This window comes from Dipodomys spectabilis, unplaced genomic scaffold, assembly GCF_019054845.1.
Source record: "Dipodomys spectabilis isolate Male_0828 unplaced genomic scaffold, ASM1905484v1 ptg000095l, whole genome shotgun sequence".
Taxonomy (NCBI): Eukaryota; Metazoa; Chordata; class Mammalia; order Rodentia; family Heteromyidae; genus Dipodomys; species Dipodomys spectabilis.
The window spans coordinates 39,713,983-39,774,930 of NW_024870772.1; the positions used below are offsets into that span (position 1 = coordinate 39,713,983).

Genomic DNA, 60,948 nt, shown 5'->3' on the forward strand with positions numbered 1-60,948 from the left:
AAGATTGAGCCTATTTTGGAGCTAGGAAGGTGGCTCAGTGGTAGACCCCCCCCCAAAAAAAAAAAGATAGAGCCTATTTTAAAAAATAGGCTACAGACTGATTTTCATACTATACACAAGATAATATGAAATATTTAGAGTTAAGATTCTAGACCATTTGTTTTTGCCCTTCCCTTCCACAAATTATACCAACATCAAATACAGTGAAAGCAGGGGTTGTTATGTCAAAAAACGAACTTTACAACTTTGGTTGGGGGGGCGGGGCAGAGAATAGGATGGGGGAGGGGAGAGTATGGGAAGAGATTGGAAGCGGAAACAAAGAGGAGGCAACAATGCTTGATAAGAAATGTACTCGGTATCTTGCCCATGTAATTGTAACTCCTCTCACAAAAAAAGAGAAGATTCTAGACCAAAATCTTAAAATAAACATTGAATTCAACTTGAGAGATCACCAAGAAAGAAGAATGTCATAAATATAATACATCCCTAAATCTCCCATTAGACCTCCTTTAACATAGATCTGGTGATAAAGAAGTATTTTAGCCTTCAATTTCAAATGTTATAAATTGCTCTACTCCCTAAATTCTTTCTTCTCTAAATAAACTTATCTAAGTATCTCCTTTGAAAATATTTCCTGTCAGCTAGATCATGATAATTTATACAAGACTTCTGGCATTCACACAGTCAGACCAAAGCAGGATGCGCTTAGGGGAGCATTCAAAGGTGTAACTACACTGAACATTTAAAATGGTATTTATCAAAGCTAATTCCAGGGGCTGGGAAGGTGGCTCAGTGGTAGAGCGTTAGCCTTGAGCTGAAGAGCTGAGGGACAGCGCCAAAGCCCACGACCGGACCCCCCAAAAAAAACAATTTCCAAGAAATGGAAGCATTATTGTTTGTGTTTGTTTTCTTTTTAGGGGGGCAAAGGGGTGAGGCAGAAAGGGAGGGAGGAAAGGTGAACAGATGTAATCATGGTATTCAGTATACACTATGTGGAAAATGAACTATGAGACTTATGGGCAAGGATGGAAAGGGGAAACTGGGGTAAAGTAAAGGAAGGGGTGACAGTTTTCAAAAAAGAAATGTAAGCCAGGCGTGGCTCCTGCCTGTAATCCTAACTACTCAGGAAACAGATCTAAGGATCATGGTTCAAAGCCAGTATGGGCAAGAAGTCCATTAGACCCTTACCTCCAAAAAACTACTCAGAAAAAGCCTAAAGTGGCACTATGGCTCAAGTGGTAGAGTGCTAGCCTTGAGCAAAAGAAGGGGAGAGGGCCTATACACTGAGTTCAAGCCCCAGGACTGGCACAAAAAAAGAAAGGAAGGAAGGAAGGAAGGAAGGAAGGAAGGAAGGAAGGAAGGAAGGAAGGAAGGAAGGAAGGAAGGAAGGAAGGAAGGAAGGAAGGAAGGAAAGAAATCTTTACCTGACATGAAATGGTAGCCCATCTATACAATATCTTAAAAATAACAATAAAATTATATTAAACATTTTCTCTCAAGACAATTGTTTCTGATATGTGCTAGTGTTTACTAGTTTATGTGGAAATCAGGAGTCACATATGTGGTTAATGATTAGCATTATTGATAGTCTTGATAGTTATTATAATTACTTTGTAAGTGTAAATAGAAAGCCATCAACTTCATAGTTAACTTTCTCCAAGCTCTTGAGCCATTTCCATCACAGGGAATGTTTCTTGAAGGATTCTTCCTAGTAATTCAGAACCATTTTCATATTGCTTTGATGTTTGTCTTAAATCATACCTTTGTACATTTTGTATCCATGAGGCTACTCCGCTCCCCCGCTCCCCTCCACTGTTTGGAATCAGTTCTGAAGATGTGTTTGCAACCACTGCTGTAATGAAGTAGCTTTGTCATTCTGAAGACCAATAGGCTTATTTGGTATATGTGCTTATAATTATTGACATTACTTAGGGACTCAAACATCTACTGTCCAAGTACTAAGTATATCAAATATCTTTGGAAAGTACATGTAACATGTTAATAAATATCCATGACTTGCAAACCAGTGAGATAGGCCTTGGAGCATGGAAAACAAAAATTAAGATGGTGTTTTCACCTTCAAGACGTATAGAGGTTAAGAAGATGGGCTGAGTATATGAGCTGAATAAGAAAGTCCAAAGCAGGCCCTCCAGCTTTCTAAGAGAACTAGCAATGGCAACCTGGGTGAACTACTACTGCACATAATGCTCAAAGTGAGTATTCCAATATATTTGGAATTATGACTTTGAGTTGCATTGAATCATTACAACACAATTCTAGAGGAAAAGTTAGTATTTTCACCCTATTTTCTTGTAACCGAGAAACAACCTAAGATATCTTGGAAAGGATAAGTCTAGGTCTAGGTCAATTCTACTGCTATGAACTATTCAATAGCTTATTTTTTTTAAACATTCTGTTTACAGTATTTTATGAACGTCAGGTTTGTCCTTTTTATAAAATTATTATGATTAATTTTTTTGTCAGTACCAGGGCTTGAACTTGGGGCCTAGTTGCTGTGCTGTCCCTGAGCTTTTTTGCTCAAGACTATCACTCTACCACTTGAACCATAGTACAAATGGAATAATTCCTTAGAAAGGTAAAGTAAAATTGGACAAAATAAAACATCAGTCCAATGAAAAAGTGGCGAAGAAATAAAGAGGAGAAGAGAGGGAGAATGCAGTTAAGAATATAATATATATCCTATAGAATTATGAAAGGTGAGAGAAGAGGTAGGTAGAGGAGGATTGTGTGAGAAGGGTGATATTGATCAAGATGTACTATATTCATAAACTGCATTATTAAATGGCAACTCCTTTGTGTAACTGCTTAAAGATAATTTAAAAAATGGCACATTATGGTATGTTTTTAAGATATATGTATATAAATAGAAAAATATTTTGAATATGTAGACTCAAGATGTGAAGTTGACTTGAACCATGGAATACCATTATGGTTTTAATATTTTTCTTCTAACTTTTGAAGCATGAAAACTTTTATAATTTTTAATATTTAATTTGAAAGCACAGCAAAGATATAAAAATAAAGTGTATAGATTAGTAGCTATATACAAATGAAATATATTAATATATACATCATCCAAATCTAAAAACAGATATATGAAACTACTCCCCAGGACCCTGCTATTCATTACCTTGTAATAAGGTTCCTGAAAATTTTCATCTCTGTCAGGAATAGAGGTGTCATGCAAATATAATGCATTAATGTAAAAAATCACTGGATTCTACAATACAAAAGGCAAATGCTAATAATTGCATTAAAACCATGACAGTGAGCAAAGCCCACTAATTTTTAAATTTTTTTGTTCATTATTTAATTCCTTCCTTCATTCCTTTTTTCCTTCCTCCCTTCCCTTCTCCCCCACTCATTTTAACTAACATACTCTCACTGCTTTTGTGCAGCTCACAGAACTTAACAGAATGTGACTCAAAGTTCCTTGTTGGATGGCTTTTCCCTGTTCCAACTCAGTGACTGGATTTGATCATGTTTGTCCAAGTGGTTGACCAGCCTGAAAAGATTATAGTTTAGTTTGGATACTCTTTTATTAGAGAGTCCATACTTGTCACCTTTCCAAACTGGTCAAGCCAGAGACCAAATCCTCATGAGACTGTACACACATGTGAATGATATTTGCAAAGTCTCTTAGAGTTAATAGATGTGAACTCCATTATAGCCTCTCCTCTGGGGAACTAGCCTTTGGGATGGATGCCAGTTTTAACACAGTAAATTACTTCTCCTGGTTATCTCCAACTCTTCTGCAAGAAGAGCATTTTTGGAAGACAGCCATATATTATTTAAAATAATGATTCTCAAACTTTGGACTAATAACGACAACTAGAGTAAATTATAGCAATTTTGAAAACGTATGTATGCTGTGTGTGGTAATTATGAATGGTAAAATTAAAGTTATTTAAGTTAGTGATCAACAGTCAAATTTTCCTCTTTGTAGGAAGTTTGTGTTCACTGGTAACTATAGTTCCATGTTATATCAAAGAATTTGGGAAGCTTTGAAAATAATGAAATTTCTCTATATATACTAATATAAATATTTTCACAACATTACAATTGTAAAAAGAGTACCAAGGGAAATAGGCTTAATATGCTACATTTGATATATAAATAGGTCTATGCATGTATAGCATACATACTGCTTGTAAACAATATTATATTTGTATACATATACATATTTAGGATAACAGTATATGTACATATTTAGGAGATAAGTTACAATATGAAGTGTGATGATCTTTAACATCATTTCTAAGTGTAAGAAATCTTCAGGCTCTGCTTTTTCTAGTATTTTGAAGGGTAACATAAATTATGTAGATATACATATGTGCCATAATTTTTTAAGGCATTGAAAGAATTTGGAAAGGATATTTACATCTAAAAAGCAGTGACATGTGTTTTCACCATTTGATCATTTTTGTATTTTATGTCAGATAAATTCATTATCTCCTTAAAAAAAACATATTTGAAGAACAAAAAAGAATACTCTACCATACAGCTTAAAATCCTAAAAACAATCCTGTGAATCCTTTGAATCGTACGCTTAAACCTTGTTTCCCATTGAAATTGTCTTCCTGCCATTTCACTTCACTGCTCCTTGGGTCCCAGGTCTTTCATAAATATTTAACAGCTGTTTCCATATATATACATATATATTCCCTATATATTTCTCTCTCTCTATATATTTATATGTATATGTCCAAATACACACTAATTAGTGTCTGTGACCAACCACTCATTTGCAGAGGTGATAGAATGAAGCATGGGGAAAGACAAGAGATTCAAATAATGAAGCTGGTTTGGATACAGGACAGGTTCCTATTGCATTCCAAATGATGCATAACCTAGACAGAAAAGTCAGTAAATCAACTCACTTAAACCTACAACTTTTTCCTTGCATAGTACATTGCACAATGAAACGGGCTACAATTTCATGTCTCACAGACTCCCCTTTGGATTATTCACAGTGAAAATTACGGTATTGTTTTGGTCACTTGATGCTTGGTTTTATAAAAAGCAATCAAACTTACTTCTAGCAGACATTTTCTTTGTGATTTTGTATTCTTTACTAATAATATATTTAAGAGATAACTTACCTGGTTGAAACTGAGAATGAAGTTAAGTTTTTGTCCTCCCAATTGTTTTATGGACTCTAATTTCCTATGTTATTTTCTTTTTTTTTCTTTTTTTTCTTTTTTTTTTTTTGGGTCGTGAGGCCTGAACTCTGGGCCTGGGCGCTGTCTCTCAGCTCTTCAGCTCAAGGCTAGCGCTCCACCACTGGAGCCACAGCACCACTTCCGGCTTTTTTTCTTTTTGCTTATGTGGTGCTGAGGAATTGAACCCAGGGCCTCAGGCATGCAAGGCAAGCGCTCTACCACTGAGCCAACTTCCCAGCCCTGTTATTTTATTTTCTAGAATGATTAACTCTCAAATTTTCTCTTGTTCCTGCTTTCTTTATCACTCAATTTGTTCAATAAAAGTTTTTTTTTTCTTTTTGGCTGTTGATAGTCTGAGGAAGGAAAGCTGTAGGATTGTTTCTGGTTTAAATAGTGATCTAAATTGGACAGGGGTTTTCAACAACAGAGTACACGCAGAATCAGCCTTACAAAATGTACACAAAATCTAAAAGGCTGGTGTGGCACTCTGACAAAATATAATTAAATATTGAGAACACTAAAAGCACCATAAACTTATATTAGTTGGGTTTAATCATAGGAATCACAAAGTATTAGACTTAAAGCACGTGGAAAGTTTGCACATTTTTTTTGACAAAGAATTTAATTTTTTAGGACAAATGAAGCCATCGGTGGCATTTATTAAGACAAAAAATGAGCAAGTTAGGCCAATCTTACCGCTGAGCTTTAGAAGGGATGAGCACGAGGTCAACTAATGTTGCAGAAAGTAGAGAATCATTTGGGCTCCAATGGTTTCCAATCTACCCTCACTCCAGGGATATTTGCTGAGGTTATGGGAAAGCTAATCATTGGGCTTAGTCCTGACAAAGTTTCTGTGGGGTATGGAGGATATGGGAAGCTAAAGTAGCAATTTAGTGGTTGTGTTAGACTCAAATGACAATTTGGAAACTTGAAGCTATTATTCAGGGGCATCTGCTGACTCTGGTTCTCTTTAGAAAGCCAGGGAATCAGAACTAACCTTCTAAATAGGCAGAGTAAAAACTATTGCCATCTCTTAAGGAGGACAACTCTGTGTGGAGAAAGGGGACAGCCTGAATCACACTGCAAGTATCCATCTCAAGACATCTGCCACAGTTTCAAGCCATACTGGCTTGAAGAGAAAGTTACAAGACTGGACAAGAAATCTCTGGTATTCTGCAGTCATTCAAGATGGATGAGATATTGTTTTTATCTAAAGCACAAGAGGTATGTCCTCAAACAGAACTGATTCAGAAGATAGAAACTAAATTTAAGGTAACCCAGAGCCAACTTTATTCTTAGACTTTACTGATACAATTAACAACTCAAGTAATTTCTTATCAGAGGCAAGGGAGGTAAATAGTATCACCAAGTCTCTAGGTTCTACTGAATGCAGTATTTTTCTTATAAGCAAACATTCATTAAATTACCTAGTTACAAAGACAGGAGTACCAGTGAAAAGAAAGATTAATTAAGAATACAAGCCAAAGTAATTTGGATGTTATAGTTAGCAGTTCATGACTTTGGAAATAGCTATGATTGATATATTTATGAATATTGATCAAAAGTTGTATGAAACAAATTGGACTATAAAATACTATCAGAGGATTATCTGTAAAATGAAACAAATTGATACCCTATTAGCACAATGTTAATTAAATAGATGAATAGGCTACTGCAGATTGAATGCCTGAAAAGGCGAAATTGGTCAGGCAGAAAAGAGATCAATAGTACAATCTGAATTAAAGTGCTGAGATTTGCAAGCATGAAAACACTGACCAGAGCAATAGTATCAGGCATGCTAAAATAATGTAACATGTATATAATTCATCAGAAAGAGAAGAGAAAGAATAATGGATTAAAAACTATTGACCAGTTAAAGGCTGAGATGTTGAAAACAATTGAAAGGTCTCAATAAATATACATATAAAAAATCTCAGTAAATCCAGAGTAGGCTAAATTAAGAAGATAACTACACTTGGCCACAGAGCAATCAAATTGTTGAAAACTAATGGTTAAAAAAAGTGAAGCAATCAGAAAAAAGAAGAAAAAAATTCTCATCAAAGCAACCAAGATTACTAATTTCCCAAAAGGTGCATTAGAAAACAGAGGGTAATACAATGAAATTCTTCAGTGACTGAAAGAAAATAGCTTCCAATTATATTCTATATATTGTTAAGATATATTTCAAATAATAGAAATTACACAAGCCAGGGTACAAGACCACCACATGGAGAAGCACACTGCCAGTCCCTCTGAAAAATAACCTAAAAGGAAAGATGGCTAGAGGCATGGCATGAGTAATGGAGGCCCTGAGTTCAATCTCCAGTGAGAGAGAGAGAGAGAGAGAGAGACAGACAGACAGACAGACAGACAGACAGAGACTAGACAGAGAGAAAGACAGAGACAGAGAGACAAAGAGACAGAGACTCAAGAGAGAGGGGAGTTTGAGGAAAGAGATGAGAGAGAGAGGGAGGGAGGGAGAGAAAGAAAGAGGAGAGGGGGAAGAGAGAGAAGAGAGAGGGAGAGAGAGAGGGAGATAGAGAATTAATTTTTGGAACAATGCAAGAGATTACACAATACTGCAGACTAAACCAAAGAAAATAAAGATTCTTTTTGTTTTCGTGAGAAAGAAAAAAGTTAAAAACATAAATAGGAAAGAAAGAAAATGAATAACTTGGGTTGGTACACATAAATATTAATGATACAAAACATTATTGTTATTTCTAAATTATACAGAATTAAAATGTATGATAATTGTAATGTAGAATGAGTATGAGAAAACAGCTTCAAATTTCCAGAGTTTAAAGAATACTGTATTGAGAAATTGGCACCTTATCTCTGTGATTCTTCTAAATTTGTACTGTGTTTTGCCACTTAACTCATACCAACAAAAGACCTTTCCTGTCACACACACAAAATATTCTGGATTTTTAATTGATGCTTCATTTTGGTAGCTCCTGTATAAAGTTACAGAGTAAGAAAAAATGATCTGTTTTCTTCCTCAGACATGGTATGAAGAGGATATCCACTGAAGTAATTTGTGATGTACCTTTGCTTTAGGAACTCCTAGAAGGTTCTGTTTCTTTATCTTGTGCTAAAGCTAGCCATCAGGTTGGCTTTCCTGAGGTAGTTCCCAGACTTTTCCACTTTTTCTTTGCTACTCTTATCTATATCTTACCAAAACCTTGGTGGCTAAGGATGGAGACTTGCTTACATTGTCTGGGCCTGGCTGGAGTAGGCTTTTCGATGACCCTTTAAAGCTGGAAATGATTAATCTCAAGGCCTGTAAAAATGGCTTCACGTAATGTTTAGATTGTCTTGATCCCAAAGGGAACAGCCCAGACTTTTCTGATGATAGTTTATGTGAGTTTGTGATGTTCCAAAACAATTTGATTACTGTGTCAGAGAAATAAAAAGGGATCTAAGCCCAAGGGTCTACATGTTGCTGCTGCATATTTAAAAAAAAAATCATAGCTGGAAGATATTTTACAAGACTCATTTTGGTAACCAGTGTAATTCAAATGTTGATCATCCTTGACAAAACTATCTGCTGCTTTCTCCCCAAGTCTTTCTTCTGGTACCAAAGAAACAGAAAACTGGACACATTGAGATTTTCTTTAAATGTAATTATTCCTTAAAGACAAAAGTAAAATAAGCCAAGCACTGTTGGCTCAGGCCTGTAATCCTAACCACTTAGGAGGCTGATATCTGAGGATCGTGGTTCAAAGCCAACCTGGGCAGAAAAGTCCATGAGACTCTTTTCTCTAACTAACCACCAGAAAACTGGAAGTGGTGCTGGAGAGTGTTAGCCTTGATCCAAAAAGCACAGGGACAGCTCCCGGGCCCTGAGTTCAAAGTCAACAACCAACCAATAAATAAATAAAATGAAAGCAACAATAATAAAATAAATATAAATACTCCAATTATCCACTTTAATCAGTAGTTTAAATGCTATAGATATTTTAATGTAATTTTAATCAGATAAGCAATATTTTGAAGAAATCAGAATGTTTGAAAAACAGTTTAAAAGAGTTGTGTTAGAATTGAGCATGGTGGCTCACACTTAAAATCCTGGTGGTTGGAAGGCTGAGGCTAAAAGATTTCATGTTCAAGGCTAGCCTAGGTTATATAGTAAGAATTGGTCTCAAAAATCAAAGCAAAGCAAAATAAAATTGTGTTTTTCTGAACTATCTGAAGATCTTGTCTGCACAAATACAGGTATGCTTGAAAATATCAAGTTATACAAGGAGAAAGAAAAGGACATCACACATCTGACACAAATATTTCAAAGTGCAGACATGATTAGGTGAAATTATTTTAGAAATCTTATTTTAGGAATCTTATTTAAGTTATTTTCATTTCTCTTAATTTATTTCCAGTGCGAAGAAAACTTGTTTAATATATTACTATGTTTCTATAGATTCCACTTATATTCTGGGAAGAAGTGTCCTGGACAGAGTCCAGAGTTCTAAGTCATAAATGGAAGAACCAGCTGTTTCCAGGAGAACCAGATGATTGCCTATTCACACCTTCCATTTAGTTTCTGAGCCTGGGTGAAGAATAGGATGAGCCCTGAGGATGAGTGACCAGATGGATTAGATATCCTGGTGGGAAGAGGGGGGGGGGGGGGACAAAGAGAGGTATGAGCAAGAGCAAGTCAATGAGGTAGCTTCAAGGGAGTGGGGATTAGAGAATAATTCATCTAGACCTGGCAGAGACAGGAAGGTAGGAGAAACAAAAATCAATCTGCTTCACTTTAACAGTTATAGCTGTTTGAAGGTGATTTTATTCTAAATTTTCCTGGGATTTCCTTTTAGAAATGAACTAATTCAGCAACCAAGTAATTATTATGTTATTCATAAAATGACAAGCCTTAAGCTATAAGCCAATCAGAAAACAAGAGAAGGAGAGGTAGATTTCACTTTTCCTTTTTGTGCTTACATTGCAATCCTGAGTTTGAGACATAAAGGTTGAATGTATTTTCTTTATGTGGTCATGTTACCTGCCATTTTTTTGTGATAGTGCAAGTAGGGAAACACTTTATTAAACAAAGCTGAATAGGATCCAGGTTCTACTGAAAGCTGAGCCAGTTTGGCAAAAGTATATACATAGGACTGATAGGACTATGTCAAAGAATTTTCAATTTTGTCACTGCTTTTATTTATAATTTTGTGGATGAAGCCTTTAGAGTTTTTTTAGTTTTAATAGTAAGATTGAAGTATTGTTTGGATTATTAAGCCATATGGAATAAGATTTTTCTTCAAAATATGTGTGGTTTATTTGGGAGAGAATATGGTTATCATTAATGTTATTTTTAAAGTTTTCTTCCAGTAATCTATCTGGTTCAAGTAGTGAATTCAAATTTTTTGTTTGGTAAGTTTATTACAAACATGCCACAAATCTGACATCTGCAATTCTTAGTATATGCTCTGTTAAAAACAAAGTGTTTTTTTAATTAGGCATGACTTCAGACCCATAAACAAAGAAAAGAAGTAACTTTTTCCTTTCATTTCCAGGAATGGAAGCTTATACCAAATCAGTATGTCTTACATCTGTTAGTCTATTATAGTTGAGATTTATTTGGGTAGCTTTTCTAATGTGTCAATTCTTATTCCCCCTCCCAACATTCATTCCATCTAGTTTCTTCTAGATATTTGCTATACCTTGTCCTAAGTAGATTGTTCAGCATTATTAAATGCTCTAGAACCGAAATGTGCATTAACATCACCCTCTCCTTGAAAGACCTCCTAATTTCTTCTAATTCTGGTAGGAAAATCAGTGATGCATAATTAGGTGAGTACTCTTCTGAGTCAAATGTACTTTTTGGGATTAGAGCTTAAACTAAACTGATCAATTAAGGAAACTGTAACTGAAGAGAGCTGAAAGATGATTAAATAGATGTAAAAATAAGTTGTATGTGTTAAGGTGTATATATTCAGGAATGTGATGTGCGTTTTGTGACTGTTGCAGAGGATATACTATGCAGAAGTGCATTCTAAGCAATATACAAATTTTGAAGGAAAGTAAGAATATATTGAGCATTGTGTTTAGGAAAGCAAAGCCTGATGTCTGAAATAGAAGACACTCAGCTGGGAGGGCCTTTCATGAAAAGCTAAAGCAAGGAGTTCAGTTTGATATTACAAACTAATAACTGACTTTAAGTAATAGAAAAGCACGATCATATCAGTGCTTTTTAAAGATAATGGATACCAAGAAAGGAAACTAGAAGCAGTAAGAGATGAGTGTAAAGTATTCTAGGTAAGAAAATATGGTAGAAAAATAGTATCATGAGGGTGATAATGAAAAGATGATGGAAACAGAATATTGTTTACATTCGTCTTTACTTCAACAGGACACATGCGTTTTATTAGATCTTTCAGATATATGTAAGCTGTTTGCTTTTCAGAAAATTTCCATTGACAATTATATAATATGAACTGTGTTGCTTGCGTAATGCTTATAATTTCCTTCTGGTAAGCATATTTGTTCTTGTCTTAATTCTTTTGCCTTTTATTTATTATCTGTTTACTCTTAGCTTCTTTTCTTGATTCTGTCCTTGCCAGGTATCAGTGATGTCCCTATTGGAATGATCAGTCAGTGAGTGTACTGCTGTCTTCATGCTTTCATTGTTTTTGTGCCACTGACACTGAGCTTTTGAACTCAAGGCTAGCACTCTACTACTTGAGCCACAGCTCCACTTCTGGTTTTTTTTTGTTTGTTTGGTAGTTAATTTGGAGATAAGAGTTTCACAGATTTTCCTGACTGGGCTGGTTTTGAACAGCAATCCTCAGATTTCAGCCTCCTGAGTAGCTAGGATTACAAGGGCGAGCCATTGGCAAGTGGCTGTCTTCATGCTTTCTGTTCTGCCATTGAACAGTACATCTGACCACCCTTCCTCTTGAAATGTTCGCATCCCTTGAAACTATGATGTTGGTTTCTGTCCCATTTCTCTGTCTACCCCATCTTTTCATATCCTCTAATTCTGTTTTACACTAAACCCCAACTACTCATGGTCTTCCAAGGGCATACGTTTTTTTCTTCCCATCGAACTGATTTACTAACCTAATCCATTCTATCATTTAAAAAGTATCCACGAGGCAAAATGTATTGTCTACTGCTTGTCTACACTTAAACTCTAATGATAGTCCGATTTAATTTTAAACTGCTATGTCCAAAATATTATTTGATATATACACTTGGATTTGGGAAATTTCAAGACTTTATAAGGTATAGTCTGAGTCTAACCATGGCTGGCCAATATGGAGTAAACTTAAAGGTGAGCTTCAACAAAACACTCAGACATTTACCAGTGAGTAGTAACAACTATAAATAATAGATTATATATTAACACTCTAAAGAAAAAAAAAGACCCTTGGTGTCAAAACATGGGGAAAAGTGTACATTGATTTTAAAGCAGTATTTTCTGAGGGAAAGTAGTCCATATTGAACTTTCAAAATTAGGTTCAAGCTTGCTATTTATAATGGGATTTCTCACTTTAGCAATCCCAAAACAAGCACGAAGCTATTTTTTATACATAGAAGGAGGAAGTGCAGTTGGAGTCTAATGGTTGGTCAACATGGAGTAACTCTGAAGAAGAGCTTAAATAAAACATGCAAATGCTCAGACATTTTCCTGTGACTAATAACCACCAACAGATGTGTACAGATAAACAACAGCTTGAGAAGATTCTAAAACCTTTTCCCCCACTCCAAATGTGTTGTTTTACAGCTTTATTGTTCAGGAGTGACTATTAAAGTTAGTGAGAATTGCATTGACTCACAACTGGAAATAGTATAATCTTAATTTAATAGAGATAGTAAAAACATTCAATAAATATGGGAACAAACAAATGAAATCATTTCAATAGCTATTAATTAACATTAACCTAGGTGAAACACATTTCTTTAGGAGCCACGGTGAAATGTGAAGATGTAGCACTTCAGAACTTTGACTTTTGTAGAAAAGATGGTGTGAAAGTATAGCTTTATATCTACTATGTGAAGTCATTCAATAAAGATGCAAGACAAACAATTACCTGAGACACAAAAAGAGCATGCGAGATCCAATACTAAATATAGATAAATGGTAGATCAGAAGAAGGATGGTTGGCTGGGACCAACGATGACACAGACAACATGGGATTTGAGCTAAGCCTTCAACACAAAGAGGGAAGAAATATGGGAAATAATGCACCAAGAACATCTAAGAAACCAGGAGTGATATAAAGTATATAAAGTATTTGTCAAGGCTTAATGTGCGGTTCAGCAAATGTTCACTTTCAAAGGGCATTTTTGAATTCTTGAATAGAAGCTTAGAGTTCCTTATACACTTGAGCGAAAACGTTTAGTCACTGAGCAGTAGAGTGACGCGGGTTTTAGGAATAAAAGTGAGTTAAAGCTTTACAAAAGAAATAGGCCAAAGAGGTGTGAAAAGTAGGAATCCTGGTAGAGAGACAGCTGGTATAGTTCAGAAAATAATCCATAAAGATACAAAAGATAATAATGAGGGCAAAGGCTATATTTGGGAAAAAAACTGAGGGAAAAATTCAGCAAGCTGGAGGATCAGGCTAGAAATTATACTCTATATTAAGACAGCTTGTAAATCTTCATGTGTACCCATGTACTAATCCAATCTTTTAGCCAGTTTTCTATGAAGAAAAGTGTTGGTTTTTCTTTTCTTTTTCTTTTTTTTTTGGCTTTTTTTTAAACCAGCCTTGAAGCTTGAACTCAGGGCATGCACATTGTCCCTGAGTTATTTTGCTTAAGGGTAGTGCTTTACAATTTAAGCCTCAGCTCCCCTTCCAGCTTCTTTGGAGTTTAATATTGAAGATAGTGTCAAGAATTTTCCTGCCTGCACTGGCTCAAACCTAGATCCTCAGATCTCAGCTTCCTGAGTAGCTAAGGTTACAGGCAGGAGCTAACATGCCCTGCTCAGAAGACCCTCGTTTTAACACAGGAAAAAAATACAGGAATAATAAAATCAACTTTTGCATACTAAAATAGGACACATTAACATGATGCATCTATGTCTTTTGATGCTAGTGATTTTCCAAGTGTATATGGAAATGTGTCATATAAAAGCTGGAGATAGAACTTGAACTATTCCTAAAAATAGACAGCAGATGGGGTCTTATAAAACTACCACTTGAGATATTCAAATTAAAGATGTCTTTAGATAAGATCAAAGCAAACAGATATACTTAAACGTGATGAAATTCTTGAGGACTAAAGAGTTGATTAGTTGCTCTTAGTTTTGTTTTCCCATATTCGGAAGCTGAGTAATTTTAACACACTAGGCAGCTGCTTTTTTTGGCTTAAGAAATGAGATTAGTTAGTGTTTATAAAGTTATTGGCTTCTCCTGATGTCTTGAGATTGTTTCCTGTAAGCAACTATGCATGCATATACAATTCTCACAGCTTTATCTGAGGCTTTTATCAGCTTTATTGTCTGCACAGGACACCACCAATAGGCTAGGCAAGTGTCTGGCCTCTTATACATTAAATAACCACAAAACTCCCACACTTGTGAAAAGCAACATAAATGTACAAAGATTTCTCTTTGTATTTAAATTGTAATATCATTTTCAAAGTAACATCTTGAAAGTAAATTAAAGTCCAATAGAATATATTTCTGTTTATAAATTTTAGGGTCTAGCATGCAATCTAGAACTGAGACCCTAACTTCGTACTATGTGGTAGATTCCTCTTCTCCAAAATGCAGGTTAAAAATCATTACATCTATCTCCTAGAATTGTGTAGTGATCTTTATGTGCCCTGCTTCGAAGTTATTTGATATTGTATAGAACAGAAACATCTCAGGGTATGAGTTAACCAGGGTGACTCCAATGAAGAAATATCAGTTTGTTGCATCTTAAATAGGGAGAGTTATAATTCAATTTCAACCTGGAAAAAACAATTAACAAGAATCCATCTCAACAAAAATGCATGATGTGATAGGCCTGTAAACTCAGCTATATATGAAAGGTGTAAGGAGGATTACAGGCTAGGCCAGTCAGGTAAAAGCATGTGAGACCCTACCTGAGAAATAACATAAAAAGGTTTGGGAATGTGACTCAAGTGGTAGAACACCAACCTAGCAAGAGTAGTGGTATTCATGTATTTCATGATAAACTTACTTGTATTCTATTACAGCGGGAATAACCAGGAAAGTTCATTTTAAATCAAATGCTCTATTGGTCTAATATGTTAAAAGAAAGCTCTGAAATGACTTTTATAATAAAAACGTAGCTTAATGAAAGCCTTTCTCAAAGTTAAACAAATTAAACTTGGACTAATGTTTAGAAATAATTCAGTTGTAAATTTCTTTCCAGTATGCTAGATCCCTATTTTCTACATGATTGATAAATTTTGCGTCTTTTCCAATGTTAATCATTCTTAGGAAACATTTCTTAAAATCTCAAGCCTTCTTTAAATTAAATACCAAGCACTTGAATGATACAATATGAAAATGTTTAACCTTCATCAAATTTTTTAATTAAATTACATTAGAATTTTCTTCATCATTTTTTTGAAAGTTTAGGAAATGCAGCGGTTATTGACCTTATTGCTAAATAGCCTTGTTCACATATGGTCTTGTTTTCTACGTGTTGTTTCTGGAACTTAGATTGGTTAGAAAATCACCAGTCTTTTCTGATTTATTGTAGAGATTTCATCAATGAATATTTATTTATTTTTTTTTTTATTTTTTATTTTTTTTTTATTGTAAAGCTACTATGCAGAGGGTTACAGTTACATGAGTGAGGTTATGAGTACACTTCCTCTTGAACATTGTTACCCCCTCCATTGTTTTCCCCCTACCATCCCCTCCCTCCCTCCCTTCCCCGAGGTTCTTTTTTTTTTTTTTTTGATTGTGATTAAATGATTACATAATTTCAAAGTCACAAGTTCATTCTAACTTCCCTGGAGCAAATTGTCTACCACAGTCTGTAATATATAACAGTGTTCACATGTTATATACCATATTTGTGATCAGCAGCATGAGGATATTTAGTAGTGGTTCAACCAGATGAGCGGGAGTTCTTTGTTTCTTAAGTCCTGTTAGTTTTGTCGTATCACCTAACCTTTTGGATTTAGCATCCACTTATGAGGGAGACCATGTACCGTTTGTCTCTTCGTTCTTGGCTTACCTCGCTCAACATGATTCCTTCAAGCTCCATCCATTTCCCTGCAAATGCCATTATTTTGTCATTTCTAATGGCTGCATAATATTCCATTGTGTATAGATACCACAATTTTTGGATCCATTCATCTGTGGTGGGGCACCTTGGTTGTTTCCATATCCTAGCTATTGCGAACAGTGCTGCAATAAACATGGAGGTGCACGTGTCCTTGTATATTGGTTCCTGTTGTTCAGGGTAGATGCCTAGAAGTGGTATGACTGGGTCGTAAGGGAGGTCAATCTTTAGCTTTCTAAGGACCCTCCAGACTGCTTTCCAAAGTGGTTGTATAAGTGTACATTCCCACCAGCAGTGTAATAGGGTTCCTCTTTCTCCACATCCCCTCCAGCATTTGTCGTTGGCTGATTTGTGGATGTGGGACATTCTGACTGGGGTAAGGTGGTATCTCAGGGTTGTCTTTATTTGCATTTCCTTCACCACCAGGGATGATGAACATTTCCTCATGTGTTTCTTTGCCATTTTTATTTCTTCATTTGAGAAGTCCCTCTTTAGTTCCCTTGCCCATTTAGTAATTGGTTTGTTAGGTTTGGGAGGGATTAGTTTCTTGAGTTCCCTGTATATACAGGATGTTAACCCCTTGTCTGATATATTGCTGGTAAATATTTTTTCCCAATTAGTTGGTTGTCTTTCTAGCTTAGTTGCGATAGATTTAGCTGTGCAGAAGCTTTTTATTTTAAGGTAGTCCCATTTGTCGAGTCTCTCTCCAACTTGTTGTGACCCTGGGACTCTGTTCAGGAAGTTCCTTCCTGTGCCTATTAGTTCAAGTGTCTCTCCTACTCTGTCCTGCAGTAGTTTCAGAGATTCAGGTTTAATGTTAAGGTCTTTAATCCATTTTGAGTTGATGTTGGTGCATGGTGATAGGCTGGGGTCCACTTTTAGTTTTCTGCATGTGGCCGCCCAGTTTTCCCAGCACCAGCGGTTGAAGAGGCTGTGTTTCTTCCATTGTATGTCTTTGGCTCCTTTGTCGAATATCAGCTGGCTGTAGGCCTGTGGATTTATATCTGGATCTTCTATTCTGTTCCATTGGTCTTCGGGTCTGTTTTTGTGCCAGTACCATGCTGTCTTTGTGATTATAGCTCTGTAGTAGAGTTTGAAGTTCGGCATGGATAGCCCTCCAATATTGTCTTTATCCCCTAGAATTGTTTTGGCTATTCTAGGTCTTTTGTTGTTCCATATAAATTTTTGGACTGTTTTCTGTATTTCAGTGATGTACGTCATTGGGATTTTAATAGGAATTGCATTGAATTTGTATATTAGTTTTGGAAGTATCACCATCTTTACTATATTAAGTCGGCCTATCCAGGAGCATGGGAGGTCTTTCCATTTCCTAGTGTCTTCTGCAATTTCTTTCTTTAACTTTTTATAGTTCTCATTAAATAGTTCTTTTACATCTTTGGTTAGGTTAATTCCTAAATATTTTATTTTTTGGGAGGTTATTGTGAATGGGGTTGCTCCCTTTATTTCCCTCTCTTCCTGTGCGTTATCAGTGTATAGGAAGGCAACTGATTTTTGTGGGTTTATTTTGTATCCTGCTATTTTGCCGAAGTGACTTATGATTTCTAAAAGTTTGGGGATGGAGTTTTTGGGATCGTGGAGGTATAGTATCATGTCGTCTGCAAAAAGGGATAGTTTCACTTCTTCTTTCCCTATGCGGATCCCTTTAATGTCTTTTTCTTGCCTTATTGCCCTGGCTAAGGGTTCTAGGACTATGTTGAAGAGGAGTGGAGACAGTGGACATCCTTGCCTTGTTCCTGTTTTTAGGAGGATTGGTTGTAGCTTTTCCCCATTAAGTATAATATTGGCTATTGGTCTGTCATAAATGGCTTTTATTGTTTTTAGAAATGTTCCTTCTATTCCTATTTTCTCCAGAGCTTTTAGCATGAATGAATGTTGAATTTTATCAAAGGCCTTTTCTGCATCTGTGGCGATAATCATGTGATTCTTGACCTTGGCTCTGTTGATATGCTGGATTACATTTATTGACTTACGTATGTTAAACCATCCCTGTGTCTCTGGGATGAAGCCTACCTGATCATAGTGTATTATTTTTTTTATGTGTTTCTGGATTCTGTTAGCTAGAATCTTGTTAAGGATCTTTGCATCTGTGTTCATCAAGGAGATTGGCCTGTAATTCTCCTTTTTGGTTGGGTCTTTGCCTGGTTTGGGGATGAGTGTGATATTGGCTTCGTAGAATGAGTTTGGGATAGCTCCCTCCTTCTCTGTTTCTCTGAAGAGCTTGAGGAGTATGGGTATTAGTTCTTCTTTAAAGGTCTTATAGAATTCTGCTGTGAATCCATCTGGTCCTGGGCTTTTTTTTGTTGGAAGACTTTTGATAGCTTCCTGTATCTCATTATAGGATATTGGCTTATTTAATTGGTTAACTTCTTCTTTGCTCAGTTTGGGTAACTTGTATTTCTCTAAAAATGCATCCATTTCCGCCAGATTTTCTTCCTTTAGAGAGTATAGCTTTTGAAAGTAGTCTGTTAGAATTGTTTGGATATCTTGGGTACGTGTTGTGATGTTTCCCGTGGCATCCCTAATCCTATTAATATGGGTTTCCTCTCTTCTTTTTTTAATTAATCTTGCCAACGGGCCATCAATTTTGTTTATTTTTTCAAAGAACCAGCTTTTTGTTTGGTTTATTTTGGTTATGGTTTTCTGATTTTCTAATTGGTTAATCTCTGCTCTCAATTTGGTTATCTGGCTTCGTCTAGTAGCTTTAGGTCCCATTTTTTCTTGTTTTTCTAGCTGTTTTAGTTGCAACATGAGATTATTTACTTGGTCTGTCTCCATTCTCTTGATGTGGGCACTGAGGGCAATAAATTTGCCCCTCAGGACTGCTTTTGCTGTGTCCCACAAGTTTCTTTGTGAGGTGTTTTCATTTTCATTGAGTTCTAGGAAATGCTTTATTTCTTCTCTGATCTCTTCTGTTACCCAGGCCTTGTTAAGGAGTGTGCTGTTCAATTTCCATGTATTAGAGAAATTTCTGTGGTATGCTTTGTTATTGAGAGCTAGCTTGATTCCACTGTGGTCAGATAGGATACAGGGGATTATGTCGATCCCTTTGTATTTGCTTAAGTTCCTTGCATGAACTATGATATGGTCTATTTTGGAGAAAGTTCCATGAGCCGCTGAGAAGAATGTGTACTGTGTTGTTTTAGGGTGAAATACTCGGTAGATGTCAGTTAATTCCACTTGAAGTATGGCCTCACTTAATTCGGTAGCTTCTTTGCCAATCCTCTGGTTGGTAGACCTGTCCTTTGGTGAGAGTGGCGTGTTAAAGTCTCCTAGTATTATCGTATTGGGATCTATTTTATTCTGTAAGTTTGAGAGCATTTGTTTAACATATCTGGGTGCACCAATATTTGGGGCATATAAGTTGATGATGGTTATATCCTCCTCTTGGATTGTTCCCTTTATTAATATGTAGTGTCCGTCCTTGTCTTTCTGTACTGATTTTAATGAAAAGTTTATTTTGTCAGATATCAGGATAGCTACACCTGCTTTCTTATTGGGGGAATTTGATTGGTAGATCCTTTTCCACCCCTTCACTCTGAGTTTGTTTGTATGTTTGGCTGAGAGGTGGGTCTCCTGAAGGCAACAGATGGATGGGTCTTGTTTTCTGATCCAGTCCTCAGTTCGTTTTCTTTTAATTGGCGAATTCAGCCCATTTATATTAAGAGAAAGTATAGAGAGATGCATTGTTGTCCCTGCCATTCCGTTTTCCTAAGTTTTTCTTCTTTCCTTTCCTCCTGTGCTTGCTCAGTTAGACTTTGAGTAATGCCTGTTTGGGGCAGGTCCCAGTTCCTGGTTGCTTTCTTCAGGTTGTGTCCCCCCTCTTAGAATTCTTTGTAATGCTGGCTTAATGTTTATGTATTCATTTAGTTTTTCTTTGCTATTAAAAGTTTTCAGTTCTCCATCGAATGTGAATGCTAGCTTTGCCGGGTATATCAGTCTGGGTTGGCAGTTATTGGCTCTCAGGGCTCGTATGGTGCTTTCCCAGGCTTTTCTTGCATTCATTGTTTGTGTGGAGAGATCTGCAGTGATTCTAATTTTTTTCCCGTTGTAGTATAGCTCCTTCTTCATTTTTGCTGCATGCAGGATTGTTTCCTTATTATTCAGATCCATCATTGTTACTATAATGTGTCTAGAAGTGTTTCTCCTGGGATCTTGCTTGTTGGGTGTTCGATAAGCTTTTGTGATGTAGTTAAGATGGTCGTTTTTGAGGTGGGGAAAATTTTCATTGACTATCTTGTTAAATAGGTGTTGCATTCCCTTGCTCTGGAATTCCTCACCTTCGTCCACTCCGATTATGCGAAGGTTAAATTTTTTAGCATTATCTGCTTGCTCTTGAATTTCCCTTTGGTTTAATTTGAGTGATTTTTCCATATCTGTCACTTTTTGGTCCAGTTGGTGTATTCTGTCTTCTGTATCTGACACTCTACCTTCCATTTCATTCACTCTGTTGACCGTGGCTTCTATTGTGGTTTGCATGGTGGAAATGGATCCCTTTATGGATTCAATGTTGGTTCTCAGAGTACTGATCTCACCTCTCAATGAGGTGAGATCAGTATGCATTACCTCTAATTTGGCGTTTATCTCACTTCTTACTGAGGTTTGTGCAGCTTCTATTTTTGCATCCAATTTTTGTTTGATATCCTGTATATCTTTTGATAGTTCATCCTTGTGCTCTTTCAATTTCTGATCCATTTCTCGCTTTATTTCTTGAGTCATTGCCTCCAGCAACCCTTGGATGTAGTTTTTGTCTTCCATTCCTGCTTTGCTCCCACTGGGGCTCTCCCCTGCGTGGCTGCTGGCTTTTGAGGTGAGCTTGCTGTCCTGGGTAGTGGTAAACCTTGTGATTTTTCTCTGTGATTTTCGCATGGGGGTTCAGGAGACTGCTCTTCAATCTTGTTTTGGTGTGTCTGTCTTTGCTTGGTTGCTGATTCTGTATTGGTAGAGAGAGTCTGTGCCTGATCTGGATTCTGTTGGGAACCTATTTCCAGCTGCTATTCACTTAGGATTCTCAGCTCTCTGCTGTAGCAATTCCCGCCTTTGGAAGGGTTGAGCAGCCTAGACTGCTTGTGTTTGCTCCTGCGGGTGCTCTTGGGAAGATCAGATGCTCTGGATGCACTCTCCCAAATACTGGAGTCTGCTATGTGTTTTTGTTTGTTTGTTTTGGGCTGGTTGTGGGCTTGAACTCTAGGTTTGGGTGCTGTCCCTCAGCTCTTCAGCTCAGGGCTGGCACCCTACCATTTGAGCCACAGCCCCACTTCTGACCCTTTTTGCTTTGTTCAGGCGCCGGTCCCCTGGCCTGGTTCCGGCCCCAGCCTGGAGCGCGCTTGTTAGGCCTGTGCTAATGTGTATACCACCTTGGTTATGCAGCCTGGAGGACACAGTTCAAATTTCTTCTACTGTTAGTAGTCTTGACCCAGGGGCACTGTTCCTGGCTTGAGCATTTAAGCTCCCTTCCAGGGACGCTCTTGCTCTGGCCTGGCCAGCAGAGTGTGCTCCACCGGCTGGTGGAGCTCTCGAACAGTTCCCAGTTTTAGTGGGTCCTGTGGTCCGGGTGTTGGGGTAGGGAGTCTAGGTCAGGGTCTGGGGATTCCCTCCAGCTCTGGTCTCCCTTGATGGATTCCCTGTCCCCTGATGGGTACTCACCCTGTAGGTCGTCAGTTGTTGTTGCAGTCTGTCAGTTGTTGTTGCAGTCCGAGTTCAGTTGGGGTGGTTGCGGGCTGGGTTGGGCGGCCCCCCGCCGGGTTGTTGCGATCGCGATTGGGCGGGTGGTCTGCGGACAGGTCCCTTTGTGGCGCTGCTGGTGCCGGGTGGCTTTGGCGGGATGGAGCCTCTCCGCTCCGGTGGAGAGTGATGGGTGGGGTGGGATCCTCCTGGAGACTCCCGGCTGGTAGGTTTCTCTGTTCCTGGCGATCCACTGTTCTGCAATCCGGTACCTGGTGATCTGCAAGCAGCCCCCTGTGTCTCTGTGGCTCTGGCAGCCCCTGCCGGGCCGGCTGGCCAGCGGCTTGGCGCACTGCCGCGCGGCCAGTAAAGGTTGGGGGAGGGGTCTTCGCTCTTCTCTGTTCTGAAATTCTTCTTTTCCTCTCTTTCTTTTTTTTGTTATTTTCCACCTCTGGTTTTTCTCTGAGTGTTCGTCTTTTTGTTGTTGTCGGTCTCTTGGGGAGATTAAAGGTTGGAACTCGAACTCTCTTTTTGGTTGGAGAGAGCTGTGGCGTTTCCCTACTGCCCCGTCGCCATCTTCTCCGGACCTATCCAATGAATATTTATTATATGTTGAGTAGGACTCCACAGAGACCCCACAGAAGTGTAGTCAGTGATTGTATTTAACAAACTTTACAATTTAGGTGGGGGAGGGGTAAGAGGGGATAGGTGAGGAGGTGGGAGGGAAGAGATGGTAGGGGAAAAACAAAGGAGGAGGCAACAATGCTGGATAAGAAATGTACTCATTACCTTGCTCATGTAACTGTCACCCCTTGTACAATATTTTCACAATAAAAAACTTAATAAAAAAGAAACATGAATACTTAAAAATTCAAGAAAAATTCCAATCTTTATAAATGAAAAAAAGTAACTCTCTAGATGCTTATAAAAAGAGATGATGATGAGTAAAATTTAGACTCCATTTTTCTTTGGAAAATTTCTCATAGTATATGTGTGTTTGGGAATATACACAGTAGAAAGATATTGCAAGTTTAATTCTGTTTGTTGTTACTATTATGCTCTATTAGTATATACTCCATCAACAGTTTCCAATCAAACTTTTCTTACAATTAGAATGCTTCATGGGTTGTTCTTATTTAAATGTGAACTCATGATTATTAAATGGATTTAACATAAGTAAATTATATAGCAAAGGATCTTGCATTTGTATAAAAAAAGGAAGAATGGGCTGGGAAGGTGGCTCAGTGGTAGAGCGCTTGCCTTGCATGCTCGAGGCCCTGGGTTCGATTCCTCAGCACCACATAAGAAAAAAAAAAGCCGGAAGTGGCGCTGTGGCTCATGGTAGAGCGCTAGCCTTGAGCTGAAGAGCTGAGGGACAGCGCCCAGGCCCAGAGTTCAGGCCCCACTACCGGACCAAAAAAAAAAAAAAAGGAAAAATGGGGACCACATTTACCCTCCTGACTGAAACAACATGCGCGCGCGCGCACACACACACACACACACACACACACACACACACATTTACAAAGCCTCTGGTAACCACTGTTCTAGTCTCTTCTTCTGTGAAAGTAAAATTTCATATTATACATAGGAATGGGATCATGAAAGAATTTCTTTTTGGGGGGTTCATTTTTGTTACATCTTTTTTAACCAAATATGATTCCATTTCATCTGTACTATATGTTCTAATTCATAAGTCACTGTGGATTCCTTGAAAATAAACTTTGTTTAAGTTTGATGGGGGTGGGGATCCTGAAATGTAAGTAAAGCTCTCTTAGGAGCTTCTGATGCAGAAACCATCAACCTAAACTAGAGAAAGAATACTTGGATTTATAGATTTATAGATTTATGCTATGACCACAGTTGTAAGTCTAGTATGCTCCATCCAAAAGTTCATAGGTTACTTATGCAGAGGAAAAGATTTAAAAGCAAATATAAGAGTCAGCATAATAGATCTCTGACAAGATGGTGGTGAAGTAATGGAGAATCACTCTAGCTTTCTCCAATCCAACAGATTTAGGGACCTAACATGCACTTCCCCCCAAGAGATGGACAACAAGAAAAATATAAACAGATAATCGTAAGAATCAAGTATTTATACCTAACACACACGGATGGAAAACTGCAAAATGCCCCAACCCCGTATCCGGTGCCCGCAAGTGGCTAAGCCTCGAGTGGCCCAACAAATGGGGCAGTGTCATTCTTTCTGATGGAGGCATAGAATTCCATTGTGTATATAAACCACATTTTCTTGATCCAGTCATCTACGGAGGGGCATATGGGTTGGTTCCATGTCTTAGCTATGGTAAATAATGCTGCAATAAACATAGTTGTGCTGGTGGCTTTAGTATGGTCTTGTTTGTGATCATTTGGATAAATGCCCAAAAGTGGGATTGCTAGAATGACATTGCTCCATTTGTTAGGAAATGGAAAGACTTGGAAAAAATTATATTAAGTGAAGTACGCCCGGCCCAAAGAAACATAGGTCCCATGCTTTCCCTTATTTGCAATAGCTAGTGTATGTGTGAGACAAGCAGAAATGGTCAGATAAGTTGATATTAGGTGAAATGAACCCCAAGATAAGGAGTCAAATGGTTTTCCTTTCTTGAAATTGTTTCTAACATATTTATAAGATGATTTCTTTCTTGCTTTGTATGTCCCTCCCCCACAGTTTAACCCCTGTTTTCACTGTATTTGATGTTGGTATAATTTGTGGAGGGGAAGGGAAAAAACAAATCGTTTAAATAGGGATACAGGCGGACCCACTGAAACAATGAGATGTACAAGATGTTATGTCCAAAAACAAACTTTACAACTTTGGGGTGGGGGTGGGGGGGGGGATGGGGAAAGGACAGAGGGAGTGGAGATGGGAAAGGATAGGAAGGGAAGGGGAAACAAAGGAGGAGGCAACAATGCTTGATAAGAAATGTACTCATTATTTTGCCCATGTAATTGTAACCCCTCTGTACGGTATTTTCACACACACACAAAAAGAGTGGTCCAGCAGCTCCAATAGGAGCCCGACCAGCGCAGACAGCGCAGATCAGCAATTTGAAATTGCCGCATCCAGATGCAGAAAACTTCCACAATGCTGATGGGTCAGCTCAAAACCAAAGTCAGAATTGCTAGGGACCCCTCCCACGGGAGATCAGAAATGGCGGAGGCCCAAAATGCTTGGCCCAGGCCATTCTCTCTACCACCCAAGAAAAGATATTATCCTTGAAGAGGGCAACGAGGCCAGAGCCCTTCCTCATCTCCCTTCTACTTCCTGTGGAAGATTACTAGAACCAATATTGGTTGGAGGCTAGGAACCTGTGTCCTTCGTAGCGCTGGCTGCCAGAAGGAAAACTTGACCTGCTAAAAGACATCGGGGACAATCTCCCCACACCTACCCTGGAGGCGTGAACTCAGTCCCCCACCCCCTGTGGGAAATAGAGGCCAGGTTAGGATCTGAACTGCAGCAGACCAAGACCCAAGTGTGGGCCGGCAGAATTCAAATGGGACTGATTTCTGTGCCTAGTCCTCTGGGAATCCACATCCCCTAAGACTTTCACTTGTCCTAAAGACCTGAACACAGTCCCTTACCTCATGGGAAGTAGACTCTAGTCGAGGTCCTGAAAGAGCACAAGTCCAGAATTCAAGTGATGACAATCTTCCTGCACTTCCCTGTGGGAGCCCGCCCCCCCCCCCACCTCTGAGGCCCACATCTGTCCCAGTCCTGGACTTGGGTAGGGACCTTTCATTGAACCACAGTGGAACCCTACTACAGAACTATAATAATAATAATAAAGCTTGGTACTGGCACAAAAATAGACCCAAAAATCAATGGAATAGATTAGAAGACCCAGAAATAAAACCATATACCCTTACAGTTATCTGATATTTGATAAGGGAGCCAAACACATACAGTAGAAAAATAATAGCCTCTTTAACAAATAGTGTTGAGAGAATTGGGCATCCATATGCTGAACACTAAAAAGTGTGAAAAAGTGTAGCAGTAGAGCTGGCTGATGAAAGTGAGCTACACAAGTTGTGTTGTGGAGCTGGGTGGAGATGGAAGGGAGGAACTGGGAGAGAATGAGGGAGCAGAAGACTCTGCATGAAAGGAATGTACTCATTACCTGACTCATGTAATTGTAATCCCTCTGTGCATCACCTCTATTATAACAATAAAGTAGAAAAATAAGAGTCAGCATAATTGCAAAAACATGCTTGCTGCACCCACGTTTTTATCTTCAGGAAATGGAAATGATGTCAGTTGAATGATGCTTTGATTTAAATGTTCAAGGCCAAAAAGAAAAAAGAATGGTTTAAACTCACTAATGTCATATGAACCTGCGGACTGTAAGTCTCTTCAGAAATTACAGATGTTAAAGTGTTGTGTGCAACTGTGCCCACATCAACTTTTAGAATGTGTTTGCATAATATTGATATTTGCTTTTTCTTTTTTAAAAACCTTTATTTTAGGATGCAAAATTATTGTTTCTTATTTTCTTATATTTTAATGTGTGTGTGTGTGTGTGTGTGTGTATGTGGGTGTGCTGGTACTGGGGTTTGAACTCTGGGTCACAGACTCCTGCCAGGACTGAATTCAAACAATATTCCTTGATTAGCTAGGATTACAGGTGTGATCCACCTGTGCCTGGTTATTTTGATCTTTTTATTTATATTATCATTAATTTTATTTTGTTGTTATTAGTAACTCCTTTTCAACTTTATTTCTAAGCCTACTTACATGTTAAAAGGATGTGATAGACGTTATGTATGCATACTAACCAATACTGCCCTTGCTTCCTGACTCCATAGTAAAATCACAGAACTTTAAAGTCAGCCTGTAAACACTCAATGTCCATTTATTTGTCCCAGATTAGCACTGTTGGAAATCCATCTTTGGAACATCTGGTTTATTATGAAATGAAAATCCTGAAGGAGTTAAATAAGTGAGCTAAGTTATGGTTTATTCTTTGTAATGACCCTATTCTCATCTAGATCACAGAAAAGCAGTGTCTGGCAAAGCCATTTGTGTTGATGATACTTCCGTCTAGTCTGCCAGCGCTACCACATGTGACCACATTGTCTGATCATTTTGGGGAAATCAGAACCACACTCCTTCCAGTTCAGATTCTGTACATAAGCACTGACTCCATAGGATATTTTATTCTAAATGGTAGACATTATCTCATCAAATTTGGATCAGTTCTGGAAAACCAAGAACTTCTGACCACTTCTTCAGTAAAACTTTTGTCATAGTTCCTCACAAAACTACTCTTCTAACACATAATCTTTACCTAAAAACCTTTCTAGGTTTTCAGTGGCACTTAGTGATGCGTTGAAGTTTCTCTGACTTATGCTGGTTAGCCAAAGTCAGTTAGGTTCTCCTCAATTGTTCTATTATCACTCAGTGCCTCATTACTAAAGAAACTATCTGATGGATATTACTGATTTCATCCAGTCCAAGCTGAGGATGATATTCACTGAGATTTGAATAGATCAAGTCAATCTCTCTGTTATTCTTAGTAAAATGAATATTCCCCTCCTTTGTCATACAATGGACTAGCTTACTGTAAGTTTTAGAAAGGGCCTCTCTGTGACAAGCAATATGTGAACCTCAGAAATGATTAGGCAGTACTGTTTGTTTTTCTAATTATAAACCATGGTACTTAAATGGGTAACTGATTATCTCTTTTCCTTTAGATGAAACTGCCTCATCTTTTGAATCCTTACAAATTAGCATTCCTGAAGGTTATATTAAAAATGGTCTGTTAGTATCAAATGATTGTTTCATTATGTAGTGACTATATAATGTAACAGTTTGAAAAAATTTCAGAAACACCAATTTAATTTCCTTTATTGAGTATTTGTTTACAATAAAAGAGGTATAAAGTCATGTCCCCAAGTCTGAACTGCTTTTTTTTTTAAAGTTAAACCTTGAGTTTTCTGAATTACTTGATCTGAAGTAATTCTCTTTATACCTAAATGGTTTTATTGAAGTGTTTGAGATTAAAACATATGTGCTGTAAGAAGAATATGACAAACATTTTGAGAGTATAAAATTGTAAAAAATAGCATAATTTTACCAGTAAACCCACATTGTATTAGAAATGTGTAAGGCTCTTGGTTGTGAAATGTTTTGTTTGTCTATTTGCTGGTTTTATACTGAGCATCTAGTTTTATAACTTAACTTCCTGTGTACAGGTAAACAATGCTTATGACATCTCCATTACGTAAATTACAAGCTCTATCTTCTCACTATGATTACAGCTCAGCAATTTTAGTTTTAAACTGTAGTTCATGGGCTCACAAGGACTTTCTAGGATGGATCTGAAAGTTAGTCAGAACTTTTAATGTCAAATTTAAGACAAATAAAAAAACCTACAAGGTATTATGTTTCCTTCAGATTTTAATCCCATGGGAGGCTAACTCCAACATTACCTCCATGTTTCTCATTCAGAAAACAGTTAAATGTGTGTGCGGAATTAGTGAATGGTTTGCTGCTTTGCTGGTGTTACAGTTCTCTAAGTCAACACAGCTCTCCTGACATTTTCCTGAAGGGCAGATTGTTGACTTAGGATTGCATTAACTTTATCGTCTGGCTTTTGGATTTTTCACTGAGTGCGACCTTCCCTTGATCGTCTTCTAGATCCTGTTAGGAAAAAGACACAATACATGAGGAAAAAAGATGGTAAAACTAGAGATTAAGAAAGTGATATTCTGTACATAAGTGTCTATCAAAGGATACTGCAGTTGTTATAAACTTTATCTCAATTATGTTCTCTTAATAGTATCCTTAGCTTATGGTGATAAAAATTAAGATTTTGTTTTGGATAATAATATGTAAAAATAACTTGAAATTTGGCAATCAGGAATAAAAACACCAGATACTTCAGGAAATTTGAATGGGTTTGGATGTTTAGTGTAACACTGATCTTATCAAGATGAATTGTCTATACATATGGTTGTGTTAAATGGCAATTCCCTTGTATATCTATTGAAAGAGAATAAAAAAGAAATATTAAAAATCCTTGATAAATTCTTCAGTGAGAAAAAATACCACCCAAACTAAAATCATTGTAAAGATGGGCCCTTGAATTTCAAAGTTCTACACTTTGGATTAGCTTAAAATCAGATTCACCTATAATGCATTAATAAGCCTTGTGACTTCTTTTTGCTATTTCTATGTAACTATCTCAAGAATTATAAACTTACAGTTCCAAAATTTTTGTTTACTCTAGGCTCCACAGAGAAAATTTTTACTCTATCAGTGTTTTGAGTTACAATAGGACAAAATAGAAAGTGTGCATAAATGTAATTATGAAGAAAATTATAGTCTGGTAAATTATATCAAAATATTATTAACAGTTATATTAACCTTTTTTCTGTATTGTACTGTTCTAATTTATTTACAACATCAACTGTAGCCTTATCTCATAAAGTTTTAAAGGTTAAGTCTTCCTTCTCTTGAAATATGCTCATTTATGTGAAAATGTTCATGTTATCTTTAAGTGTTTATTTATTAAATAATTTGATTCTATGAATAATGCAGAATATGAGCAATTTTTCTCCTGATACTTGTCACCAAAATAGTTCATATCTTAACTGGACTAACTTTTCTCTGACAGAAAAAATAACTCTAAAAGCTATAATAAAAGCTTCCTTGATCTTTCTTGTAAGATAAGCCACATGCACTATTACTATAGTCAATACATTTACCTTGAACCCTTTTGTTGGCTTGTATCTTTCTCGCAGGTGTGTCTAAAATTAAAAATTTAGAATGAGCAATGCTTAGCAGTTATAGATAAAATCAGACTGAATACCGCAATTAAAGACAAAAGTATAAGGTTTTAAATAGCTACCACTTAACCAAGATTTCTTTTTTCTTTTTTTTTAGTAGCAGATTTTACAGTCCTTATAAGGCATTTCATATAGATGAAGAACAGTGATTTGCTTCCTATAGAACACAAAAAATCTTCACTAAGTGCCAAACACATTGTTTATTTATGCCTTCTGAAGTCCCATTTTTTGTGCCATTTTCGCAGAGTAAAGGACTTATGTACTTTTTGACCTTTTAATAAAAAGAATCAACTTTTGAGAAAAGAATAGATAAACACAAGTATCTCCCAGAGAAAGCAACTCATCTTTGTCACTCTCCTTAGTTTTTCTTTGATTTCTTATTTTCTATATGTTAGTACTCAGAAAGAAAGTTGAAAATTTTCTATTGTGTATATTCTTAGGAATTCTTTGAAATCCCATAAAGTGCAAGCAATGAATTATCTTTAGGAGTAGTTTTGGTTCTTTGTTTCCAACCTTTACTTAGTGAATAAAAGCATTATTTTCAAGAATTTATTAAGTTCCACATAGCAGATTATTGTGCAATTGAAAGAAGGGACACATATACAATCTATTTTTCAAAATAAGCAAGTACACGTAGATTCCTATCCAAAATCTGGTAGCATATAACAAGATTTGTGACCATTTTACTATGATAATATCAAAGTAAGAAAGGTGAAACGCGACTAATATTTTAGAAGAAAAGTGTGTATGAAGTGCATAATGAAGGTTTGCTCCCAAGGGTTCTCAGCTATTTCAACACAAATTGAGTGGTTTGCAATCACTTTTGTTCAAGTAAAAAGTAAGAAGACAAGCCAATCATCAAAGGATTTGGTACAAATGCTTCTCATCAAATACATAAACATGTATTTTTATTTTGTGCCATTATTGGAGCTTGAACTCAGGACACTGGTCCCTGTGCCTTGGTTTCTTTTGTTCAAGTCTGATGCTGTATCATTTGATCACATTTCACTTTTGGCCTTTTGGTTACTAACTGGAGATGAATCTCACGGACTTTCTTGTCCAGGCTGGCTTTGAGCCACAATTTTCAGGTCTCAGCCTTCTTAGTTGCTAGGATTACAGGCGTGAACCACCCATGCGTGGCTCCCTTTTTATTTATTTTTACTTGACTATGATTTTGGAAATTTAAAATAGGGTGTGAAGCTTTTTGTTGTTACAAATACCACTTGACATTACTTTTGATTATAATATTTGCTGACAGAGTAAGTGTTGTCTGAAGTAGTATTATGCAGTACTGCATGTGGAATATTATTCCAAGATTTTTTTTCATATGGTCATTCACTTAAGATGCAAGTAACATTGTCACTTTCATTTTTCACATGAAGGGAATATGGATGAAGTCAGTCAAATCCCTGTTCAAGTCAGAACTCAGCTTGACGCTAGATTTAAAACACAATCCAGGTTCTCTGAAGAATTGATAAGTTGTTATATGTTTTATTGGCAGATTTACAAAACCAAATGAATTTTTCTCTTCCCCTATGGCTAACATTCTCCTACAATTGCTAATAGTCTCAATATATACAGTTCTGCCCATGATAAGCATGAAACATTGTACACACTTTGTGTGAATAGTTTTTCAGTTCAGAAACTTGAGGCATCTCAGTGACGAGATACAGTGTAAGTGCTAAAGAGACATTTTTTGTGTTATCAGTCCTGATTGAAGTGATTGGGATGTGCACCCAAGTCATCAAGATGAACTTTGTGTGTCGCAATGTTCACAGCCCAAACATAACATACTGAGTGTTCTGAGTCCTCAAATGAAGAGCATGGCTCGGGTGTGTGTCAGTTGGCCTAACGCTGATGGGAAAAGCCAGTCCTGCGTGACATAATCTTCAGGCACAACAACTTTTTGTAAATCTTTGTCTCTTAGAATTGAGTTGAGGGAATAATTGTTTGTCTGAGTGTGGATTGTAGATGGCTGAATAAAGAAAGCTAGTGTGTCCAATGACCACACAAGCATGTATCTTCTTTTCTCTGAGAAGGCATGCTTTAGAGATATTTTGATAAAATGTTTGATGTGACATATTTGAAAAGAAATCCTGATGGGTGTGTGTAGAAAACCTAAAGAACCTCCGAAAGGAACAGAAATACAATCCAAGAAAGGAGTCCACTAAAACGAGAGCATCCATTTCTTGTCTTGTAGCAAGGATATCTTTTAGAACTGAATCAACTCTTGAGTACTTACTTGTGTTTAACAATGGACTTATTAGCAAAACCTTATAAAAGGAGGAGAAAATATACTCACCCACAGTTCAACCCTAAAATGAAAGAAATCAATACAACTAGGAACATCTACTAATTCATTCATTCTCTAACAGGCACTGCCATTCTACAAAGCTGCTCACTATGGCAAGGACTGAAAAGGAAAAATCAAAGAATTCAATTCAATGCTCATAATGTGTTCACCTTTTCCTTCTAATTTTTTGTAGTAGAGAGTTGAGTAATTGGGATAGATTAGTAAATCCTGTGTTAGATCTTACAGGAATGTCTAGGTTTTTTTTTTAGTTATGATTTGGGTATTCTATTTTTCAGATGGATATATTTCTATTGAAAATGAAAATTTTAAAATTGTCATTTAGAGTTTTTGAATTCTTTGTTTTACTCTTTTGCTTTTGAAAGTAGGGTCCATTGAATGTCCTAGATGAAGAACATTCCATACTTGAAAGATTAATTTCATGTATAAAATAATTTATATTTCACTCACATGGTTAGAAGAAATAGATAATCACAAGAATATTGTTTTTTAAAAAGCATATCTATGCACTTACAGATCCCCAACATGCCTCCATTGGTGTTACAGGAGCAGTGAATATATTTTTTTGAAAATATTTTTTAAAATGTCAAATTTGGGCTTGTTTAGCAGCAATAATTTAAAAATCATTCCTTTTCCCATATACTCCAAAGAGCCTCACAATTGTCCATATTAAAGTCAAAAAAATATTCAATGCTCCCTAGCTTTATATCATAAAACTTTTTAAAGACTGTATAAATTAGGCATCAATTCTTTGTAACTAATACTTAAGCCACTTCATTTGCTAAGACAATTCCTGAGATTGCTTTTGTTTTAACCTAATGAAAAGAAAAACCTCTATGCCCAGTCTTTAAAAAGCTGAAGAACTCAACCAGCAGCACCTGTTAAATGGGTTAGTTACCCTTTTACTAACCTCCCTGGAGTAGTCTTTTAATTTCTTCATCTTCAAATAAATGACCATCACCTTCAATGAATTTGGTGACCTTGGTGACCTCTGAGAGGATATATGTTTATAGCAGAAATTGGTTTATATAATAAATAGATAAGAGAGATGTGATAAACTCTGCCCAATAAAGAATTGCAGATCAACATTCACTTCCTTCTCAGCCTTTAGTGCTGATATCCAGTTTTTGAGGGGAGATAGGTATGAAACTGTCTATCAATGTCTAACCAAACAATCACTATGGATACCATTTTAGGCTCCATTTCATACCTATGTTTAGATCTCTTCCTTATGTTGATATGTAACATGAATGTTGGAAGGAATGATAGTATGTACAATATACACAAGGATATAGAGATTTGTTTTTGGTGTGGGCACAGACATTTGAAATGTACATTCTTCTTTTGGTAGGCATACTGACCTTCTTGCAATAGTTTCTTCAAGGTTTCCTCTGTTTCTCCAACACCAGCAGAAATTCTAGTGTACTTTATTTCAGGACCTAAAGAAAAGACACTTTTTAAAAGTCTAAAACATGGGTGACCAAGCTTTTGTGAAGGGCAAGTCAGTAATGTGAAACATGGGGTCTGAATTGCACCTGCTAGTTTTGTCATTATGGAGGTGTGAAAGTAGCTATGGACATTTTACATGTGAGTGCTCACGTCAGTGTTCCATGAACACTAATTTATAAAAATATGTGTCACAGAGCCTATGTTCTGATTACAGATGCATACATATACTTATAAAATAGAATTTAAAGTTATTTATAGGTGAAAGAATGATACAAAAACTTGGTAAAATTATTGATCAACTTTTTTTTTTTTGTCAGTTGTGAGGTTTAAACCCAGGGCCTGAGTGCTATCCTGGTGCTTCTTTAGCTCAAGGATAGTGCTCTACCACTTTGAGCCAAAGCTCCACTTCTGGTTTTCTGGTAATTAATTGGAGATAAGAGTCTCATGGACTTTGCTTCTTCAAACTGACTTCTAATTTCAATCCTCAGATCTCAGCATCATAAGTAGCTTGGATTATCCTCAGATCTCAGTAGCTTGGATTATAGGTGTGAGCTACCAGTGCCCGGCTTCATCAACTTTTTATAAAAACTTGAACAAAATTCTATATAGACTTGTAAGTGGACATATGGACCCTAAGTTTAATGAAGCTCATACATAAAGAATCTTTTGTGTTTTAGAATAATCAACAGTAAAGCAAAGGTAGAATATTTTACAGCAGGTATGCATGTACATAATGAAAAAAACATTCTTGTACTATGTCTAAAATGTCCAATTCAAAGTACAACACAAATTACCTACTTAGCATAGTATTTTTGCCACAAAAAGGAAAATGAAGTAACTTTACCAACTTCCACAAGGAAAGTTTAGTCAGTTTTCAGATGACCTTGCAGATATTTGAGGATTGACTATCATATAGCTTTTGTACATCTAGTGCAGTTTTGTGCACAGAATTAAGAATTACCTGTAATAATTCGTTCTTCTCGTGTCTGCTTCTCAGTGATTTCCACAGGCACTCCATCAATGATTTTTGTGTACTTTTTAATAATTGGTTCTGAAAGTAGGGGAAGAAAAATATCTTTGATTTACCCTGTATGGTATCTGTACTCACTCCTTATGATAGATATTTTAATGATGGAATATTTCCCTTAAGATATCACCATTTAAAATTTGATACTGGTCATTATAAGGACATAACTAAATGAATTCCTTTGCAAGTAATAGGTCTTGCAAGGCAATGGTTAGGTTTTTAATCTTAGTTGAGGGAGAGGGAAATTGGCAAGTCAAATCTCTAACACTGAACAAGGAGTCCTACAATAAACCTGACAGTGGCTTATCAGCAGTCTTCCACAAATGCCATTTTCCTCTTCTGAGTACACGATACTTTTTTTTTTCTGTTAGCATCAACATAAACACTGTATTGCATAACACAATATACTTTCCTAGAGCTAATGGCATTTTCACTGAAACTAGGGACTTAATAGATAATGTTAATGACAAGTGCACTCCTCAAAGCCAAACTATATTTCATTTCTGACTGTTAATAAGAGCCTTATTTTATTACTGACTGCTGATAATAGCTTTGAAAATGATACCCCCATTGATATAAAATGAAAACAAAGAAAAAAATTGGATGTGCAATAATTCTACACACACACTATGTTAAAACAGTCCCAGCAGAAGGGATGACACTGATCTAGATGCACTGTAATGATGGCTGAATAGTCACAGCGATGCTACTAGAGCAAAGAGACCACTCACCTCCACGGATCACATCCGTTATAGTTTCTCCTTCTTTGATCAGTTTGAATTCGGGCTCACCTTCGATTTGGATTTTAGTCATTGCAGGTCCTGAGATGGTATGATAGGAGACATATCACTGAGTTACAATGATCCTTTCAGTTTACAAGAACAGGAAATTAATTTCAACATATGGTGTTACTCAGATATCAAAGTGTTTCAGGTTTTACAAAATCAGTTTTAAACATTTCTCATTATCTTTTGATTAGGCAATACTTAAAATGGTTCATTCTGTTGGTGTGCTATATAACTACTTCCATCTGTCTAAGTGTTTAAAGTGATGTACAAAGCCACCCACTCACTACTACTTGTAGCAAATGATAACAGTAGATATAATATTAATATGAAAATATTGGATGTGACAACTTTTGTGAATTACATACATACAAATTTGATGGACTCTAATCATTACTAGTTTAGATCCTACTTCATCAGATAAATCCTCTCTACTTCTCTGTCATTATAAAAAATATTTCACTTGAGTTGTTATTTGAGTTTATTATTTGATTCTCATAGACTTTCCTGCCCAGGCTGGCTTTGAACCATGATTCTCAGATCTTAGCTTCCTGAGTAGCTAGGATTATAGGTGAGACTTAGCAGTTCAGTTAAGTTGTTTTTTTTAATGTCTCAGGACTTTACCATTTTTTGTATGTGTGTATTTGGTACTGGGTTTGAACACAGGGCCTGGGTGCTATTTCTAAGCTTTTTCACTCAAGGTTGTTGCTCTACCACTTGAGCCTCACCTCCATATCTGTCTTTTTGGGGGTGAATTGGAGATAAAAAGCTTATGGACTTTCTTGCCAAGCTGGCTTTGAACATTTATCTTTAGGTCTTAGCCTCTTGAATAGCTAGGATTTTATAGGTGTAAGCCACCAATATCTGGCTGAGGACCTTACATTTTTATCTTAAATAAACATAAGACTGAAAATAAGAAAATGCCATATACTTACCTTTAAGATGCAGAATTTTAGGTTTTATGGGAAATTGGACTAGAGTACTTACCTTGTATATGAAAACTATGAAAAGTTAACTAATTAAAAATAGATCTTCAAATGCAAAGATCATCAGCTGCCACATTTGACTTGCAAAATGATTTTGCTCTCAGAGAAAATCATTTTGAATGTTAGCAAATTACTACATTAGTTAATCAAGAATCTTTCACAGAAGAGTAAGAAAAACATGGTTCAGTACATTTAACTCATACTGTAATACCTTTCAATGGTTGAATATGGTAGTAATTGCTTATCTTTAGATTTTTCTTGTCCATCAATTGTCTATATATACCAATACCCAGAATTAAATAGAATAATGGCAAATAATAGAAACAAATATACAGTTCTGTCAAAGCACAAATATTCCAGGCCATCATAGATGAGGCCAATGGCTACTGAATAGACATGACATCAGGTTTTTAAGGTGGAGAAATTTCAAAATGAAAGTATCCCTAAGAGTTTAAGGTGGAGAAATAAGAAGATATTTAGTTAATCTTAAAATTTGCCTAATTACTTACTTGAAAAAGCCAGATACCTCAAAATTATGTCTGGGAGTGTAAGGTACTTAGACAGAACTCAAATTTCATCAATGAATTCATAAAGTTCCTAACAAGAGAAGGTAACTCTAGTAGCAATCTTAAGAGCTGATTGTCCAGATGAATATTTGCTTCCTTCATTAAGGTAAGGAAAGTAAAGGCTATGAATCTTTGAATACAACTCTTTTTAGTGAATTTGTAGCACGATTTTTTGCATCCAGATTCCATTATGGGAGAACTCCAGATTCAACAAACTGATACCTCATTATGCTCCTAACTGAAATAACAATGAGAGGAACCCTATTATAAAGATTATAAAAAACCCAATGAGACAGAACCCTATTATAAAGATTCAAAAGATGAAGGAACTCAAAGGAACATAAAGACAATAGTATTCAAAGTTACTATCTTAATTCACAGAAAGAAATGATGAAAATCAAAGATGAGTGCAAGAATCTTTTTCTTTAGATGAAATTATAGACATATCCTGTTCCTCTTTTCAAATAGTTTCTTTTTTTTATAGGACAAAAAGATAACCAGGTTTGTTCTCTGGCAAGGTACACATCATGATACATAAACATAGAAAAGAAGAAATGCTTGAAGTTTAACCTTTGGAGATAATTAAAATACATGAAATTAAGATAATGTCAAAGACATTGGGATTGGCTGAAATGAACAGTGAGAGTGGAGAGAAAAGTGGCTTTTATAATCCGAAATATCAGGAGAAAAGTAAGTATTTCATAGATAACAATATGCTCACATATGGAATGTAAGATTCTAAGGCTTGACTCATTAACAAAGTTATTATCTCTTTGCCTGTTGATTAAGTTTAAAAATGTTGGCCCTATAATTTTATCTCTCAGTAAATTTATTTGCTTTCTTATAAATTGTCAGTGTACATTACACCAATGTTTGGTTGCATTTTTAAAAGCTTCCATTGATGTACAACTTCTATGCTCTCTTAAGCAGCTGAATAATTTTTTAAAAAAAGTTGCTCATTGTGAAGCACGATTCTTATAATAGTACAAAAGAGACTTTTGGGGAGATCGGAAACAAAGGTACCAAAAAACCACAGTGACTGAAGGAACATATGGTAGAAATGTTCAAGACTTTCTTTTTCTTTTTTCTATTTTTTTTTTTTTTAGTGAGTATCTGGGTACAAGTGCTAATTTGAAATCAATTGAACTTAATGAAATCAAATACAAGCAAATGTACTGAAAGTATTAGAAATGCACCATCTACATTGCTAAATAATTTGTACTACACATTCTGTAGTTTCATGAGCATGCCATTGGTAAAGAAATATTTAGCATGTTAGTTTCAAGAAGAATGCAGATTCATTCATAGACATCAGTAGATGATGTGAATTTTGTCACAGTAAAGGAACCATGTATAGTAGTTATTTATTTTTTTACCTTCAGTTTTGATAATAGGCTGAAGACTGCCTTGAATCACTTTAATTTTTGGTTCCACCACTTTGGTTATAATTTTAGTGGCTGAAATCATAGAAAGTGGAATATGAATGATGTTTATACAAAAGTAAAATGAATGATGTACTTTTTCTCTTGCCCTCAGAGGGTATTGAGTCATCAAATATGGTCATTTGTTCAGGCAGTTAGCTACAGGAAATATGCGCAGTATGTAACTGATGTCTTCTGTGTTCAGGTGTTGAGCTCTGAAGTCATGACGTGGATTTGTTCCAGTGAAATAAAGTTACTAAATTAGGAACTCTATCTAGAAATCTCATTCTGAACTACTCCTCTAATGCTCTTTACCTTCTTTTGTACTTCTTGAAAATTGGCTGTATAGTAACAGAAGACAAAGAATTAATTCCATGCAATTCATAATATCTTCAATTGCATTGTTGAATTTTTCTCAATTAAAAAAGAGTATTGAAATAGAGACAAAATGTTTCATGCATTTGATAATAACAGTGATATAGAAAGGAAAAATATGAGAAGGAATTCAGAATGCTTAAAGGGAAGAGGGAAATTCAGCCAGCCAACATGAGCTCTATGCAACAAATATGATATGGTCAGAATTTAATTTTAATGTTAAAATATCTTTAATTTTTAGATTTAGTGGGTTCATTATGTTTTTAATTTCATGATATGTGTTTTAAATGTATGTCATCAATCTAAGTGAGATAATAATGCACACAAAGTTTACTTAAAGTAGTCAAGGAGTTTGTTGACTTTGGTTATACAGGTTAACTTAGGCAGAAATGTATTTTTGGAATGAAAAATTGTCAAACTACAGACTTTTCTTTCATTCCTGTCTTTTCACACACACACACACCATTCAACAAAGAAGTTTATGAATACATCTTGCTCAATGTCATCCCTTTCAACATTCTCAGTCATCCCTCTCAACCCACCCCTTCCCTTAGTTTCTTAATTTTGTAAGATATACATTGAATTTTTTATTGCATTTTCTTCCTTTCATCTCTTCATTTGTCTAGCTCCCTATCCTTCACCCTACCATTTCTAAGTACCAATTTCCTGTTGTTTACTCTGTTGAAGATTGATTTAGATTTTCTAGGGCATTACACTGAGTTCTCCACTGAATCTACTGTATTTCAGGTAATATATTTGGGTACATATGTGTACCACCCAAAGAAAGCATGCAACCTTGGTCTCTGTGGGCCTCACTTGCTTCACTTAACAGAATTTTTCCAGGTCCTTCCATTTCTTTGAAAATGGTGCAAAACCATTCTTTCTAATGGATGAGTAAAATTCCATTCTGTGTATATACCACATTTTCTTGATTCATTCATCCATTCATACCTTGCCTATGGTGAATAGTGCTGCAGTGAACATGGTTGTCCTGGTGGCTTTACTGCATCCTAGGTTTTAATCTTTTGAGTAAATTCCCAGGAATGGAATAGAAGACATAAAAGATGGTAATACTCGTTTTGGACATGACAACTTGGGGGGGGGGGTGGGGGGAGGAGAAGGATTGGGATTAGGGGGGGAGGGGGGAGGCTGGGAAGGGATGTGAAGGATAAACAAAGGAGGAGGCTGCAATGCTTGGTAAGAAATGTACGCATTATCCTGCCCATGTAACTGTAACTCCTCTGTACAGTATGTTCACAAATAAAATTAAATTAAATTTAAAAAAAAAAAAAAAAGATGGTAATACTGTGTAAGAAGATGCCTTAGAGCTGAATTAGTAATTAGTGACTAATGTTGATTCCTAAGAGCTGAAATGTTATCACAACTTGGTTTCTGTCAGATTTTTATCTCCTGTTCTGAGATATTTATTTTATCAACTTTTAAAACCAATGTAGGATCTGGTCCCTTATAAAGACTGTATTTAAATCTTGGTTTAATCTCAAATTAGGAGATTCTAAAACATTTCCAATCTATGTATTTAATTATTTATCCCACACATAGTTTTGTCTCAGGACTTCCCATGAGGATCAAATGAAAGAAAGATTTGTACTGTTATTATTAAAGTGGATTAATTTCTTGTACTTCAGTTTTTTAGAATCATGTAAATGAATTAAGTTTAAGATGTATAATTAATTAATTGGTAGTTTTATTTTAATATTTCTTTTCTGAGGAATTAAATCTTCTTGACAAATAGAGTTAAGGATTTATTGATGCTTGTCCCTTGCACTTCAAATACTCGATATTTGATAATACATACAAAAAGCATGCAAAATACAATTTAAGGGAGGGGATGCAGTCACAATATTTAATGCATGTTCCATGAAATTGAGGGGAAGAGTTGGTTTGGGAGGGATGGGAGAGAATGATGAAAATGGTGACATTGAAATAGATGCATTATTTTCATAAACCAGTTTGTTGAATGGTAACTATTTTGTATGACTAATGATAGATAATAAAAATAAAATTGGAGAAAAAGAAATCTCAAAATATATACATATATATTAGTTGCAGGACAAGAGTCATATGCACCAAGGAAATTACAAACTTTAGAGAGAAACCAACAAATGAACATAAAAAATTAAATCTTTGGTTTATTTAGTCTCTACTGTTTGAAATGTTTAGTGGCAGTATTTTACTCTGATAGGAGTAATAGAGACATCCAACATTGTAATTCATCTGTCAGTTTGATTAAGGGTTCTAAATAGATCAACAAGACTCATTAATTAAACTTAAATATATATATTTTTAAATGTGGCTAATGACCTATGACTGAGACAACTTCTGTAAAGGGTAATTCAAAATTTCTAGTAATATTTTGGCTTATGATAAGCAAAATAGTGTTCTTCCATATATGGAAAGGAACAGACTACATGGAAAAATAGATGTTAAAAAACTTGTTCACATCTGTCTTTGGTAGTAAAGGATGACATAGCATGTCTGATGAATAGAGCCCATAAGGATCCTTTAACTCATGGTAAAATAGATTTTGACAAAGTTATATACGTCCAGTCTGGAATTTATACCAGGCTGGATCATCATTATTCTATTTAAATCCTTGAGACAGTATTAAGCTGGCTTGATAATGGAATTGAGAATGGTAAAGTCACAGAGCTTAAATCAATATGAGTAGCAGACATTTTGTTTTGCTCCTTATTGGCTTTGTTCCTTCTCAATATCTAGTGTAAAATGTTAGTAATTAAATAACTGGATGTTCATAATATGAGATAGAATAACTTTCTAGTAATACTTTAGCTACTGGTACATTTTGAATAATTAGTTGTAGAGCCAAAACAAAATGAAGAGAATTTTTGCTTTGAAAGCTACGATGAAAGGAAGAAAGAAGGCCGGAGGATAATGCTACAATGAAGACAACACTTTATGAGTGATATTTATGAGAATTAAATGCTCTTCTGTTGTTAAGCAGTACAGGTTGAGCTTTGATAATCTGGTATTATCTGGGATGAAAGAACTCTGGAACCTTTAAGATTGTGTGTTTGTTAGTCCAGTTTTGTAAAGGAAGAGGTTTTGTACTGCTACCTCATAAACATTATTCATCTTTGCCACACCTTCTCATAGCTCAGGAGTTGAGAGAAGAAAGAAAGGTTTTGTTATTTAGCAGTGCTGTTATTATATCCACACATTCAAACTTTTAGTAACTATTGTGCCATCTCTTCCCATTATATGTCTTTTATACATTTTCTCTCAGCCACACAGGCATTCTATCCATGCCATACCCTCTCGCTCTAGTTTTCTTATAAGTAGGAAAGTGGTTCAATCGAATATAAGGATATGGGCAAGGCTGGAAAGCTTCTCCTACACTTCAATCTCTGTTTCCAAAGGAAGGAGATACCCTGGTGTGTGGAATTCTAAATACCAGATTATCAAGTCTTTGCAAATGCAAAGAAAATGATTGTTTTACATCTTGCCACTTATTTGTAGACAATATTTTTCAGATACTTACTATAGACAGTCATGGGGATCTCTTTGAAGGTGCTACCACGAACATACTGGAAATAAACATTTATGTTTAGTTACATAAAATTCAGTAAATGAAACCATGTAGTCTCCTTAACTCTTACTAAAATAAAAATAACTAGGTTACTATTATAACATTTGATAGAATAGAAATGAAGCCTTCAAATAAATCGTGTCCTAATTTCTGACTATCAGGGCAGATGCTGAGACACTATTGGATTTGTTACTCAGCATTGTAAAATGATAGAATAATACTTAATCCAAATTTAAATATATCTATCGAATTCTTTATTTTTCCATCATATTTAGTATCAAAAGTAATTGATGGTTAAATCTTGACAATATAAAGAGTTTAGTTGCTTATATATCTCTTTTCTTTCCAACAACATTGTCAGCTTTTTTCTTAAAGACTATATTCAATTCTACTTAATATTTTTCTGTCACACTTAAGATGCTAGTTGTCCCAATTAGCTTTAAGTAGGGATTTGTTGATTAAAACTGTGAAGAGTCTTTTCTTTCTTTCTTTCTTGCTTTCTTGCTTGCCTGCCTTCCTTCCTTCCTTCCTTCCTTCTTCCTTTCCTTCTTCCTTCCTTTCTTCCTTTCTTCCTTCCTTCCTTCCTTCCTTTCTTTTCTTCTTTCTTTCTTTCTTTCTATCTCTCTTTTTCTCTCTCTTTCTTTCTCTCTTTCTCTCTTTCTTTTTTTTGTCAGTCGTGGGGCCTGAACTCTGGGCCTAGGTGCTAGCTCTATCAGCTCTTCAGCTCAAGGCTAGCACTCTACCACTTGAGCCATAGCTCTATTTCCTGCTTTTTCTGCTTATGTGGTGCTGAAGAATTGAACCCAGGGCCTCATGCATGCAAGACAAGCACTCTACCACTGAGCCACCTTCCCAGCCCCGAGAGTTATTTCCTTACTGGATGTTCAGTAGTACTTAAGCAATAAAGATCAGAGCCCAATGTATATTTACACATTAATGTCTATTTTTAGTCTCATGTTAAAACTATGATATCTGTTTAATGTATGAAAATAAACCAAATATCATTCTGTACCTTAATTTGGATGTATTTGATCAGTTTGTTAAGTATTTCCAGCAGCCGATCATTTCCAACAGGTATGTCTATTGAGTGAATATTGGTAAGAAAATGTGAAATAAAAACCTAGGTTTATATTATATAAAAAAGTCTTATTCCATTAATAGATTCAAGAATTACCAACCTGCTGGATAGAGAAGTTTATCCACAACATGAATTACACCATTCGTGGTCATAATGTCAGATTCTTTGGACTTTAATTCATTTACCAGAAGTGTTTCATTTCCCTAGCCAAATAAAAGATGTCAGGAAGAAATTTAATAAAGAATGGACATTAGGATAATTTAATGATATATAAACATTACTATAAATTCATTCTAGACAGCTTACCCCTTTCAGATAGATTTTGCTTCCTTGTGTGGTCTTTAGAATGTTAGTGACGCCAGGTTCAAATCCTTTTCCAATGTAAACTCCTGGTGTCAGATGATAAAGGATGATGTTTTGGAGGGCATTTTTGTCCCCTAGGAGAAAAAAAATGTTCATATTTATTTACTATTATATCATTGTTTTCTGACATGTTGATACTATAAGTACAAAGAAGCTAAAACATTGGGCTTTATTTTATTTTCCCGACGCTGCATTTTCTTATAATGTCATTATTTTCTCAAGTTGCTATCAATGCTGCATTAATCATTCCAATGAGATCAGAATATTCTGCAACTTACTAGGAGAAAAATACTGAGTTAGTTTTGGCATTATGATTATTTCTTTCCTATTATGTCCTTGGTTGCCTTTTGACCAATAAAAACACACGGGTAGTAAGTTTATGAAAGGCTCCTCACACATCCCATGTGGAATTAAAGGAAATTGTAGCTTGCCAAGAATACAGAGGAGGGAATCTGTTTTAGATTAATGTTGGAGTGAACAAGAATGCTTGAGGAAAAAGTTATATCCTGAAACCCAAGGGCGAATAGCTGGTAGTCACTTATACTCACGGATCAGAGTTTCCTTTTCTTCGTTTGTCATTCCCTTGAAAGCATCATTGGTTGGTGCGAATAAGGTCCAATCTCCAGGCTGACTTAGAAGATCCTTTAAGTCTGCAGCTTCAAGCAGGCTGAGGAAGACACTAAACAGAAAGGAGATGCATTCATTTGGGGGAGATTTAGATTTGGTTATATTCAACCACAATGCATACAGGAAAATAGAGTCTACTTATTCAGAAGGAGTGAGAAACCTCCACATTTTAATATATATTTCCAGTGCAATCTACCTGCTAAGAAAATTTTGTAATAGAGAATGACTTAATTTTTTAAATATTTTTTATTGTTAAAATACTGTACAGAGGGGTTACAATTACATGAGCAAGGTAATGAGTCCATTTCTTACCAAGCACTGTTGCCTCCTTCTTTGTTTTTCCCCTACCATCCCTTCCCTCCCATTTCCATAACTATTACCCCCCCCTCCAGCCCCCGCCTAAATTGTAAAGTTCATTGTTACACTGGGTCAACCTGTATCCCTATTTAAACATTTACTTGTCAAGGACATGCTTTATTGTAAAACAGAGACTTTCTTAAAAAAAACCTTTAATATTCTATCAAATCATTTTTTCTAATATATTATCACTGTAAAATAATATATCATTTAATATATGATCACTTAGTATATTACTTAATATGTAATATAATATAATATAAAATTTCATTATAAGGAAATTTACAAAGAGAAGTTCAGCCTATCAGATTTATTTTACTCATTAAGTTATATTATGGGGGCTGGGAAGTTGGCTCAGTGGTAGAGTGCTTGCCTCACATGCATGAGGTCCTGGGTTTGATTCATAAGCAGAAAAAAGCCAGAAGTGGCTCTGTGGCTCAAGTGGTGGAGCACTAGCCTTGAACTGAAGAGCTGAGGGACAGCACCCAGGCCCAGAGTTCAAGCCCCACAACTGACCAAAAAGAAAAACAAAAACGTTATATTATGGCATTACAGAAAGCAAACTTAAAACCTTTTATGGACTTTTTATGCTAAATTTTGTTCTTATCAATACTGGAAACTACAAGGCTTTTTGAAAAATAATTGTGAGACAAAATATGGCAGTAATTGTGTGTGTGTGTGTGTGTGTGTGTGTGTGTGTGTGTGTGAAGGTGCAGTTAATAAGCTTACCTGAAACGCTTGTCTTGTCTTAGTTTTTCATGGAGGGATTTATCTGCAGGTTGGATGATTTCTCTGAATATATGAATAACACCATTTCTTCCTTGCTTGCTTCCTCTCACCATGCAAGAATTCTCAATGCAAACAGCCTACCAAAGCAAAGAACAATACAAGGTGTCCTTCGGGTGGCTGGAAATTTCCCATTGGTTCAGCTGAACGAGTACATTTTTGAATTGGCTTTTCTGAGAGGTCATAACCTCTGAGGACCAGAGGAAATGGCTTCTCTGCTCAGTGTTTAATGTCTCAGACTAACTGACTTCAGACTTCTTATCCAGTCAGCTTTTCTATACAGGTTCAGCTACCTTAGGCATTGGACCTGCAGTTTGGTCAGCAAGTTACAGAAGTTTTATAGAGTTCAATTCTACATTTTCCACAATCTCTTTTCAAATTTGAGCTATTTTTTTCCAGACCCTTTTTTATAGGCCAATAGTAATTGTGAAGTGTGCTGGCTTCAGTGTTTCTACTGGTCCTTAAAAATATTAACTACAAGCCCAGAGTTCAAGCCCCATGACTGACCAAAAAAAAGTTTAAAAATATTAACTACATTTTCCTGCTAGGCACTGGTGGTTCATGCCTCTAATTCTAGCTACTCAGGAGGCTGAGATCTGAGGATCCTGATAGAGGCTAACTCAGGTATAAAAGTCCCCGTGAGATTCTTATTGTCAATTAACCACTCAAAATTGGAAGTGACACTGTGGCTTAAGTGGTAGAGTGTTATCCTTGAGCAAAAGATTTCAGGGACAGTGCCCAGGCCCTGAGTTCAAGCTCCACAACCAACAAAAATTTTTTTACTATATTTTCTTTTTTGTATATGATACAGACATAGTCATCATTTAAAGTGAAGCTTCCTTAGTGAAAATGTGTGCCTTGGAATTGTGAAGCTATAGAATAGTCTCTGAGTACTATAAGTTCTGGAAAATGCTTGACTTCCAAAGAAACTTTTAGTTGTAACTCCATGTGCTCTGGACAGAAATTGAACAGCAAAAGTATTTGCACTGTAATTTTGATTAAAAAGTATTTCTAGAAATATTTCTGCTGGTTGATGTATTTTAGGCTCATTTTATGGACTCCATAAGTCTATGTCTATAAAAATATTCCTCGAATGTCATCCTATTCTTGGATGGTGATATTAAAATAAAGCATTATATTATCATTCATAAATTGATTTGTTAAATGGTAACTCCTTTGTATAACTACTTAAAGATGATGATGTTGATAATAATAATAATAATAAACAACTTTCTTGTTAGGTATAAATTACTGTGCAAATCAAAAGCATAGTTTTGAGGAGTTTTTATTACATGTTAGAGTTTAAATATCAATCTAGAAAATAAGTTATTTATTTAATGGAATAACTGCTTATGATCTGAGTTTTTAATGCATACTATTTTTGGAATACTTTACCCACAGTTGTTTTGCACCCAGTCTATCCTACTCCCTGACTTTTCTATGGACATTTATCTGAAGTCACATTTGTAAAATTGTGGCAAATATTTGTCATGACAATTCTTTGACAAGGGTGGATCATGTGACATTTGGACCAATCTGGATGCTTGGTGTTCTGATTCACTTACTGTACGATACACGAAGACTCTGAGTTGCTTGCCTCCAATGGTCTCCAGTACTTGTCCATTGTACAGATCACTAAGCCCAACTTTTACTTTCAGTATATGATTCTGCAGAATTAATTTAAGAAGGCGCTGATCCATGCTCAGAGTATCATCTATGAGTAAATTCATGAAGAAAGAATGTTTTTTTATATGGGAAACATGAGTTTCTCTAGGTATGAGATAAACATGAAGTGAAGATTGATGTGGAGCACTTATACATTAGAAGAGTCAAATAAATGTTCAAGGCCAGCAATTTGATTCACCAGTTGGAAACTTGTGATCTATTACCTCTGATTATTTTAACATGGTTTAGTGCAGTTTAGACACTGGGCTGAATCTCTACTTGGGCTCCACACTTTCATAGTGGCCGTTGGAAAAGGTCACAGTATTTTTCTGACAACTAAATGTCTGTTAGCTGCATGAATGATTATCGATGAGTCACTTCTTAATTCTTTATTACTGGCAATAGAATCAAGGCACTCAAAATTTTAAACTTATACATGTCAAAATATATGAAATATCACTACAAAGAATAAAATAGTATTTCTAGAAGTTTGAGTTTTTACTCAATAATTTTCGATGTCACAATTTAACATGAAAGACTGACTTTTAAAATATGAATAATAAAATTTAAAGATTTCCTTGGGGAATCGTTTTTCTGGTAAAGGGGCCAATTTGCACTATGTAAATATTCTCAGTCAATATCAACTATTACGTGAAAAAGCACAATATTTCATATCACGATAATGAAGTGCATCAAGGTCATTTTTAAAGTATAACTTGATATCTAAACTTTCCAAACTGGAATGGAAAATATGCCTATTTATTTCTAAATATTATGTTGGTATCAAATAAACCAATAATGAGATTTATTTTTAAGAGCTTTTTCTACATTCTATATGTGCTGGAAATATCAGATTTGCAATAAAAATGAATACTATATTACAAACTTTCACTCTCAGTCTACGATTAGTTTTTAAATGCAATGTTTTGAAATGAAGGACATTTTAATAGAGACAGTGTAGTATTTACACTATGTATATGTATATGAATATACATACACACTATGTATATGTATATGTAGCTAATGTACAAACTAATCAGCACTTTGTCAAACATCTATTATTGGTCAGTGCAAATACTCATGGTGAAGGGACAAAGGTCTGTTTTAGGGAAAGGAGAAGCAACAATGTCCAGCACATACCAGAAAATGCATTGTTCACTGGTGCCAACAAAGTATATTCTCCCTCTGGCTTCAGAGAAGATGCCAAACCTAACTGGGCCATAAGGTCTGTGAAAGTAGTTTGCTGTTTTCCAGCCAGTTCCATCACTTGTTTGGCTGTAAAACAAACCATCACCACATCATCATTGATATTATCATCATCCTGAGATTAGTAAATCAAATTTTGCTTCTTTTCCAACACTAAGCTATTTACTGCAACATCAATCTAGTTAGATATCTGCCATTCCTTAGGAAAAAGGGTTCCAATTTTCCTTTTGAGAGACTGATAACCATAGAACTTTCTTTCTATCATTGGAGAACCATGATTTCTTCATTTACTTGTCTACCATTTCCCTTTTTTAAAAAAATTTTGTTGCTAAGAAAAATTCTGGCACTTTATAAATAGTAGATGTTAGACAGCCTTCCATGCACAGAAGGCTCAGAGCTCCCCAGGGTTCCTGCTAATTACTCTACTAGCTCACAGATCACTTTGCATTTGTGCTTCACATTCCATTCTTTGTACTGCACATGCATTTTTTTTTTTTTTAGCATGCATTTACTCATGAGACACCATAATTGATAGCTAAGGAAATAGGAAACTATTGCTCACCAGAATCAGGAATGAGGACTTCATCGATCAAATGAATCACACCATTCTTTGTCACAATGTCTTTTTTGTTCACCATTTTGATTCCATTTATTGTGATGCTGTCACCTTCACAGCCGATCTCAATTGTGTTTCCTTCCATGGTCTCGAACACACCTCCTCCCATGATCGCCTCAGAACATTGCAGAGTATTTAAAATGTGGTACTTCATGAGAGCTGGTGTAGAAATTTACAGAAAAAAGCAATCTTTGAGAAGAAGGGAAATATCATTGAACTCTTAAAAGATGTGTTTCATTGAAAAAATATGTGAATCTAAAAAATACCACGTTTGGAAGTCCTAAAGAATGAGAGGGTTGAAGTTGTGACGTAAGTCATACAGTACTATCCAGCAAGTCAAAGCTCTCTCTCTTTAAAGATATTTACTACTACTCTTTATATTTTATTATTATCTTTAAGTAGCTGAAGATTTAATCATCTTAACAGTTTATGTGTTCCACCCCTCTTGCCCTCATGAACTCCTCAACAGAATCAGCTCTGCTTGGCAGGAGGTAAGAGACTAGCTACTTCTAAGAGACAGACTAACTATCTGTCAGTAATTTGCAATGAACTTGGTAGAGGTTGGAGAAGAGACAATTCTGTATGGATGGTATCTACTAGTAGCCAAAATAAAGATGATTTCTAGAAGGATTTTTGAGGGATCTATGCCTTAACTATGCTATATATAGACTTATATCCTCAAATAAATATACACACATGCATAGGTATATATTTACATATAAATACATATACACAGATGAGTATGTAAATATATATGTACTTAATGCTACTTAGTTTTTCAAAAGAGCACCAAGACTGAGCTCTTAAGGATATTGATATTTAAAGATTTTCAATCTACATTTTCAAGAACTTCTAAAAAGAGATTTGTGTGTGCGTGCATGTGTGTGTGTGTGTGTGTGTGTGTGTGTGTGTGTGTATACAGTACAGATAATGGGGCTTGATCTCAGGGCCTGGGTTCTGTCCCTGAGCTATTTTACTCAAGGTTAACATTCTACCACTTGAACCACAGCTCCATTTTTTGGCTTTTTTTGGGTAGTTAATTGTAATTGTAAGAGTCTCACAAGCTTTTCTGCCCAGGGTTGGCTTTAAACCATGAGTCTCAGATCTCAGCCTCCAAGTAGCCAAGATTACAGGTATGGGTCACCAGCACCTGAATATTTAAAGGTATTTTTAGTGTCCCTCAGAATACACACTTTCTGTCTTTCCTTATCCTTAGTCTTTCCTGATTCTATTCTTGGTTCTTGAAAAAGAACCTGTCTCTTTTTCATCTCCTTCTTCTCCAAGGACTGGATGGCTTCTCAGGGAGGAAAACATTGTACTACCTTCAGAAGCCACTTTGTCTCCCATGATCCTTTCTAGGACCCCTCTGGGGAGTTTTTCAAAAGCCTCATTGGTTGGAGCAAAGAGCGTGAAGTGGCCATCTCTCCCAAGGGACTCCAATAAGTCAGATGTGATGGCAGCTGTCTGAAACACAAATGTGATCTTAGAGACAGTACACAGGCACACTGAAAAATCAAAAAGAAAATCATAACACACTTGCCCTAGCAGTCATAAGGGAGTTGATAACTTCCATCTACACCTTGTTCATTCTTTTTAGATATTTCAACCTTACTTTTTGGGCACACTCCATTCATTTCCAACTTTCCTCAAATTGTGTTTTCTAGAGTGAAAATCCTGCCAATATTCAACCACAGTAGTGCATACAAGAACTGAGATGGACACACAAAAGGAATCATTACTGATCAATTATACCCTACTCATTATTGCTTCAGGTTAGATGATATCTCCTGAAGAAAATGTAAATCTTCCCACCTTATGAAATATACCTGTTATTTTTTCCATCAGTTTTGCTTAGCAGTAGTTTTGTTGTTCTTGGATTTTAACAGAGAAAGGGGAGGGAGTGATTTCAATGATACAAAAGGAAACAGTCCTTGTCCTTACTCTAAAAGAGGAAAGTTCATCTTCTGCTTCCAGGAAGTCTTGGATGGAGGTACCAATCTGTGTAAGCACCCGGTCAATGACATGTACCACACCGTTTGTTGCAATCTGGTTCCCATGGATGACTCGAGCACAGTTAACGGTGACAACCTGTAATCATTTGTAAAGCCAGAATTATCCACTGAAACTCAGAGCTACCCACTAACAAACAGCATGATCATTCCTAATTTTTCCCCCCAATAAGTACAGATGAAGGAGCCTGTATTCTGAATGCAAATACTGTGGAATCTGACTTACATTTTGCTATCTCTGAAACACAAACCACTAAGAGAAAACCATGCAGGCTCAGGACGTAAGAGCTATAAATAGTATATCTAGAACCATGATCCAAACAATTTTTTGTTCTTTCTTCAAAGGAAATAATCATAAACTATTTCTAATGTGTCAGTGGGTTATATAAATAATTCAAATTCGTCCTAAAATAACTTGTGACAGAGACAAGTAATTATTGCAACAGGATAATGAGTTCTCTTGCAATGACTTGCTATCTATTGCCTCAATACTGAATTTTCTGTCCCTGGGAATCTGACTGTTGAAAGAATCTTATGATTTTGTGGGCAATTTGCCACCAACTCTGACCCAAACCCATGAGAAGGGCAATCAGTATACTTAGTAGCTAGGGAATGTCCTCTGATGATCCTTTATTGCTTATCTATAAAAATGATTTGAGACACATCAACTAGGAAAATGTTCCTAGATTAGGACATCCAATTCTACTGTTAGTGAACTGCCAGTGTAATTCATCCTTCACAAGTATTCGTAGGAAACAGTAACTGGATTGAAAATACCCTGTATTTTGGAAGTCTTAATATAGCTATTTCATGTGATGTTAATTTTATAATTTATGTGAACATTATACAAAAGGGACAGGCAAAATTAAGAAAACAAATTGAGTAATGTATGGTTTACAAAGGAAACTTACCCCATTAGGATAATGGTTAATGAAAAGCCCCAAGTTGTTGTACATTGAAGGAATAACCATGCCATGTTTTAGGTCCTTGGTCAGCAACCTCTTATTAACCATGTGGCTATGCAAGGCATTCAATAATTCTACATTAACATTGTTCTCTAATCCTCTACGGATATCCTGGAAAAAAATGAAGTTTTAGTTTATTTTCTTATGTCTGTGTTAGTTTATCAGATTTTTGAGATTTTCTTTTTTTTAATATGGTTTTATTGTAAAAATAGTGTACAGAGGGGTTACAGTTACATGAATAAAGTAATGAGTACATTTCCTTTTGAGCATTGTTACCTCCTCCTTTGTTTATCACTCTATTTCCACTTTCTTGTTACTTTCTTAATGCATTATAGTTGACAATGTAAAATGGATAAAAATACTTAAAATGACATTACTTGAATTGGTTAAGGATTTTTTTTTGGTTAAAGACATTTTTAAATTTAAATTGTATGTGTGTCCAGGAACTCTCAGAGTGCTTAGGTATTTTCAGAGATAAAGCAAAAATTTTAATGAATATATTGTTGACAAGGCAAACTTGAGGAATCTGACATTATCAGATAATGTTTTAAGTGAGGAAAAAAACACAGAAATGCATACAACACTCAAGATTTAATAAAGATGTTATGCTTATTTAGTAACAAATTCAAGAATTCAACCACCATCAATGCTATGTGCTAGATCATGGTGTTGTATGCAATGTTATGGAAAATGTAAGCAAGGTGAAATCTCAACATAGTGGTTACAGTAGGCAAAAGTAAAGCAAGATTTTAGCACAGTGGTAAAAATAAAGGGCTTTAGAAGTCAAAGGAGAAATGCCAACTATTCTTAGTTTAGAGATAAGCATGCAACAGTAGATAAGCTTAAATAGATAGGAATGCTTTGATGCCACTCTGAGTCCTTTGATTAATGTAGGATGAGTGTTAAGAGAACAGATGTTGTCCATTTTTGCTAACCCACACTTTTTATGTTTCCCAGATAACATGAAGAAGACATCTGGTAAGGTATTTAGTATACTAATGAAAAAGTGCTTAATGCCTGAGTAAGGAGTAAATGGAACTGGCAATTAAGAACTACTGCAAGGTTCTTTACACTGCAATATAGAAATTAGAACTGACATTTAGAAGCCGATTGAGTGGCAAAGCTCTGTGGAAATAAGAATGTTAATAGAATTAACTATAGATCAAACATGAGCTAGGATTGATTATAAGAGTTTGTATGAAGTAGAGAGGGGAAATGAAAATGATGTACAGTGTTTAATTCTGCACATTGAATTAGATTCTGGAAATTATGGGGAAAAAAGAAGAAATCATATTTATGGAATGAAAGGACATTGAGTGCCTATTGAATACATCTCACTTCAAGGTGTAGGTGGTATGAATATAGACATTAGAAATGGCTTGGTTTTCCAGGGAAAAATAAGAGCAAGAAACAGATTTCATAGCTACAAGCTCTAAAGTCAGAAGTGCAAGTAAAGAGTGGACTTGAGGGCTGGGAAGTTGGCTCAGTGGTAGAGCGCTTGCCTTGCATGCCTGAGGCCCTGAGTTCGATTCCTCAGCACCACATAAGAAAAAAAGAAAAAAGCTGGAAGTGGCACTGTGGCTTACGTGGTAGAGCGCTAGCCTTGAGCTGAAGAGCTGAGGGACAGCGCTCAGGCCCAGAGTTCAGGCCCCACGACCGGACCCAAAAAAAAAAAAGAGTGGAGTTGAGTTCCCAGAAAAGTTTTTGGTTTTTTTTTTTAATGTTGTCTTCTTGCGGAAGGGAAGAAGACTCATCAAGGGGAGCTAGAAAAGATACAGATGTGGGGAAGAGTAACCATAAGGTAGGGTGCTACAACTCAAGCTTTTAACCACATAGCTAACATGGTGAAAGTAAGTATCTGACTGCAATAGGAACTTTCAATCTATATTAATACCAAATAAAAGCTATAAATAGAAAACAGGTATTTATATACTAGGTCTACAGATTTGGTAGTTGTGTCATTTGAGTGTCCTGTACATTAGACTTTACACCATGTCTGAAAATCAACTGTATTGATTCCAGCAGTTCATATAACTATGTATACATATTTACACATATGAAAATCCCTGAACTGCCATTGATATTTGTATATAATGAAGGATACCTAACAAACTATATCTATATGATATAGCTTTAGATAGATTTCAAATTTCACTAGGCTTCTTAATTTGCATTTCCACTAAGTATTTGAAGTTACATGTATTTTTCACTACCAAAAAGAGGAAAGGAATAAAGTATGATAATATTAATAATAACAATAACAATAAATGTTCTTTTAGTCTAGATTCTTTCTGTACATCTGTTTATCTAGGCCATACTAAAGTTTAACTCAGGACCTCATGCTTTCTATACAAGTACTCTACTGTTGAGCCATGCATACAATCTTCTTGATTTCTCTTAAAAAATTCTGTATTTCTTTTGGGGAGTTATTTTTATTTAGGCCTGTATAAATGTGCTTTACTTTCATCAATAACTGACGCATTCATATATTCTCAAGTATTTGCAAATGGAAAGATAGAAGATTTCTATTAATACTTAAGTTAATCAATTTAAATGAAATAAGAAGAGCAGACATTAAATATATGAATAAAAATAGGGAATTACAGAATCCAAGTTGTCCCACGCCTCATTACTCGGTGCAAAGTAAGTGTAGGACCCCTTTCCTTCGATCTCTTCCCTCAGTCTTGATACATCAGAATAGTGCTGGGTGGTAGTGGCCCCCACAATTCCCAGGGTGCCATAAACATGGTCAATAGGCATAACTGAAAGAATCAGGAAACAGAGAAGGGCTTAGGAGAATATTTCCAGAATGTCTTTCTCCAATCACTTGAATTCTACACCCGCCACATACATCTAATTAATAATTCCAGCAATAACATTTCCATGAATCAGCCATTTTAGAGGAATTCTGAACAGTGGGACAAATGGTGAATGAATTCAACAGTGATACTCACTTTACAACTTGGGGAGGGGAAAGGGGTTGGAAAGGGAAAAACTGGGAGCACATGAGGGAGGGGTGACTCTGTTCAAAAATAACTCGACTCATTGCCTGACTTATGTAACTGTAAACTCTCTATATATCACTTTTACAGTAAAGAAAGTCTTTCTTTTCAGTGCTAAGTACTGTAATCCACTCCTAAATTATTATTTCTTTTATCATATATGTTGAGAGAAAAATTGGTTTAAAACTATCCCCTTGAACCAACATTTAGTCTCTTTGGGTGTCAATTGGCAATACTAATTGTTAGAAGATATCTCTATTTATCAAAAACAAAAACAAAAACAAAAAAACAAGAACAAAGCTCTCTGATGAGGGCAAAGGTAACAATTTCTATCTTACTGATTAGAAGATAGTAAGTCATTTGATCATTATTTAAATTTGGGGTTTTTAAAAAGCAATATATTGACCAGCTTCTTTTCATTTTGATTTTATCAAGAAAACAGAGGAAAATAACACTTTCAGAATGTTTATTCTGAGTGACAAAAGAGACTAATGTTTAAATGCTAATCTGAAAAGATATATCTTTTGTGTGCATCCAGCTTATTATTCTGACCTTATCTTATCTGATAATTGGTATGATTTTGAACACCCATCAAGGAGGAAATAGTTACTACATTTGTTCAGAGTCTTAGATGAGATGACAGAACTAATATTTAAATGTCTAAAATTCCAGAGGGAATGTATAAGCTATTTTCTTCTCTAGTTGACAGCTGTTCAAACTAGGGAAGATGTTACCTTGCTAAGTAGCAAGGGCCATGGTTGTAAACAAGTCCAACAAAAAGGATTCTTTTCTCTTTTTGCCAGTCCTGGGACTTGAACTCTGCCCGAGTGCTGTCCCTGGTCTCCTCTTGCTCAAGGCTAGTGCTCTAAGACTTGGGCCACAGCACCACTTCCAGCTTTTTCTGTGATTAATTGAAGATAAGAGTCTCATGGACTTTCCTGCCCAGGCTGGCTGTGAACTGCAATCCTCAGATCTCAGTCTCCTGAGTAGCTAGGATTATAGGCATGAGTCACTGGCTTCTGGCTTACAAAAGGGATTTTTGTAGAGACTTTTTATTGAGGGGCAATTGAACTACTTTACACTGAGATTCAAATTAGGCTTCTTCTGTATTATCCAACATTGAGTGTGTAACAATATTTTATCATTATAATAAACACATAATTAGGACAAAGAGTTGGAAAACTTGGATTTATGATGGTGCTACACATGCACACACATACAAGTGACTTCTCTACCTGTTCTTTCAACTTTTTTTTCTCCCACAAGACGAGTTTCTCACTTAATTCAGAAAATTTAGCTTGATTTTTTTTTTTTTTACCTGCTGGGCAGCCTTTCATTCCTTCCATTCTCATATAACCAGGACAGCATTCATATGTTACAGTCCTATATGTTGGGAGAAAAGAAACATTAAAATGGATAAATGCTTAGGATACATTCGACGTGAACTTACACATATATCATTTATTTCTACGATTTTGTTTTATTCCCGTATTCTGTGACCAATATATATATTTATATTAGTTTGACTTCTCTCTGAAGGGGAAATATTCTAGAATCTTAATCCCACTACTTGGTAGAAAGATGTCTCAACTATTAGAGATGGATTCAGTATCAATAATTTGCGCTCACAGGGGAGTGTGATACTCTATAAAATTTGATTTCTGGGCTGGGAAGTTGGCTCAGTGGTAGAGCACTTGCCTTGCATGCCTGGGGCCCTGGGTTCGATTCCTCAGCACCACATAAGCAAAAAGAAAAAAGCCAGAAGTGGCGCTGTGGCTCAAGTGGTAGAGCGCTAGCCTTGAGCTGAAGAGCTGAGGGACAGCGCCCAGGCCCAGAGTTCAGGCCCCACGACCGGACCCAAAAAAAATTTAAAAAAAAAATTTGATTTCTAATGCAGATAATTAATGTTCCGTCATTTGAATGATCAATGGAACTATTAATTTCATTATGTTAATATACGCTTTAAAATTTCTTAATTCTTTTTTCTGCAGTAAGAGAGAAACTTATTGTTTCATTTGTATTATTTTCTATTACCTTCATTTTTGGAATAGAAACCAAAATTTCATAGAACGGCAATGGAAAATGACACTTCCATTCTATAGGGCATTTACAGAGCACTTTGTTACTGGACCAATATATATTGTGCCCAGTATATTAAATCTAGGACAGTTCTTGTTTCTCATTAGGCTTTCTCATTACTTCCCTAAAATTTCCAAAGCAACAGTTCAATCAGAAGGCAAACAATTTTGTCAACAGATATACAAAGTCTTAAAGATGTTTCTGGAAACTGTAGGAGAAGTGAGCAGTTGGCAAGCCAGGCCTTCTTCTTGTCAGTGTGATTGACTTCTCTGGTTATCTGAAAGTAGCCTTTGCGTTAACTTCAGTGCACAGATGTAAAGTGCTTGTGAAAATAAAGCGCTTGGGGAAAATTCGCTAATATAATTTAACAAAGGAGACACTGTTACATTTCTGGTAAGAGGCCAAACTTTGAAGCAGGATTTTTTTTTAAGGAACACAAGAAAGAATCTTGGCTTATGTTCTACATAAACTTTGGCATTTCTAATATAATTAGATAGTTAAAGTATGATTACAGCATATTCCTTAGCTTCCAGGAAGGATGCAATAAAATTTTCCCCCCTAAAAATTTGGAGTACATGCCCTTTCTTTTGTAATTAGTGTGTATTCCAAATATGTCTTACAATATTCTACAGTGAAAGAACAAAGGAGAATCTAGAGCCTTAGAGTTCCCAACTGAAGGCTGACTAGAAGGGTGGGAATACCATTGTGAACACAGACTTGCAGAATAATTGTGTGAATGACTCACAAGCCTAGCAGATGTCTGCAAGTGAGTAGGAACAATGTCTAGGTCAAGAAAGTATCCAGCTGGGTGTTAGTGGCTCATGCCTGTGTCTGTATCCTAAATCCTAGATCTTAGGAGGCTGAGATATGAGGATCATGGTTCCAAGCCAGCTCAGGAAAGAAAGTCCATGAGACTCTTAAATCCAGTTAACTAGCAAACAAACCAGAAGTAGCAATGTGGCTCAGTGGTAGAGTGCCAGTCTGAGTATAAAAGTGAAGGGACAGTGCCCAGGCCCTGAGTGCAAGCTCCAGTTACCTTCTCCCCCACTAATATCCGGTACAAATCTGTGAAGTCAATGAATACCAGATGCCAAATCCTGTGGCTCCTAGACTTAGGTTGCTATTGGGATTCATAACCCAGCTAAGACTGTATTTCTTCTTAGAAGAATAGATAGATAGATAGATAGATAGATAGAGATGTGAATAGATAGGTATAGCTATAGATATAGAGCTAGATAGAGATAGGGAGATGATATAGGTATAGATAGATAGATGATATATAGATATTATGCTTTAGCTACCTATCCTACCTGTGACTCAGTTCTCTCATTGTAAAATGACCAATTTGGACCACATAAGCAGTTCTTGCCATTTATATTTCCTGCACTTTTATTTTTCCCACCAATATTTATGGTAGAATAAACAAGTATGTCAACTAGGATATAAAAGTGGGGAGAGAAGGAAGAGAAAAGAGGAGAAGCAGCGTAACCTGTCTTTCATTCTGATTTCATAGGAAAGCACATTGTCATGTGATCTGCCTGTGTGGCTTCTAACACATATGGATTTGGGGAGAAATTTGAGCTCCACTAGTAGTAGTGCAAGAGGAAGTTTCTTTATCTATATATGATTCTTTTTCCTTTTTCCATTATTTGTGGTGTGTGTGTGTGTGTGTGTGTGTGTGTGTGTGTGTGTGTGTGTGTGTGCATGCCCGCTGGTACCACGTAGGGCTTAAACTTGGAACCTTATGCTCTTGGTAGTCTTTGGCTCAAGTCTGCTGTCCTACCCCTTGAGCAATACCACCTCCACTTAGAGCTTTTTGATGGGTAATTGGAGATTAACCAGGCTTTTCTGTTTGAGCTGGCTTAAAACCATGACCCTCAGACTCATTCTCCTGATGAGCTAGGATTACAGCATGAGCCACTGGCATCCATCTGATCTCTTCTTTTAAAAGATGGCAATTTGGGAAGTATTTTCAAATATACATATATATATATATATATATATATATATATATATATATATATATATATATATATACTCAACAAGAAGCATGTAAATCATTGTTATCTGTGGAACTGGCAGGTAAGAAAGATGGGACTTACGTTTTCTTCCCGCAGATGGCACCTTGATACCAACTCTTGCAAGAGCTAAAGTATTTCTTCTTGGTGCCCAGAATCTGTTGGAGGGCACAGACATTTGGGCTGGAAAATGGAGGGTAGAGAAAGAATTAATGTTCTAATAGTGATTACATTTTCATAGTGATTAGTCAGATGCTTTTTAAAAAAAAAGTTAATTTATGCATTTAATTTTTAAAGATGTAGCTTTAGGTGGAACAAATCTAATTCTAATTCCTGGTCCAATCCTGCTGAATTCTATAGGGATGTACATGTGGTGGGAGAAATCATTCTCTGAGAGACAAAAACCAAATAGTTCAAAAAGTTAACCTACGAGGAATACTCACACATACTTTTTAATGTGTCTTTTAACACAAACTCATTTGGAGGATGGGGATGATTTCAGACTCTCTGGGAATGTAAGATCAAAAGATCCAAGTTTTAGTATGCACAGATATTCTAACTCTCTAATTTCCTAGGTAGTTACAGAAATAACAGTACTCCAATTAACTTCTGAACAAGAGAGATGCATAAAGGAAGATATATTTCTGTGAATGGAAGCAGTAAGTCTAATCATCCTCTCCCACAGTTCTAAATGTGGGCTTTTTTTTTCTCTTAACAATTTGGAAGTCGTCTTTTTACTGTGAGACAAAGGAACAAATGCCCGTATCCACTAAAGTCTAAGGGCCTGGCAAAGTTACTTAGTCAGGTCTAAGTCATACCTAGTCACTTTTTGAAGTGAGTAGTGTCAGACATGTAAGGAAGAGAACTAGTCACATTGCCTGGTATTTACCCTTCATATTTAATTTACATGAAATGTGCTCTGACATTTACAGGAGCTATTTCAAAGCGCTTCACATGATTGTCTCTAACATAAGATACTTTAAGTTTGAAAATTCCATGCCAGAATTTTGGAAAGAATTGAAAACACAAGTAAACTGAATTGTAAAGAAATGCCTTTTGTTCATTAGGTTAACAGTGAATATAAAGCAGTAATACTTCAAGGTATTTTGGTAATAAACCAAATAAAATTTGGTTTAAAATACATAATATAAATCATCATAAAATACTCATTATTTGCTCCTCTCAGCGCCATGAACAACTAGAAAAACACACTTTGAAGTATACATATGAGGGACTGTATATAGTCTTGTTCATCTAATAAGGTAAAGGTGGAAGAAGTATATCAAACAAGCCAATGACTTACCCCTGATCTCGGCCCCTGATCCGACTGTGAGCCAACACCTTGTCATAATAACCATTGGCAACTGCAGGGTTAACAGTGCACAGCAGGAGCAGAGCAAATGTGGCTAAGAAAGGAATCATCTTTAGTCTCTCCAGTTAATCCTCGAAGAGAACTGGCAATGGGCTTTGGAGAGCAGAGTTTATATACATGGCAGGGCTGTGGGAGGGGACGCTGTGTGTATCAACCTGGGAATCTGAATGCTTTCCAAGAAACATTAGCAACTTCAAGCTGCCAGAGAGAAAATCTGTTTAAGTTTCTTCTATTTCCTGAGGACTCTGAGTTGCTTTTTGTCTCACTGTAAAGAAGAGATTTTATTTTTAATCGCATGAAAAACAGCCACTTGTGGCACATTCATATTTTAGCCAGATCCTGTAGTACATTAGAAGTTTGTTATGGACATGCTTTTGTCTTTGTTTTATGGAATAGTCTGAAGTGACATTAATGTTTGATTTTCTTTTTAAATCAGTTGTCACAGCCATTCCACACAACAATCGCA

At 36.0% G+C, this 60,948-nt stretch overlaps 1 protein-coding gene across 4 annotated transcripts; it reads right to left on the reverse strand.

The window, feature by feature from the left end:
- Window positions 1-27,895: 27,895 nt before the first annotated feature.
- On the reverse strand, window positions 27,896-60,578 carry Postn (periostin). 4 transcript variants are annotated; one of them, XM_042685423.1, is made up of 23 exons: window positions 60,414-60,578; window positions 59,195-59,293; window positions 56,332-56,396; window positions 54,616-54,773; window positions 51,958-52,122; window positions 50,979-51,125; window positions 50,360-50,501; window positions 48,984-49,196; window positions 48,356-48,490; window positions 47,116-47,264; window positions 45,494-45,630; window positions 44,329-44,459; window positions 43,724-43,854; window positions 43,518-43,620; window positions 43,352-43,419; window positions 42,292-42,337; window positions 38,352-38,432; window positions 35,370-35,459; window positions 34,573-34,662; window positions 33,524-33,601; window positions 33,073-33,153; window positions 29,771-29,812; window positions 27,896-28,703 (listed from the first exon to the last, which is right to left on the reverse strand). In XM_042685423.1, the coding sequence occupies exons 1-23, from the start codon at window positions 60,530-60,532 to the stop codon at window positions 28,666-28,668; spliced, it is 2,508 nt and encodes an 835-aa protein (XP_042541357.1). In that variant the 5' UTR covers window positions 60,533-60,578; the 3' UTR covers window positions 27,896-28,665. The 4 variants fall into 4 exon arrangements, with proteins under 4 accessions (XP_042541357.1, XP_042541358.1, XP_042541359.1 ...); XM_042685424.1 differs by lacking the exon at window positions 38,352-38,432 and having other exon boundaries at window positions 60,414-60,577; XM_042685425.1 differs by lacking the exon at window positions 33,073-33,153 and having other exon boundaries at window positions 60,414-60,577.
- Between the last annotated feature and the right edge of the window lie 370 nt (window positions 60,579-60,948).

What these genes read in the sequence shown, in the direction of transcription:
- Postn (XM_042685423.1), bottom strand. Translation starts at nt 60,532, where the DNA reads ATGATTCCTTTCTTAGCCACATTTGCTCTGCTCCTGCTGTGCACTGTT. An exon ending in GCCTATTATCAAAACTGAAG is followed by an intron (nt 35,460 to 38,351) that starts GTAAAAAAATAA and finishes ATACCATCTCAG; the next exon opens with GACCTGCAATGACTAAAATC. An exon ending in GAAGAAACTATTGCAAGAAG is followed by an intron (nt 33,154 to 33,523) that starts GTCAGTATGCCT and finishes ATATCCTCTCAG; the next exon opens with AGGTCACCAAGGTCACCAAA.